At 40.2% G+C, this 68908-nt stretch overlaps 2 protein-coding genes, 1 long non-coding RNA gene and 1 pseudogene across 4 annotated transcripts; 3 read left to right on the forward strand and 1 right to left on the reverse strand.

Annotated features, from left to right (window-relative positions):
• Positions 1 to 1711: 1711 nt before the first annotated feature.
• Positions 1712 to 6232, reverse strand: LOC143589453 (serine/threonine-protein kinase AtPK2/AtPK19-like). The gene is made up of 7 exons (XM_077070211.1): positions 6091 to 6232; positions 3521 to 4344; positions 3346 to 3428; positions 3134 to 3254; positions 2402 to 2575; positions 2191 to 2298; positions 1712 to 2102 (listed from the first exon to the last, which is right to left on the reverse strand). Exons 2-7 carry the CDS (start codon positions 4094 to 4096, stop codon positions 1800 to 1802), a joined length of 1365 nt encoding a protein of 454 aa, XP_076926326.1. The 5' UTR covers positions 4097 to 4344; positions 6091 to 6232; the 3' UTR covers positions 1712 to 1799.
• Positions 6233 to 30586: 24354 nt separating this feature from the next.
• On the forward strand, positions 30587 to 31853 carry LOC143589463 (uncharacterized). The gene is made up of 3 exons (XR_013145293.1): positions 30587 to 30689; positions 30780 to 30845; positions 31723 to 31853. It is a non-coding gene; the product is annotated as an uncharacterized LOC143589463 (long non-coding RNA).
• A 4761-nt stretch (positions 31854 to 36614) lies between these two features.
• Positions 36615 to 43886, forward strand: LOC143589455 (phospholipid-transporting ATPase 1-like; annotated as a pseudogene). The gene is made up of 8 exons (XR_013145290.1): positions 36615 to 36661; positions 37077 to 38601; positions 39074 to 39389; positions 39888 to 40548; positions 41158 to 41281; positions 41367 to 41586; positions 42105 to 42563; positions 43400 to 43886. The product of XR_013145290.1 is annotated as a phospholipid-transporting ATPase 1-like (transcript).
• A 7367-nt stretch (positions 43887 to 51253) lies between these two features.
• On the forward strand, positions 51254 to 55347 carry LOC143589464 (vacuolar-sorting receptor 1-like). The gene is made up of 10 exons (XM_077070218.1): positions 51254 to 51554; positions 52612 to 53295; positions 53402 to 53490; positions 54004 to 54073; positions 54163 to 54246; positions 54354 to 54430; positions 54531 to 54612; positions 54686 to 54768; positions 54859 to 54925; positions 55054 to 55347. Exons 1-10 carry the CDS (start codon positions 51254 to 51256, stop codon positions 55194 to 55196), a joined length of 1680 nt encoding a protein of 559 aa, XP_076926333.1. The 3' UTR covers positions 55197 to 55347.
• Positions 55348 to 68908: the final 13561 nt, after the last annotated feature.

The raw sequence follows: 68908 nt of genomic DNA on the forward strand, positions 1-68908 counted from the left end.
AATGGATCCGGTGGTTTTTATGGTGGCCGGAATAATGGATCCGGTGGCTTTCATGGTGGCCGGAACTCCGACGGTGTCAAATCAGAGAATCTAGTGACACCATATTCAAATCGGAGAATCTCCGACGGCCGGAATTCTTCTTCGTTGCTATGAAGTGGTTTTGAAGAGACCGTGTGTGTTTTGTGTGTGGGAAGATCGGAGGTGTGTGGGTGTGGGACACTAGCTTGATGTTTTTTATGCTTCTTTATACATGAGTTTTTTATGCTTCTTTAATTTCTATTTTTTTGAATTATTTATTATATAAATATTTGTGAGGTTATGGAGTTGTAAATGGTTTAAGTGGTGGCAGGAATAATTGGATCCGGTGGGTTTCATAGTGGCCGGAATAATTAGATCCGGTGGTGAGTGTAAAAAAGTGTAAACGTGATTTCACATAACGCCTATATGTGAGGCATTATGACTACAACCTCTTTTTGTAAAAAACAATAACTCTGACTGGGCGTCACGTGGCGCATAACGCCTGGGAGTGAAGCTTTATGACTACTCATGGTCTTACTCTTTTAAATCTTATTATGACGTATAAATTTCCATTCACGTATGTTTCTTATTTAGGTTGTACTGAGGTTTGCCCCGCATTCCTCTTCAACTCATTGAGATAGGTTGGACAATTCATCTTCCAATGTCCTATCTCACCACAACCAAAGCACGGGTCCTCCGAGCTAACCTTTAGCTTCTTCTCCTTCGGTTTGGGTGTGTCCGCTTTAGCCTTCCCTTTGAACTTACCCTTGACGTGTCCCTTACCTTTGGCAACCTTTGCCTTAGGTTCCGGGTGATGCATCTTCTTGTTGCCACCTTCATTGACGTGAGAACCGGTAAAACCTTTTTACACATTCCCGCTTCGGCCGTTGTGAGCATTCCGTGAAGCTCACCAATGCTCTTGTCCCATCCATTCATGTTGTAATTCATGACAAAAGTCTCAAATTTCTTGGTTAAGCCATTTAAGATCAAATTCGTGGCTAACTCTTTTGAGACGGGACAATTTAGCCGTTCAATGTGGCTTTTCATCTTAAGCACACAAGTTGAAACGGATTGGTTTCTTCCATACGACACCCATGAAGCGCTCCAACCGTTTCGAAGCGTTCCACCCTAGCTTGTGTAAGGAACATTTCCTTTAGTTGGATGATCATGTCGCATCTCGGGAATCGTAGTTTCCAACATGAGGCAAGAAACTTGCACCGAATCCGCGGTGTATTTCAACCAATCGTTATAGACATCAACATCATCAATGTTAGGTTCGCCGGGAATAAGATCGTCCAGTATGTAGGATTTCTTCTCTTGCTTGAGAACGATTATCAAGCTTCGATACCAATCCATGAAATTGTTGTAGTTGACACGATCCTTATCGAGTAGGGTTTTTAGTGATAAGTTATAAACAGGTGGGATAATTGCATTAGGTGGATTGTTGATTGCGGCTATCTAAATAATTTAACAAGGCTCAATTTTAATATTTTCGATATCATTTAATCAATTTTAATTGTTAATACCCTTTATGTCTCCAAGACAACTAATGACAACTAATGATTAAAACCTAGAACCCTAGAACCCAACGTTAGCTAGAAACAACCATAGAGCCTAAAACACAAAGGAAATCAGGTAGTAATTATTATTAAACACATTAAAATCCAGAATCCACAATCAAAACACACCACCAAAATAATGTAAAACAAAGTAAAAAGTAACCAACATGACAATGAAATAAAAAGAGTTTCACAATAAAAATCCTTTATACTCGGAAACAATTAGCAGACCGGGCTGTTACTGCTGAGAAACGAGGCTGCGGGCTTAACATAAGTAAACCCTTGAAAAAGATTAGCAGAAGCATCTGGACTAGATGCTGGGGAGTCCAACAGGGGCATATCGGTCCACCTTTTATCAAAATTTGCAATGCATTGGATTCCTGCAACTTCGGGCCTAAAACTGGGATTGATTTCTCGAGCATCCAACTTTTTCCAGTTAATGGGCTTGAACCACTTGTGATGCTTTATCTCCTCACTTCCCCTTGGCCCGTTTCCAAGCCTCTTGCTTGGATCCTTTTGCAGCAACTACAAAGATAAGTATGTTGACTTTAGTGGTCAAAGTCAAACTAATTAAATGTCATTAGTAAAATTGTAAAAGAAAAAAATTACTAACCCCTTTCAGTAAACAGTGTGCTTCGCTTGTTAGAAATGCAGGTAGCTTTAATTTATCCTTAGTTATCTTTTTCTGTATTTTTTCTCGGTTGCCTCCATGAAACGGTGGCTGTTCAAGAAGAAACAACATTTAATAAGTGAGAAACATCATTTATTAGTTTTTTTAGTAAAACTAATTGGTAATGAAAATGAAATTATAATAACTTGTTTACCTGTCCTGTGAGCATCTCAAACAACAAGATTCCAACACTCCACCAATCAGCAGCCTTATCATGTCCCTTACCAAGAATAATTTCAGGTGACATGTATTCTACGGTCCCACATAATGAATTTGATCTTGCATTTTCGTCAAATTCTTTTGCTAGCCCAAAGTCGGTAAGCAAAGCCTGAGAAAATGAACACATGTTAATGGGCAAATGGCAAAAGCTTGGTTTTTTGGTTTTTAAAAAGCGTTTGGCATCATTTATCATTTGGGCTTGAAAATTTTGGACCAAATAACATGGCGCAATACAATGAATTTGGGTCTGTAAACCAGACTTCAGTGAACCGTTCAGCGGGGAGTTTGTTTATGTTCATTTACTTAATAAACAAATGAGCATGAACAAAAGTTTTCGTTCAAGTTAAACAAACGAACATGAACACATGCGCTTACACTTGTTCATTAATCAAGTATCTACATTCGTTCATTTACGTTTTTTAGGTTTTTTTGATTTTCTTCGTTTATACATTCATTTTAATCTCTAGGTCCATTATAGTTCAGTCTAGTTTGATGAAACTAAAATATAACCCACTACAGTTTAGTCTACAAGAACAAGCCCCCCTTTCATGTCTGTTTGGTTTGTTTGCAGGCCTAACTTTGGCTCGAAAAATGGCCCAAAACAATGAATATGGGCCTGAAACTTTCGAGCTATGATAATATTATTAAAATATGTTTGTGTACATACATGGCCATCCACATCAAGTAGGATATTTTCGGGCTTAAGATCCCTATGCATTATGCCATTAGCATGAAGGTGCGAAACAGCTGAAACCATCTCTGCGGTATAAATACGAGCCAGATCCTCTCTGAAAGCATGACCAGTGTTAACCATAATTAGTTTTGTGTCTCCGAAATTTTAATGATTTTGAAAAAAATATAAATAAATACATAACTCACCGAAACAGCCCGTGGTGATAGAGCTGGAAAAACAGATGTCCTCCATTCACAAAGTCCAAAACAAGGTAAAGTCTGTATTTTGTCTGCAAACACAAAGGTAAATAAATATATATATTATTACACGGAAAATATGAAAACATCAAAATGGTAGTTTAGACCTTAGAATAATAAGTACCTGGAAAGAGTATCTGAGCTGGACAATAAAAGGATGGTCAATCTTGGTCAAAATATCCCTCTCAGCTTTCATATACTCGGCATGATTCTTCTCTACAATCTTATCTTTCCTCACAACCTTCATTGCATATATTTCCATATTATCTTTCTTCCTAACTTGGTAAACCTTCCCGAACGCCCCCTGGCCCACAACTTTCATAATCTCAAAATCCTCAATCCCGACGCTCTGCACCTTCTCACAGCTTTCCTCAAATCCTTCAACCGCCACATCATTAAAGTCCTCCAATTCCTCTGTTTCACATATAGTCAGCTTCTTTAGGTTTAGCAAGTGGCTGACACGTGGCGTGGGGCCAACCAAAGAATGTGACCGGTTGCATATGACCACCGGGTCATCATACATAGTTTCGTTTGCAATTTCAGAAGTTCTGTGAGCTGGCAGAGGACCAAAAGTATCAGAAAAGTCGAGTTCGATGCTGTCTGACGTGGCATCGGGACGGTTCAAAGGGAGGTGTAAGTAGTTCCTGGATGGTTTGTATGTTTTGTCTTCCATCAAAGCGGTTAATTGAGAGAAAACCATGATGGAAATATTAATTACTTGCCTAATAAAGTTTATTACTATGGATGGAATGACACCAAGATTCGAGCGGATGAAAGACTTCCACCAATGGCCTTAATTAAAAGAAAGTTGAGATAAACGATCGGGTTCTTGAAGTTTGAGAAAATGCAAACGAAGGTTGAGTAAGTTGAGTTGTTCTTGTTTCCCGAGTTACAGGAAACGTTTGATGCCACGCGGGTTTTTGAATTCATGAAGATTTGTCGTCAATTCTGTTTACATGAAACAAGATTAATAAGTCTAAATAAGTAATTACTTCACAAAATATCAACTTTTTTCTGTTAAGTCATATAACGAACAAAAACGAATTGACATAGTCCTATTGATACCGCAAAAGGGCCAACCTTTGATTTAACTAGTTCAAAAATTGCACCTTTCAAATATACATTGTTATGTATTTATTATGTTATACTTATAGTATAGATTGTTCAATGGTTCTATTTAAGGAAAACAGTGATCCTTCGATCCAGAAACTAAATTTTCTTGTGCCTTTGAAGATCAGAAACGTAACTCAGTTTATGACTCAAAGTCAAAGTTTTTTTTGGATAATTAATTCCATTAAATTTTAGGAACAGGCGATCAAAGAACTTGCTTTCATTACACAACTATTTCATGAGCGATTTCAGTCACATTTACCATTTATTCAGCGAGTTGTTACTTCTTAAGCATTAACAAGAAATTTAGAAGATCTCACAACATGATGAACACACACAAATAAAGACAACATTAATTCCATGTTTTAGACTATAAGAAAAGCAAGCCTACCACTACCACCTATAAAAATAAAAGCATAATGGTTTTATTAGGAGATCCAGTTTTGACTTTCATGGTCAAAATTGACAGATTTTACAACAATCATCCCACTAAATCATACAACTTTTAATCCCAATTTCACATTCCAAATACTCATATTAGCCCTAACAACGCCTCAGGGTTTAAAAGGAAAAAGCTTAAATCATCACAAAATTACTCCATACCAACCTAAAGATAAAATATGAATTTGTCGGGTATTTAAACTATTCTATTATCCCTAAAGATTGTTCCACAGACCACAGTTCTAATTAAGGTAAACACTAAACAGTCATTCTTTAATCAATTGATGAAGATTAGAAAGGTAACTCAATTTATCACCAAAAGTCAAATGTCAAAAGTTCTTTTACACGATTACTTCCATTAACATCTAAGAACAGACAATCAAATAACTTATACAACAGTTTCATGCACGATTTCGATTACAACTAGATTTTTAAAAGACCACACAGCATGACGAACAGGCATTGACCCAAATAAAGACAATACTGATTCTAGAGGCGTGCACGGTTATGTTTTCGGTTTTAAGTTTTCGGGTTCAATTCCGTGATATTTTGAAATTGAGCAAAGTATTTTTTTTAAATAATTAATAACTAATAAAATATTGTACATTTTAGCCTAGAATACTAAGAGATAATTAAAGAATAAAGATACACTTACACTTATAAAGTAATTCAAAAAATCAGTTTTTTTTTTTCGGTTCGGTTCGGTTTTTCAACCTTTCACAAAACACAAGACCAAACCAAACCGTCGATTTCTAATTCGGGTTGGTTTTTTCACTTCCGTGCACACCTCTATTTTTTTCTTTCATGGTCAAACTTGAGACTTTTAACAGATCAATATTCAATACTAAACACAGAATTTAGCCTAAATTTTTAAATCCCAATTTAATACTCCAATTAACCCTAACCAGATCTCAGATCTCACAACAATAAACCCTTAAACCATCACAAAATCCAAATCCCATCAACCAATTCACCATTACTTTCACCAAACAACAAATCGGATCAATTTCATGTAAAATCACACACCTAACAATACGCGTCTAATAACAAAATTGAACACGTAATCATCAAATCGCAATGTATCTAAACCCTAATAATCAACAAACATAAAGAGATTGAAGATAAAGAAGGAGAATTTGGTACCTTTGAAGTAGGTTTGAAGATGGTTTTGTGAATGGCAAATATTTGGGGCTGGTGGTATTAATATTATTAAAGATGTCGAATAACGAAATTTTCGGCCGCCAGATTTATGAAGTTATGGTGGATAATAATTTTAAAGAATGTGGTTTTTCCACGTGTCGGGTTATTAGTGGTTAAAGTTGTTAGCAACGAAAATCCTTTTTATCTATTTTAATAAAAGTGTGTTTGGGTTTGTTATTCAATGTATTTAGGGATTAGGTTAACTTCTCACACCAATGTTAGACGGGTTATTTGTCTTTTATTATGATTATAATGCATGTGTATAAATATATGTTTGAAGCTAGAATTGAACTTGGTTAATCTGGACCTGGTTTGGGTTTTTAGTGAGGTGGTCTAAAGGTGTTAATGTGAGACTGGCTTGGCTTGTTTATTGTTCTTTGTCTAGATAAAAAGTGTTATTGATAGTAAGTTGATTTAATATGGCTAATCTCTCAATAGATAGACCTTATCAGTAGGTTAGACTCCAAATAAATAAAGAAAATAAGACATAATTTTACTTCATTTTTCTTCTTTTTAAACATCAAACATACTTGTGTTTCAAAGGCTTACAAAGGAAAAGGACCAACTACTCACAACTTTAAATAGAAGCAAAATTAATGCAGAAAATAAAAATATAAATTGGGCACTGCTCCACGATTTGCTGTGCATGAAAATTATAGAATATCATGGGTAACATGGCATGATGAAACATGTATGGTACATATTAGTTATTATTAGTTAGATCATGCATTTATCACTTACAAGTTACTTTTAAAAGTGTTTATTAGGAGATATAAATAATATGTATTTATGAGATAACAGTGACGGACACAAAATTTATATCACGGGGTGGAAATTTACAATGGTCGTTTGTCAATCGCTATATATTTTTTTTTATCCAGGTCATATTAGGTTGGGTCATATATAAAAAGAACATAATCAACAAAAGTACGTCAGAGGCCATGACAAATGCATAATGGAAACTTAAAATCATCGAAATGTCGTTCTCTACGTGTATTCTTCATCTTTGTTTTGATTTTGTTTCGTCTTAGTTAAAGTTGCCACGAATTCAGCACCACCACCAAACCCTTAAATCGGTTTTCATCATCTCATCTTAGATTCTCATATCAGGGTCAACATTCACAAATAATTTGAAAGAGAGAGACGACATACGAAACCGATTTATAGAAATTCATCCGATCATCAAAGGTAGAGATGGGATCGCAGAGCCGGCGTAAAATTTTCCCCCATTTGAGCGTGCGAAGACAGCAATCTTCGTTGTGTGAAAAGTAGGAGTAGTGGCCAGAATTTAAGGTAATCATCTATCATTCATGTTTTTAAGAATTACTTTTTGATCTTACTTTGTGTTTGTATAAATGTGTTTTTCGATCATTGTAAGGATCAGTTTAGGAACAGTGTCTAATGAAAAGGTAAGAATTCAATTTCTTTCTTTGTTGTTTTGAATTAGATCTCCCTCAATGCATTCTTTTAGTTATGCTCATTAGGTGTTCGATTAAATGCCTATAATTTTTTATTTTGACATTAACAATTGTGGATCCTTGATATTTATGGTGTATTTTTTTTTCTTTCTTTCTCATTACGGAATGTACTTAGATTAGTCACTTAAGGGTTAAAATTTATATCTATGATGTTTTCGAATCACCAATCGTTAAGTTAAACTACTTCAATAAACTGAACATGTTTTACAACAGGACTTTGAGGAAGATGGAATTCATTTTGAGGCCTCAAGGGATGTCTAGTCTTCGGGTACGATTTTCATTCGTAAAAGTTATTCATAAAACATTATAATTTTTTATTTTGACATTAACAATTGTGGATCCTTGATATTTATGGTGTATTTTTTTTTCTTTCTTTCTCATTACGGAATGTACTTAGATTAGTCACTTAAGGGTTAAAATTTATATCTATGATGTTTTCGAATCACCAATCGTTAAGTTAAACTACTTCAATAAACTGAACATGTTTTACAACAGGACTTTGAGGAAGATGGAATTCATTTTGAGGCCTCAAGGGATGTCTAGTCTTCGGGTACGATTTTCATTCGTAAAAGTTATTCATAAAACATTATAATTACATAGCTGAAATCAAACCTAATCTTTTATTTGTGCAAGCTCTTGGCTCTAATTTTGACCACGATGCCTATCACAGTAGCATAATGGAATGGTTTAAGATATATGAAAAGGAAACAAAGAGGAAAGCACTCTCAAAAGGAAGGCATTGCGTGACTATTTTAAATTATTTTTTTATTATGAATATGAAATCAACCATTTGTATTGTGGATATCACCATTCTTTTACTTATGCTAAGTTATTGTAAGATTATCATTAATTTTAACTTTCTAAATCTACAAAAGATGATATAACTATTCAACTACTTAGATTTGTTATTTTAATTTTTGTATGCTCATTGTGCTGGTGATGTTTATTTATTAAAGACTTCAGAAATTTGGGTGATTCACATGGGTTTAACCAATTGGTTTCTAGCAAAGGTTTAAGTGTAGATGTGGAATAGATATCATATCGTTTAACCTTTCAAATGGCTTCAAAGTATTTGCCGTTCAGATTTGGGTTTGATGCTAAATTGGGTCATACCCGTTAACGTTTAATTGACTCAAATATATGCAAATCCCTCCAAATATATGCGACGCACGCCTTTTTTCCCTGTATACAACAATGTTGTATACAATGTTATATGCTTCAGTGAAGCACCGTACGTTTCTTAGTATATTTTGATCAATTTTAGAATTTAAAGAAGTAATTGATCAAAATTCAAATTGGTGTTTCAATAACAACAAAACAACACGAATTACTTTTCGATTGACTCTCGATCACCAAGATCTACGCTCCGTGAAGAAACACTAAGTGACCCCGACAGATTAAGAATAATCTTAGGGTTAAGTAGATGTTTCCCACGAGGGTTAGGTCCTGCAAAGATGGTTATTCTTCTCAACCTGCAAAACAGACACCGTAAGCTCGTCACTGAGAGGGGGGGGGGGGTTCCTCCTTGTGACCACCCTCCGGCGTGAGAATCAGACTAGGTTGCTCTGAATATAAGTGTATATAGAGAGAAATAGCTAGAGAGAAGATGATGATACCGTTCCAAGGTGTTGGAGTATTTATAGCCGAAGGTAGGTTTCCAAGCAGGTACGGCCAGCTGTATATAATATTCCTTTTCCACCAACTATGGGCTACGTTCGTGCCACGATGGGAGTTGGTGGGTAGGCAGCGGCTGATAGTGACATTTTGTACTGGAGCGTGCTCCTCCTCGTACTATTGTCCGTGAGCTGTCACCCTGTGATTGGTTCATGGGTTGCTTTTGTCAGATCTTGTCTATTTGTCCATACATTGGTAGGTATAGTACAAAAGATCTTCTAGAAGCGTACGGACTGGCTCTTTTGGGCGGGAATATTCCCGCCCTGCTCATTCCTTCTTCAAGTGACATTGCTGAAGTATAAGAGTTAGTGCCTTATGCGTGTAGCCTTACTGTTAGTGCGGGTGGCCTTCCTTCTTGGCTTGTACCCACAGCTGCGGGGACAGGCAGGGTACTGTACCAAGGGAGGCTTTCCTGCGGGAACAGCTGGCTTACTGCGTGTAAGGTCTTCATCTCTCTGAGCATGGTGGGTCCTGCGGATCCAGTTGGTCTTTTGCGCAGATGTACCTCTTCAAGGTGAGTCTTGCGGGTCCAACTGGGCTTTGCGAGGACCTACCTCTTCACTCCGGTTATGGTTCCACAACCCCCGCAATGCGGGGGTCGAAATACTAGTTTAATTTTAACTATGAACCCAATTCCAAATATGTCCAAACATTTTCGTATGTTATTGTTTGATGAGCCCATAGAATAGCTCATGGAAGACAAATTCAGTCAAATATGTCATACATCTTTGCAGCCATCTTCACTTTCTACTACTTCTCTTAACTTCCATCTTTCTTTTGATACTTGAGAATATAACTTACAAATCTACATAAGAATCTATTGGACACCATAGTTTTTCCATTGCCGATGTGCAAGTTGTTCATGGTTTCAAGAAGTTTAAGGGGGCGATTGTGAAATTTTAAACCGGGGGTGGGGGTGGGGGTGGGGGCTCGAGGTTTTCATATACTTATAACACTAAAATGGAAAATATGAGGTGAGCGGCTGATAGTGACAATATGTCCTGCGGATCCAGTTGGTCTTTTGCGCAGATGTACCTCTTCAAGGTGAGTCTTGCGGGTCCAACTGGGCTTTGCGGGGACCTACCTCTTCAAGCCCCCCCAGTCCATTGTTCTTCTCATGAATTGTTAATAAATGAGGGGAACTTTTGGACTTTAAGCAAGGGGCTTTAAAGAGGGGTTTTCGTTTTTTAAGGTTCTCTGTGGGGATTCTTCCCTTGGTTTTCCTAATGTCACTTGCAGAAAATTCCCGACTTTTCTGCCTGATCTTTGGGTATGATGCGGGTAGATGTGTAACCTCTTCGCAAGTCGGGAGCGTTGAGTTTCACTTGTGTAGATTCTCCACGAGGTTTTGGTAGTTTTAGACACAGTGATCAGTTATGTTAAACAACCAATTCCACCTTGAAGCTTCAAACAATCTAGTTCTCAACGTTCCCGCCATGCGGGGGTGTTATTTCTCCTTCCGCAAGCATGGCCCATAAGATCGATCTTCTTGGTTTCAATTCCCTGCAAGTGCTAAGTATGTGAAGGGTTTCGCCTTGACACTGTACCCGCACTTGTCTTATGGTTTCTTGCTTTCCAAGGTAAGGGGGTATATTCCCTCTTATTTTTGAATCTTTTTAAATCTTTTTGAAATTCGGAGAGTTGGTGAAAGGATAAGGACAGTCCAAACGGTTGAAGGGACGTTGGCGTCTTCTGACGGTTTCAGGATGTGCAGGAAGTTATGACGACGTGACAACATGTGGTCAATCAGGACGCTTTTTCAGGCGCGTGGGCGCGAGTTTCATGACACGCGCCATTCCGACACCGGTTGCCAGCTTGCTTTATCCACATGTCATCGTGTCATTGCGCCTGCGCTTTTTCTCTCATCCGCATTAAATTCATCGCATTCATTGCGATGAGTCTATAAGGGGGAGATGGTGTATTTCGTCCATTATCTTCACTTCACTCTCCTTTTCCTTTTAAGCGATTTCCAGCGAATACTCATCTTTTCCGGCGAGCATTCTCCTGAAACCGCTTTCTTTCCTCAACATTAAAAAATGTCTTCTTCTCATGACCCAGAGGTTAACGTCGAGGAGTCCGACGTTTACCCCGAGAATCCGACGTCCACGTCCGATAAGGACGATAAGAGTACTGCTGGCGAGTATCAGTGTGCTCTTTCTGTCGATGTATACCATTACATCGTCAAGAAATTCATGTTGGAGACCTATGAGCCGGAGTTTCCGGAGGCCAACCAGACGGTGTACGATGCCCCTAAGGGCAAGATAGGGGTTTACGCTTCGTTCTTCCTATATGGGAATCTAAGATTCCCATTAACGAAGTTCGTATACCGTGTTTTGGAGAAACACGGTGTTCATTTGACGGAGGTGCACCCAATGGCAATTGCTAAAGTTCGTCATTTCGAATGGGTGTGCCGTATTTTGGATATCGAGCCTCGAGTCGACCGCCTGATGACCTTCTATACCTGGAGGTGCGTCCAGGGTTGGTATACCCTTGTCACTCGGATCAAGGGTTTGAAGATCTGTGCTACTGAGCGTAGTCTTCGTTCTTGGAAGCGCGAGTTTTTCTTCATTTCCGCTCGTGTCGTTCCCATCGCGATGACGTTCAAGAATGGGAGGGCACTCCCTAACCTTCCGGCTTCCAATTACCAGGAGACGGAATGGTTCACCAAGATTTCCCAGATTCAGACTCCTGTATATCGCTTCGCGGAGTCTGGGATGGTCATGCTTGGGATGAGTCGCGTGTGGAAGGACGCCGGGTCTGGGACGCCGCAAATACCCATCGTTCTTTAATACGGTTTGAACTATCTTCCTTTTGGTACGCCCCGTCTTTTGTGTTGGTTTAGGATTTTCCTTCTAACATTTTTATCGTTTTTATTTCAGAAGGGAACAACTTACAGTCGCTCTTGCACCCGCGGGAGACTGGTGGTCCAGCGCGGTTAGGTACTCGTGATCTTGATGAGAACGAGTTGCCCATTTTGGAGAGGACTGCGGATAGGTTCGTAGAGGTCTACCCGCCAGGCCATGACATTTTAAGCGCCACTCGGCCAGGTAAGGAGTTCTTTAATCCTCGTCCTCTTCATGCTCAAATTTCTGCTGGAATTCCTCTGGTCTTGTCATCTTCTGATGAGGGATCCGCAGATGGGCCTTTTATTGTGAGGAAAAAGAAGGCGGCTGGCGTGAAGGACAAAACGAAGGTTGCTACCTTCGTTGACCTGGGGAATCAGTCTGATTCCGAGACTGAAAGTGAGAAGGCGGCGGGGAACCTTGGTGGTGGTGACGAGACCATTGTCTCAGAGGTTGAGACAACGGCTGTCACTTCCGAGCCGCCAAGCGTTGCGAAGGTGACTGGCGTGAAGAGACCAGTTTCATCGGGTCCATCTCCGCCTGTCAGGGCTTTCAAGATCAAGAAAACCAGTAAGTATATTTTTTGTGTACCTTTTCCGCATTTCCTTCCGCCTTTGTTTTTTATATCTTTGGTTTTTCTTTATGCAGGAGTGGACTTATCTGTTTTTGAGGAGAGCGGTGCGGGAGGAAGTGGTTCGGGACCCACGACGATAGGTTTCGTCAACCTATCCGAGGCGATGACCCAGGCGGCTGCGCCTGTTTCTGGTACTGGTTCAGTTGCTTATACTGTTGAAGCAACTGTTCCGGTTATGACGTCGTCTGTCATGGCTGCTGTGCCGACGATGGCGTCCACTTTCGTTGCTGCGTTGAGCAGTTCAACTTCTTCGCCGGCCGTCAGTGCCATATTTACTACATCATTCACCGGATCGGCGGTGACTTTTTCTGTGAGCTCATCTGCAGCGGCTACCACGGTTATGAGTTCATCTCAAATGAGTTCATCTCCGATGGTCTCTACCTCAGTGGCTTATACAGTGTCACATTCGGCGTCAACGACTACTTCGTCCTTGGCCGGTTCTTCAGGTATGTTTAGAGTTGGGACCTCTAGACTTACCTCTGTTGATGAGGGGGTCCAATCTTTGCCTCCTTCCCATCTCCTTGACCTCTTGGATGGATATCCTTTAGGTTCGGGTGATGGGTTTAGCGGCTATCAGCCTGTTATCGACCCTACAGGTGCGTGGGGTTACTTTAGCATGTTATCCATCCTTAGTCATTTTTTCTTAACTGTTTTTTGTTGTTGCAGTTTCAGATTCCAATGAGGTCTATGCTCCAAGGTGGAATATCCGCCGAGGAACGACTCTCAGGACGGCTGCAGACTGCGTCGACTGGGCGCGTCATGCCGCTCCAAGTGGTGCATTGGGGGAGGTGATGGTTAGTTACCAGGAAGGCCGGTTGTCCACCGAGCTCCGAATTCTACTCGCCCGGATGCAGCCGCGTGTCGAATTACTTTGTCGTGAAAACGACAAGTTAAGGATTGCACGTAGCTTGGAGGGGGCTCAGGTGCGATCACTGAGGGAAGAAAATAAGAAGCTTGTCGCCGACGTCACTGAGAGAGAAAAGGCCTTCAAGGACCTTGAGGCCGAAATGCAAGCTAGGCATGAGGTCCGTTCCAAGGCTACTCAAGCTGTTAACAAATAGCTTAGGTTGGCCAAGGAAACTGCGCACAATGCTACTGAAAGGGCCTCAAAAGCTGAAGCTGTTGCTGAGCCTCTACGCGCTGAAAATGAAGAACTGAAAGCTAAACTGGAGAAGCTTCAGCAGGCTCATGAGGCTTTGGCTCTGGAGGACGCCAAGAAGCTACAGGAGCTCTTGGATCAGAAGGGTGTGCTTGATCGCACTGAGCGTAAGCTTAAAGGCGTTGAGGAGGTTGCTGCAAAGGAGGTGTTGCTAGCCAGCCTTAGCAAGAATGAGGCCGAACGCGCCCGCGATCAAGCTCAAGCTACCCTTCAAAAGGCTCTATCCAATAAGGATTGGCTTCTACGAGAAGCGTTGCCGCAGGTACGCATAGCTCCATTATTCTTTGCTTTTTGCTCTTTTTGCTTTTTATACTTAGAAAAGTTTTTTTTTTTGTAGGTTGTGCATCGGATTTTCGCGAACACATCCTATGATGATGCCATGAGCGCAGCCCTCAACGCTTCTCATGAGGATGGAGAGAAAGCTGGTTTCTTACTTAGTCTAGGATTTGCAGAGAAAGGCATCTCGCCTTCCAAATTTCCTCTACACGATGTTGATACTGAGGCTGCCTATGACCAAGCTGTGAACCAGTATGCTGCTTTCTCTCATCCGGTCGTGGAAAAGGTTAATGAAGTTGCTGCTGCTGATGACGGGCTAGCTGTTCTCAAAGCTTTCCTCGAACCGCCGCAGCCGACTGATGGTGCGGGTTCAAATGGGTTTGGCGGAAGTGGTCCCGAAGCCTGAATCTTCAGAATCCTCCAAGTTGTTAGGATAGATTTGCACTCTTTGTAGGCGGGTAGATACTTAGCCATTTTGTAATGTTTGAACAGCTTTTATCATGGATATAAATGTTTTGTTAATGCCCTGCCTTGTAAACATTATATGATTTGCTCATGCATATCTTAGTTTAACTTAACAATTTTCTAAGTGTTTTGAATAAGTTAACCTTTCGACGCGTGTCAGATAATAGGTTAATGTTCTGTTTCCTCTATCATGATTGTGCGGGTAGGACCGTCACTTTCACTTAGTAGGATGACCAAACTTCATCTATATCTGACCTGCGTGAAGGTTTTCCTCATCTTCCCCTTAGAAATTTTTACTGTTTTTGTGTTTATGCGGGTTGTGCCGCTTTCCACACGCAACGACTTACTTCCTCCCTCACTTATTTATGCGGTGAATACCGGCATATCAGTGTGGTCAGTTCATAAGTATAAAGGTAAGGCTATCAACATCAATGTGATAAGGAGAATCATTTCCATTAGAAGTGGCTCTAGGCCTGTTCGTTACAAGTTTGGAATTGATCTACATGTAGCATCTGCGTAATTGAGCTCCATTCCATGTTCTTGGGATGGGGGTGCCATCGAGCCTTTCGAGCCGGTATGCGCCCTTTCCCAGAACTTCTTTAATAATGTATGGCCCTTCCCAGACCGGGGCCAGCTTTCCTGGGCGCTCCTGGTTCGAAGCCTCGTTGTTAAGCAGTATGTAATCTCCGACATTGAAGTTGCAGAGTTTCACCCGCGTGTTGTAGTACTTTTGCAGTTGTCGCTTGTAGTTCTCTTCACGCGCTGCGGCTAAGTCTCTGCGCTCTTCGGTTAGCATAAGGTCTAACCGTCTTTCCGCATCATTGTCTTCTGGTTGAGTTATGACTCTTGGTGAGGGTAGACCAATCTCGATTGGAACCATGGCTTCAGTGCCATAGGTGAGGCTGAACGGGGTTTCCCCCGTGCTTGCTTTTTTCAGCGTTCTGTTTGCCCAAAGGACATGTGGAACTTCGTCCACCCAGCCGGATCTATGCTCCAAGATTCTTTTCTTAATGCCGTCGACGATGCTCTTGTTTGCTCTTTCCACCTCACCATTACCCTGCGGGTGTGCCACTGAGGTAAAGGTGTGGGTGATTTGAAGCTCTTTCAGCCACTTTCATAGCTTCTGATCAGCAAAGTTGGTGCCATTATCGCTCACCAAATTCTGTGGAAGTCCAAAACGACAAATAATAAATTCCCAAATAAATTTTTTGATATGTTTTGCGGTTGTTTGGGCTAGGGGTTTTGCTTCTATGCACTTGGTGAAGTAGTCGATGGCTACCACTAGGAACTGAACGTTCCCTGCTGCTGTGGGAAATGGGCCTGTAACATCGATAGCCCACTTCTGGAATGGCCATGAAGAAGTGACTGGAACAAGTTCGTTCTTCGGGCGATGCGTGTTGGGTGCGTAGAGCTGGCAGGACCTACATTCGTTCTTCGGGCGATCCGTGTTGGGTCCCACGGATGGCGCCAATGAAGAAACACTAAGTGACCCCGATAGATTAAGAATAATCTTAGGGTTAAGTAGATGTTTCCCACGAGGGTTAGGTCCGGCAAAGATGGTTATTCTTCTCAACCTGCAAAACAGACACCGTAAGCTCGTCACTGAGAAGGGGGGTTCCTCCTTGTGACCACCCTCCGGCGTGAGAATCAGACTAGGTTGCTCTGAATATAAGTGTATATAAAGAGAAATAGCTAGAGAGAAGATGATGATACCGTTCCAAGGTGTTGGAGTATTTATAGCCGAAGGTAGGTTTCCAAGCAGGTACGGCCAGCTGTATATAATATTTCTTTTCCACCAACTATGGGCTACGTTCGTGCCACGATGGGAGTTGGTGGGTAGGCAGCGGCTGATAGTGACATTTTGTACTGGAGCGTGCTCCTCCTCGTACTATTGTCCGTGAGCTGTCACCCTGTGATTGGTTCATGGGTTGCTTTTGTCAGATCTTGTCTATTTGTCCATACCTTGGTAGGTATAGTACAAAAGATCTTCTAGAAGCGTACGGACTGGCTCTTTTGGGCGGGAATATTCCCGCCCTGCTCATTCCTTCTTCAGGTGACATTGCTGAAGTATAAGAGTTAGTGCCTTATGCGTGTAGCCTTACTGTTAGTGCGGGTGGCCTTCCTTCTTGGCTTGTACCCACAGCTGCGGGGACAGGCAGGGTACTGTACCAAGGGAGGCTTTCCTGCGGGAACAGCTGGCTTACTGCGTGTAAGGTCTTCATCTCTCTGAGCATGGTGGGTCCTGCGGATCCAGTTGGTCTTTTGCGCAGATGTACCTCTTCAAGGTGAGTCTTGCGGGTCCAACTGGGCTTTGCGAGGACCTACCTCTTCACTCCGGTTATGGTTCCACAACCCCCGCAATGCGGGGGTCGAAATACTAGTTTAATTTTAACTATGAACCCAATTCCAAATATGTCCAAACATTTTCGTATGTTATTGTTTGATGAGCCCATAGAATAGCTCATGGAAGACAAATTCAGTCAAATATGTCATACATCTTTGCAGCCATCTTCACTTTCTACTACTTCTCTTAACTTCCATCTTTCTTTTGATACTTGAGAATATAACTTACAAATCCACATAAGAATCTATTGGACACCATAGTTTTTCCATTGCCGATGTGCAAGTTGTTCATGGTTTCAAGAAGTTTAAGGGGGCGATTGTGAAATTTTAAACCGGGGGTGGGGGTGGGGGTGGGGGCTCGAGGTTTTCATATACTTATAACACTAAAATGGAAAATATGAGGTGAGCGGTTGTCCACCTTCCGACCACAATATGTTTGTCCCTCTGAGATAGTATGTCTATATTGCTTCTTAATTGTTTTGTTTATGAGATATTATTGTTATTGTTTCTTGGTATGATCTTTTATAAGAGCTGCCATTGTATGTAAGGAGGGGGGGGGGGTAAATGAGTAAAACTCGACGAAAGTGTAAATAAAGGTTATAAAATCGTAAAATGCATAAGTTTATCTAACAATATGAAGTCAGAGTGTATTTATACCAATTAGTGTCCTTCGCCAATGAAGGTATTTATTTGTCTGAAATATACTAACTCATTTTTGGCCTCAGATATGCATGTTCTTTCCATTCCAATCTTCCATCATTGCGTTCTTCAGTCTTCCCACTTCTGGAGTAATGCTTAAAACCCCATGTAACACGATTCAGAAAACTCGTTTAAGCTTCCATCACCTATGGTTATATAGACACAGAAAGTCATTGCATTCTAAACAATAAATCAACTAAAAATGCAATATTATTCATTATAAAACGCCAAGAATCACTAACTCATCACATCCTCACACTTATCTTTTGTTTATTCTCATGCGAACTTGCCTGTGATTATCCATCCATCATTAACAAATACATTTCACAAATCCCTTACAGGTACTTAGCTAAGGTCCAAAGTCAAAGGTTAACAACCTAGCAAGATACGATGTTACACGCTTTATAAATGAATAGTTTGCTCAGGCCTAACATGCCGAGATATTCCTCATACATACAATTACACCTCTCACAATTGATCACTCCACTCGGTTTTTATCTAAACGAAATTCTTTAGTTGTTTGGATCTTCAACTGTGTGCTTGAACAATTGTTATGTCTTCAGTTCTTTAATGTCGGCAATTTATTTGATCAGATGTTTGGAGTAGCAGTTTGACAAAAAAACCATAATGGAGAACAACTGATATTTGTATCATCAATTGTTTGGTTGCTAGCCATCAGTTCTTTGCTTACAATTTCTTGTCTACTTCCGATAGGAACGACATAAAGAATTTGTCTAAAATCACCATGAAAAACAATTACTATTCCTCTAAATAGCATTCCAAAATTCATTTCACTACTTCTAGTGAGTTTATCTTTTATTTTTCATCCAAAGCTTAAAATACATGTTTATGAACCGTAGGCACATCACCCCATATAATTAATTTTGTTTTCATTAATAAATGTGAAACTTCGTTGTCTTGTTTTATGTGACAAAGTGAATCCTTAATAAGATTTAACAGAATAAGATATCGTGAAGATAATGTCATGTTTTTCATAAAAAAAGTTTTTCTCGTACCACCATAACCATATACAAAGAAAGCATCACATTTATCTCCTTCAATCACTGTGATTATATCGTAAAAAATGACTCGTTGTACTTTTGTTAAAGTGGTTCAAAAGAGATTGAATATCACTTTGTAAATTTGCTATGTTATAAGATAGCCCCCAATTATGAAAGGACTGTTTGAAGAAAATAGAGGATCAGAAAGTACATGGCTTAGTTCTAAATCTTCTTGTCAAATATTGTATCGAAGTAAAAATTTATTTGTTTCAGATAAAGTCAAATTCTTTATTTGATCTTCACTAATTGATAAGTATATAGCTTTATGCACTATACGATCAGAAAAGCAACCGTCCGGGATCATTCAATACAACGTATGTACACGATACCAGGACAAACCTATTACAATATAAATACATGTTATGAATTGAAGAGGTAGGTCCCAGCAGAGCCCAGTTGGACCCGCAAGACTCACCTTAAACAGGGACGTCTGCGCAGATACCAACTGGATCCGCAGGACCAACCATGCTCAGAGACGTGACGTCCTTACGCGCAGTATGCAAGCTGGTCCCGCAGGAAATGCCTCCCATGGTGAAGGACTCCGCCTGTTCCCGCAGCCTCGGATACAAGCCATGAGGGAAGGCCACCCGCGCAGTATGGCTACACGCACTAGGTACTTAGCTCTCGATCATTCAGTGTCACCTGAAGGAATGAGCAAAGCCGGGAGCAATCCCGCACAGAGGCGGGAGGGGGAATACTCCCGCCCAAATAAGCCAGTCTGTATACTGAAGGACCTTTTACTGTACCTGACGAGGTATGGGCGAAAGATCTGATCAGGGATACGACAGCTCACTGATACAGTATGGCGAGCAGCATGCTCCTGTACTGTATCACTATTAAGCCGCTGCCTACTCACCAACTACTGTCATACCACGTGCGTAGCCGGCAGTTGGTGGAAAGGGAATAGTATACAGCAGGCCTGGTCGCTATCAGCCGCTGCCTACCCACCAACTACCAGCAGGGCACGTGCGTAGGCTACTGTTGATGAACAGGAACACTGTTGCAGCCGGCCATACCTCCTTGGAAACCTACCTTCGGCTATAAATACCCAAAATGGTATGATCATCTAAACACAACATATCTTACTACATTATTATTGTATTATACCTGATATCTGCTCTAACAATCTCTTAATATACTTTTATATTTAAAGAGCAATCTAGTCTGATTCTCACGCCGGAGGGTGGTCACAAGGAGGAACCCCCCCCCCCCCCTTCTCAGTGACGAGCTCACGGTGTCTGTTTTGCAGGTTATCAGAAGGACCATCTTCAAAGGGTCTAACCCCTCGTGGGAAACAGCTATCCAACCCCCAGGTTACCAGTAATCTGCCCGGGGTCCGGTTAGTGTTTCTTCATTGGCGCCATCCGTGCATAAAGCTAGAACTACAATTTTCTCCAGTTTTTTCAAACTTCAACAAAGATGGTTAGAGAAATTCCGGTAACCATAACCCCTGCTACTAGGGGGAATACCGGCAACACAGTTTTTACGAACACTACCCCGGCTACCGAAGCCGGGGCAAGTGAAGTAAATTTTACGAACACTACCCCACTTACCAAAGCTGGGGCAAGTGCAGTAAATGATCGCCTACTGGGATCCACTGATACCCAGGTTGAGAAACGAAGACTCCCCCGCCAAACTCTCGATGAAGTTAAGGCATGGGCGGAGGCACGACAAAAGGAATTCCAGGCTGAGTTGGACGAACGCTTGCGTTCCGTGCAACAGGCCGACGAATTCGAGTACTGGGAGGATGACTCGGAGGAATCCGACTCCGACGCGAACCCTCGCCATAGGGCAAAAGGGAAGCATAAGGAAACGGAATCCCAACCGAAAAGGCATTTTGGACAAGCCTTCAAACCAAAAAGCACAGGTGGAAGTCCACGAGACTTCTCTAAAACGTTCAGACCAAACGTTGCAAATGCAGGAACGTCCAAATTTGCAAGGGACATTGCTGAAGCAATCGCCCCAAAGAGTGCCAAACAAATGCCCAACATAGGCACATATGACGGTATATCTGATCCAGACGATCATTTGAACAGGTTCATAGCAGGGGCAACCGTCAGCAATTGGACGGAACCCACGTGGTGTTACATGTTCCAAATGACGCTGGTTGGGGCTGCTAGAGCATGGTTCGATCGTCTACCGGTCAACCACATCTACGACTGGGCAGACTTCCAACAAAAGTTTAGCCAACACTTCAGCCAGCAACGGAAGTATACCGAGGAGCAATGGACAATCCTCAAATGCATACGAGAGGAAGACGAATCTCTGCCAAACTTCATCACTCGCTTCAACTCAAAGAAGCTAAGTTTGGGCAATATCAGTGAAGATCTTGTTCGCGCTGCCTTCATCCAGGGCGCACATGACCCAGAGCTCATCCGCACCCTAACGGGTAAAGATGGCATGCCATCCACATGGGATGGCATCATGACAGCAGCAAAACGCTATGCGGAAACGGAGAAGCAACTGGGTAAAGATCTCCCACAGAGCACAAACCTCTACACCCAGAGGACGAGAGAGGACAACGTCCTCACCGCCCGATTAAATAAAAAACGAAAGCTAGGCATCTGGCAGTCAAGGGTAAACTTTGACACCTCATCCGGCTTGCAAAATCGGTTGGGCGGAAGGGATAATGTACAGTCGCACCGGAACTCCAGATGGACGCCACTCACCAAAAGCGTCACTGAGATATTCGCCACTGAAGGGCTCCCATGGCCAAAACCGCCAATAATCCGACATCGTCACGATGCAGATCGGAGCAAATACTGTGACTTTCACAAGACAAAGGGCCACAACACGGAAGAATGCATAGATGTAAAAGATATGGTCGAAGCATTTGTCAGAGATGGGACGCTCGCGCACCTCGTGGCGTAATAAAGGCTGAGCAGGCAGGTGCGTATAGAACCCCAGCTGGGGAAAACACGAATCAATTCCAGCTTCAAAATCGAGACTACATGCTGCGTAAAGAACGAGATCCCGAACCAGGTGCGTATCGGCTCGATGGCACTCCCATCCCAACAAGGAAGGGAGCTCATTTACACAGTTTGCATGTAAATCAATTCCAATTTGTAAAGAAAAGGCCAAGAGCCACTTCTAATGGAAATGATTCTCTTAAGAATATCGAAGCTGATGATTTTACATTTATACTTTTCTGGACACTAATATGCCGGTTTTCACCGCATAATTACGTGAAGTCATTGCATGGGAAGGCGGTCCTACCCGCACGAACCCAATAACGTGACAAACCTTCACGCAGGTCAGTTGAAGGGGAAAAAGTTCAGCACCCAAAAATGAAAGTGCCGGTCTATCCGAATGAATCATTAACGAAACTGAATAATAACCTATCAACAACCGCGCGTCGAACGGTTAAAACTATCCAACACTGGTGACGGCATTCACATTACGTGAAGTCATTGCGTGGGAAGGCGGTCTTACCCGCACGAACCCAATAACGTGGCAAACCTTCACGCAGGTCAGTTGAAGGAGAAGAGTTCAATTATTCCATTAAATGAAAGTGCCGGTCTATCCGCATGAATCATGAAAGGAAAATGAACACTAACCTATCGACAACCGCGCGTCGAACGGTTCAAAACAAAATTCTTAAAAAGGTAAGAAAAACCTACACGCAGGTCAGGTATGGGTAAAGTTTTGCCATCCTACTAAGTGCAAGTGACGGTTCTACCCGCACAATCACGAAAGAGGAAGCAAAACTTCACACCTATTATCAACCACGTTCAAAGGTTAACTTATCCTCAAAAGGTAAGAAAAACCTACACGCAGGTCAGGTATGGGTAAAGTTTTGCCATCCTACTAAGTGCAAGTGACGGTTCTACCCGCACAATTACGAAAGAGGAAGCAAAACTTCACACCTATTATCAACCACGTTCAAAGGTTAACTTATCCTCAAAAGGCAAGAAAAACCTACACGCAGGTCAGATAAGGGTAAAGTTTTGCCATCCTACTAAGTGCAAGTGACGGTTCTACCCGCACAATCACGAAAGAGGAAGCAAAACTTCACACCTATTATCAACCACGTTCAAAGGTTAACTTATCCTCAAAAAGTAAGGAAAACCTACACGCAGGTCAGATGAAGGTTAAAGTTTAGCCATCCTACCAAGTGCAAGTGACGGTTCTACCCGCACAATCACGAAGGAGGAAGCGAAACTTTAACCCACTATCAACCACGTTCAAAGGTTCTTATTCTAAACACTTGGAAAATTGCCAATTTAAACCTAGTATGCAAGTCATAAGTTTATAAAGCAAGGAACCCAAAGAAGGAAATAACAATCTTATACGCAAAAAGATTAATATTTCAAGAATATATTACAAGAATGGCCGGGTAACTACCCGCCTAAAAGAAAAAATAAAAAACTATACAAGTCTTAGCAATGGGAAGGGATCTTCAGGATCAAGCCTCAGGGCCGCTACCACTTGGACCCGCTCCGTCAGAACGGGGTGGTTCGAGGAACGCTTTGAGGACAGCTAACCCATCATCAGCAGCAGCTACTTCGTCCACCTTCTCCACCACTGGATGCGGGAAGGCGGCGTATTGGTTCAATGCTTGGTCATAAATGGCTTCAGTATCCACATTGAACAAAGGGAAGTTGGAAGGCGGGACGCCTTTCTCAACAAACCCTAGACCAAGCATGAAGCCGGCCTTTTCCCCATCATCATGAGAAGCGTTGAGGGCTGCGGTCATAGCATCATCGTAAGAGGTCTCTGAAAAGACCCGACGCACAACCTACAAAGAAAACACAAGTATTAGAACCTTTTCTTACAAAAGAAATGCGTGAAGATAAATCTAAACATACCTGAGGCAACGCTTCTCGAAGAAGCCATCGGAGGGCAGCTTGAGCTTCGGTATGGGCGCGTTCGGCTTCGCTCTTGTTAAGGTTGGCAAGTAAAACTTCCTTAGCGGCAGCCTCTTCGACGCCCTTAAGCTTCCGCTGGGTCTGGTCAAGCACCCCCCTTTGGTCCAGGATTTCCTGGAGTTTCTTGGCATCTTCCATTGCCAAGGCATCATGAGCGCGTTGGAGAGCCTCTAATTTGGCCTTGAGCTCCTCATTCTCCACACGCAAAGGCTCAGCAACGGCTTCAGCCTTGGCAGCCCTCTCGGTTGCGTTTCGCGCAGTCTCCCTGGCCAACCGAAGCTGTTCATTCACAGCTTGGGCAGCCTTGGAGCGGGCCTCGAGTCGCGCCTGAACTTCAACCTCGAGTGCCTTGAAGGCCTTCTCCTTGTCGGCGGCAGCTGCCGCCAGCTGTTGGTTCTCCTCTCGAAGAGCACGCGCCTCAGATATGTCCTTGGCGTGAGCTGCTTTCAACTTGTCGTTTTCACGACAAAGCAGCTCGACGCGCGGCTGCATCCGGGCCTGGAGAACCCGAAGCTCATTAGTTAGCCTACCCTCCTGGTAGCTAACCATGGCTTCCCCCAACGCGCCCGGAGGAGCAGCGTGGCGAGCCCAGTCCACGCACTCCACGGGTGTGCGAAGGGTTGTTCCTCGGCGTATGTTCCATCGAGGAACATACACTTCATTGGAATCCGACACTGCAAAAGAAACAAAAGCAGTAAGGAAAAGATGATGAAAAACATAAGGGAAAAAGAAAGGAACCCTACGCACCTGTAGGGTCAATGACAGGCCGATAGCCGCCAAACCCATCACCTGAACCTAAAGGAAATCCATCCAACAGGTCAGGCAGATGGGAAGGTGGCAAAGATCGGCGTGAAGCCCTGCGCGTACCTGATGGTCCGGCCATTGGTGCCGGTGGCGCGGGCATGGTGGCAGCCGCCGTGGTCGCCGTCGTTGTCTCCGCCGCGGTCGCCGCCTCCTTAAAAGCAGCAGTAACCGCCGGTTCCGTGAAGGATGCTGTAAAAATCGCACTCACGGCCGGCGGTGACGTCATCTCGGCCGGAACAGTTGGCTCGACGGAACGACCAACTGGACCAGCGGATACAGGCGCAGGCGACTGGGTCGACGCCTCAGGAAGGCTGACCGAGCCTACCATCATTGGCGAGGAAGTACTCCCCTGCGTTTCACCCAGGATTGCGTCAACATCCACGCCTGCACAAAGAAGAAAGTGTTAAAAGAAAATTATGAAGTGACAAATCTACAAAGGCATTATGATTATACTTACGGGTTTTCTTGACCCTGAACGTACGGACGGGCGGGGAGGAACCCGATGGAGCCGGCCTCTTGGTACCGGTCACCGTCGTCTTCGTTGGTTCTCCGGAGGTAACGGTCGTAGCCTCCGGAGCAGTGGTCTTCTCACCACCGGGCTTCCCCGCCACCTCTTCACTATCTGACTCCGTGTCAGATAGAACCACTGGATCAGCTGTGGCCTTCTCCTTCCCCTTCACGCCGGCAGCAGTCTTCTTCTTCCGCACAAGGGGAGGACCATCTGCGGATTCCTCAGAAGACAGGACGTAAGGATTTTCAGCAACGGGTACAGCATTGAGGGGTTCAGGATAGAATATCTCCTTACCTGGCCGCCGGTGGCTCAGGATCTCTTGGCCCGGCGGATAGACCTCCACAAACCTATCCGCCGTTTGCTCCAGGATGGGCAACTCATTGTCATCCAGAGCACGAGTGCCCACCCGCACAGGACTGTCAGCTTCCCGCGGGAACAGGAGCGACTCCAAATTATTCCCCTCTGAGAAAAAGAAACAGTTAGAAAATTAACTAATATCAGCAAGAAAGACAAGACATACCATAAGGAATAGAGTTCAAACCATATTCAAGAAGGATGGGAAACCGGGACGCATCCTTCCATACCCGGCTCATCCCCAGCAGCACCATCCCGGACTCCGCAAACCGGTATACCGGAGATTGGACCCGGGATATCTTCGCGAACCATTCCGCCTCCTGGTAGCTGGAAGCGTGAAGGCTCAGAAGCGCTTGACCCTTCTTGAACTTCATAGCAATGGGGATGGCGCGGGCAGAGATGTAGAAGAACTCCCGCTTCCACGATCGGAGACTGCGCTCGGTCACGCAGATCTTCAAACCCTTAATACGGGTTGTTAGGGTGTACCACCCCTGGACGCACCTCCAAGTATAGAAGGTCATCAGGCGGTCCACGTAGGGCTCAATACCCAGAATCCGGCACACCCACTCGAAGTGTCGGACCTTGGCAATCGCCATCGGATGCACCTCGGTCAGGTGCACACCGTGCCTCTCCAGGACACGATACATAAACTTTGTCAATGGAAACCTAAGGTTCCCATAAACAAAGAATGCAGCATATACCCCGATCTTGCCACTGGGGGCATCGTACACAGTCTGGTGGGATTCAGGAAACTCAGGCTCGAGAGACTCGAGCATGAACTTCCTGACTATGTACTGGTACTGATCGAGAGGTAGAGCACACTGGCACTCGCCAGCAGTACTCCTATCGTCGGCTACAGCTTCAGCATCATGAGAAGACATTTTTGCAGAAAGAAGAGTGATTTCGGGAAAATGCTTGCCTGAAAAAGGGGAGTATTTGCCGGAAATCACTAAGAAGAAGAAGAAGAGAGGTGAAAGTGTGGATTACAAAGGGGCCTCTCCCCCTTTATATACTAATCGCAATTAATGCGGTGAATTTAATGCGGAGGAGAGAGAAATCGAAGGTGCAATGAAACTATGACACGTGGCAAAAAGTAGGCTGGCAACAGCTGTTGACAGGACGCGTGCCAGTAATTTCGCGGCCACGCGCCCGAAAAATCGTGCCCACGCGCCAGGAAAAGCGTCTGGAATGACCATGTTCTGTCACGTCACCATAACTTCCTGCACGTCCTGACACAGTCAGAAGAAACCGTCGCACGACGTTTCAGAGGTTTGGACTGTTCTTATCTTTCCACCAACTCTTCGAATTTCAAAATTCAAAATTTAAAAATATTAAAAAGTAAGCGGGAAAATACCCCTTACCCCTTGGCAAACAAGTAACCGTTAGACGGATGCGGGTACAGTGTAAAGGCAAAACCCTTCACATACCTAGCACCCGCAGGGAATTGAAGCCAAGTAAACCTTGGCGAACAAGTAACCGTTAGACGGATGCGGGTACAGTGTAAAGGCAAAACCCTTCACATACCTAGCACCCGCAGGGAATTGAAGCCAAGTAAACCTTGGCGAATAAGTAACCGTTAGACGGATGCGGGTACAGTGTAAAGGCAAAACCCTTCACATACCTAGCACCCGCAGGGAATTGAAGCCAAGTAAACCTTGGCGAACAAGTAACCGTTAGACGGATGCGGGTACAGTGTAAAGGCAAAACCCTTCACATACCTAGCACCCGCAGGGAATTGAAGCCAAATATTCCTAGGCAACCAAGTAACTATAAGACAGGCGCGGGTACAGTGTAAAGGCAAAACCCTTCACGTACCTAGCACCTGCAGGGAATTGACGCTAGGAATACCTTGGAAGTAAAGTAACCGTAAGACGAGCGCTGGTACAGTGTTAAGGCAAAACCCTTCACATACCTAGCGCTCCGCTGGGAATTGAAACCAGGAAGGATCTTCTGGGCAATGCTTGCGGAAACGGAAATAACATCCCCGCATAGCGGGAACGTTGAGAACTACGTTTTTTGAAGCTCCAGGATGGAATTGGTGGTTTTAACATAATTGATCACTATGTTCAAAACTACCAAAACCTCATGGAGAATCCACACAACTGGGACTCAATGCTCCTGACTTGCGAGGAGGTTACAGACCTACCCGCATCATACCCAAAGACCAAGCAGGAAACTCGGGCATTTCTGCAAGTGACAAGGACTTCCCATGGAAAACCTTACAAAACCCTTTTCAAAACCCTTTGCTTAAGTCCAAAAGTTCACCTCACTTTATTAAACACGCATGAGAAGAACATTGGACTGGGGGGACTTGAAGAGGTAGGTCCCAGCAGAGCCCAGTTGGACCCGCAAGACTCACCTTAAACAGGGACGTCTGCGCAGATACCAACTGGATCCGCAGGACCAACCATGCTCAGAGACGTGACGTCCTTACGCGCAGTATGCAAGCTGGTCCCGCAGGAAATGCCTCCCATGGTGAAGGACTCCGCCTGTTCCCGCAGCCTCGGATACAAGCCATGAGGGAAGGCCACCCGCGCAGTATGGCTACACGCACTAGGTACTTAGCTCTCGATCATTCAGTGTCACCTGAAGGAATGAGCAAAGCCGGGAGCAATCCCGCACAGAGGCGGGAGGGGGAATACTCCCGCCCAAATAAGCCAGTCTGTATACTGAAGGACCTTTTACTGTACCTGACGAGGTATGGGCGAAAGATCTGATCAGGGATACGACAGCTCACTGATACAGTATGGCGAGCAGCATGCTCCTGTACTGTATCACGATTAAGCCGCTGCCTACTCACCAACTACTGTCATACCACGTGCGTAGCCGGCAGTTGGTGGAAAGGGAATAGTATACAGCAGGCCTGGTCGCTATCAGCCGCTGCCTACCCACCAACTACCAGCAGGGCACGTGCGTAGGCTACTGTTGATGAACAGGAACACTGTTGCAGCCGGCCATACCTCCTTGGAAACCTACCTTCGGCTATAAATACCCCAAATGGTATGATCATCTAAACACAACATATCTTACTACATTATTATTGTATTATACCTGATATCTGCTCTAGCAATCTCTTAATATACTTTTATATTTAAAGAGCAATCTAGTCTGATTCTCACGCCGGAGGGTGGTCACAAGGAGGAACCCCCCCCCCCCTTCTCAGTGACGAGCTCACGGTGTCTGTTTTGCAGGTTATCAGAAGGACCATCTTCAAAGGGTCTAACCCCTCGTGGGAAACAGCTATCCAACCCCCAGGTTACCAGTAATCTGCCCGGGGTCCGGTTAGTGTTTCTTCATGAATGCATATTATAGTTAACAAAAAAAGATTATTTACCTAAGTATAAAGATGTAAAAATAAGGTAATTCAACATTAGATGTTGAATTTCAAAATAGATTACGAATATTAAGAATTAAAGACGAAAGTAATTGACCGATTAAGTTTTCGTCATTTCTAATGTGGTGTAGCGGCAAAAAGTTTGAGTGTCTCAATAAAGACCAAAGTTCAAACTCTACTGACAACACATTGGAGGGGTATGAGTGGCTCAATGAAGGAAGACTGAGATCTTTGTGATCTCCGGTTGTCGTCCGGGTTTTACCACCAATAGGCCTTTGGACGGGTGGGTTCTCCGGAACTGAAGATAACTTGGATGTGCTTAATGACTTCGTACGACTGGGTTGGGCCAGCTTGTGGTGACCTTTTGCCATTGGGTCACCCTATACGGAGTACCTAGGCAATTTTCTGTTTGTTGGTCGTTAAAATTTTTTTTTAGCATTCTTTGGTGATGGTAAAGAATATCATCTGACAAGTATTCTCATGTCTTTTTCCAAACAAAATCAGGTGTAGGAAGGCTATTAAACAATAACGTTGTAGCAAATAAACAACATATATAGACAATAATTGAAACCTGAATGATTTGTTTTTCAATGGTCTTATATATTCTTTATCGTCATCTAAAAGACCGCTCGTAATATGAATCTCTAAAAGTCAAACACTTTTTACCTATTTATATTGGTTGAATCTAATCAAATGATTTTGGCCATTTTACTTCGTTAAGAATTCAACATATATCATAAGTTTCCACATAATGAGTCCTTTAATGAATAGCATATGCAAATATCCTCCATGATCACATAGTTCGTTATTTTCAACAACAGAAACAACAACTTATCATTATCACGACCTTTGCTAATATATTTAAACAATTATTTGATCTAATCTGATTACATCACTCAACATTAATATGAGGTTGACAATGTTTTAAAAGTTGTCTTAACTTTGCACCAGAATTTTCAACAAAGAATAAAAATTCTTCGGCATGAAGGCAAAATATTTAAATCAATAGAAGTTTTATCTATCTAAACAAAGAATACAAAGGTGTTAGCCATAATTTGGTTTGGGCAGGTCCAACGAGCCTATGGTGGATCGATATCTTGGGTACCAAGTCGAGCACATTACTTGAGCTACAAGTTATTTAATTAATTGTTTAAATATGTTTTTACTAATTAGTATTAGAGTATAATAAAGAGTTTGTATTATAGTCTAATTAGGTTTTCATATTTAAACTAGTATATATACCCGAGCTCATGGGTTATATCATATGCATTGTAATTTTTCGAGCTAATGAAAATTACAAGAATCGAGCTTATGATCTAAAATATTGTGTGTTTTTGATTCTGGTCGCCAAAACTTCAAAAGAGAAGATAAACAAATTTTTATCATTTCAAAATAAAAAAAAAATCTATAATATTAACTTTTAGTAGGACATACAAAGAATCTTATAAATTATGGGCTCACCACATAATTAAAAAGAAAAAAAAAACGACACAACATAGCCGTTAGTCCCGCTTCCATTCTTTCAAATTCAAATCTCACCCTTTCAACATCTTTTTATATTCCCATTTCCTTTCCTTTACACACAAACTCACTCACTCTCCATTCATCTATTCATCTCAAAACCCCATCAATAATGTTAACCGTTCAATCCCCGGTCACCGAAACCCACCTCCCTCGGTCGAAACCCGCCTGCCGCCCTCTCCAACCCCTCAAATCCCATTCCAACATCCCGCCACCTCCAAACCCAAAATCCATCAACAAGGATGCGAAGATTGATCGAACTTCATACCCGGAACCAAATCGTTCTCCAGTATCCACTGTTTCAGTTATTCATGTGCAAATCGAGCAGTTTGAAGTATCGTTAGCGGATGAATTGAACGCGATCCGTGAGAAAATGGAGCGGTTGAAGGCGGACGGAGAAGATGCTGAACGAGAGGGAGGTGATGATGGAGATTGAGGAGAGAGGTGAGATTCAGAAGGTGCTTGAGATTGAAGTCGATCGGCTTTATAGGTTAAACGAGCTCAGATCGGTTTGCAATGTAAGTTTTAAATTTGGAGAATAAGTGTTTGTTAATCGAATAGGAGGTTAGGATTGGTTTAACGGGTTGTTTTCCATGCGTGTGGTTCAGAGGATATTGCCGATTAGATCGTTGAGAGAGAAGGAACAGGAGAAGATTAAACCGGATAAATTGCAGGTTAGTTACTGATTAAGAATTGATTTGAATTGAAAACCATTCAGTTTCGGCTTTTTGTTTAAATCTAATACGGTTTTGATTTTATCGTTTGAGCTTGAAATTTTTGGATTGAAAATAAGAAGGCAAAAGAGAGATGAGTTTGGATCTAACATTTTTGTTTGTTAGTTAATAACTAATTCATTATTATAACTATATATATTAAATGATTATAATTTACTTTTAAAAAAATGGAAATCTCTAAGTTTGGTTTTCCGGTTTTAATTACACGCAATGGCAAAACCGAACCAAAAGTTTGGATTTTGAGAAAACATAAAACTAGGGGTGTGCGTGGTGGGGTTTTTAGCTAAAACCGAACCGAAAACCAATACTCGAACCGAAAACCAAAATTTCGGTTTTTGGAGTTTTTGAAACCGTTTAGTTTCGGTTTTTTCGGTTTTGGTTCATTGGTTTTCTTTCTGGATTCGGTTTGGTTTTTTCGGTTTTTGTCATTTGAGCTTGAAATTTGCATAAAATAACGAGTTTAGATATAAATAATTTTGTTAACTGTAAAATAATAGACTATTATATCATTATCAAAATATATTTAAGTTACATATATATTATTTTCTTATAAATTAATTAATATAAAATATAAAAAACAAAAATTTAGGAATTCAGTTCGTTTCAATTTTTTTGGTTAGGATTTTTCGGTTTTTTCGATTTCGGGTCGGTTTTTTCGGTTTTTGCGCACCCCTAATAATTGGTTTTTATTTTGGTTTGGTTCGATTTTTCGATTTTGGATTTATTTTTTCGGGTTCATGAACACCCTAATTTAGACGAAACTAGTTGAACAATTTATTTTGTTAATTTTTGAATAATTGGAATTTGAATTTTGCAGGAGGTGAAGGTGGAAGAAAGAGAAGCAAAGGTCCTTGTGAGTAATCGGGTCGGATAAGTTGTTATTCGGGTCAAAAGGAATGGTGGGTATAATGTGTTGTTGTATTATGGATGAGTGGTATTTAGTATTATGGCATGGTTTTGGTTTGATTAGGAAATATCATCTTGTTGTGGCATGGTTTTGGTTTGATTCTTTGAGGCACAATGGAAAGAAAGAAAGAACCTTACTTTCATTTGTAATTGTATCCAACAATCATATATATAATAAATAAACTATATTGATTTCAAAAATTTTGTCTCTCATTCTCCGTATATTTTTAATTCTTTTATTATTTATTTAGTTGGTGTTTTCTTTTACTCGTATGAATATCACAAAAGAGAGAGAAGATAAGAATCAATAGTGATAGTGTGTCTCATTCTCCGTATAGTTTAGAAACTTTTGGGCTTCGGTGTGAGTAATTAGCCGTTAGACCAGGTATAGTGGCACGTTGTGCCAGACGTTATGAGCTATAACGCGGGGGGTACACCGCCCCCCCGCGTTATGTTGAAGTTTTTTTTGCGCGTTGTATCTAAAACGCGAGAATGGCACGCGAATCAAAAAAAGTTACTGTTGGTTGGAGCCGTTGGATTTTAAAAAAAATAATAATTATATTTATACTATATAAACAAACCAAACTCATATTTTTAACACATTCCTTCCAATCTACCAATTTACACAAATATTTATATCTTTTACACTAATATTTCTACCATCATGTTTCCAAACAACAACCAAAATATTCTCGGTTTCGGTCAATATGCCCGTCAAGCCAACCAAAATCCACAACCGAACCAATCTACCGCCCCGACGCCAACCGTACCCGTCCCGCAAATGTATGACCCGCAAATGGCCGCGTACTTTGCACTTCTACAAAACTCTATGCCAAATGCGGTGCCCGGTTTCCAAAACCCATTGACAAACATTTTTGCGGGTTCGGGTTCCCAACCCGCCCCGGAGACCCAACCCGAGGTCGAGTTCGTGCCGGAGACACAACCCGAGGGCGGTTCGAGCCAACGTGGACGTTCGAAAAAACACGCAAAGAAGCCCGCCGGCGAACCTCGGGTTAAAAAGACGGTGATATCGTGGAGTATCGACGAGTGCGTACTATGTGCTCGTGCTTGGTGCCAAATATCGGAAGATGCCAAATGCGGTAGGTTTTTAAAATGCATATATATATTTTTTAAATTTCTTATAACAAACATTAAACTTGTAATGTTTTTATTTTTTTAGCGAACTATCAAAAAATGGGGGTATTTTGGCACAAAATTATAGAGAGGTTTCACAACCTTGGCGGGGACTTGCGTCGAGAAAAAGATTCGTTACTGTCGAAATGGGGCGACATAAACACCAAATGCATGGCTTTCCATACGGTTTTCTCTCGAATGAATCGAACTAGGAGTAGCGGTGTCTCGGACGCGGAAGTCATGGATAACGCGTTGGTTGAGTTTCAACATAAGGTCGGCGGGACCTTCAACTACTTTGGCATTTGGAAATACCTCTTGAGGTTTCACCCAAAATGGGGCTTGGTGTTGGATGCCGAAGCCGAAGGCGAAGGTGGTCTGCGTAAAAAAGTCTAAAACATCATCTTCGGTTGATCCAGACACGCCTCGTTTCGACGCTCGAAATTTCAACTTAAGCGATAATGACCCCGTGAATACTACCGACATGCCTCGGCCGGGGGTAGAAGAACCAAAGGCAAAGGAAAGGGGAAAGGGGCCGGTTCGTCGTCGGCAACGGGTTCGAATCCCGAATTGGAAAGCCAATTCCAATTAATGAACTCTCGACTCCAAGATTTACACCAACTTGGAACCCAACGACTTCAAGTAAATTTGGATGTCGTCGACCTACTTCGAAGGAATGAGATGGACAAAGACATCGAGATTTTATCAAACGAGCTATCCGAAGACGACCCGATAGTCCAATCTTTAAAAGCCAATCGACGAGCGAAAATTTTAGAAAAATATAAATGAGTTTTAGTTTTATTAGTATTATTTATGTTTTTTTATTTTAATTTGATGTATTTTTTTTAATTTAGTTTAATGTAATTTTTATTTGTAAGTTTAATGTAATTTTTAATTTTATGTTAATTTATTTAAATGAATTATTATTTAAAAAAAAACAAATAAAATTATAATGACTGGGCGCCACGTGGCGCATAACCCCTAGATGTGGAGAGTTATGACTACAGCATGTTTTTGTACAAAATCATAACTCTGACTGGGCGCCACGTGACGCATAACCCCTGGATGTGAAGCTTTACGACTACACATGGTCAATGTACTTAGATTCTTGAAGGCCACCTCAATTAAACAAAATGTTGCTATTGGTATTAGAGAGGTAAGCGTGTTAAAAACGTATTAAAAGTTATATTGCAAAGTTATGTGTTTTGTTATATTTGTTTTCTCAGGTCTAATACATGTTTTGTTTTACAAGGGTTGGTTGGTCTTTTTTTTGACTTGTGAGGTGTTGGTTGGTTGGTCTCTTGATCACGGCAGAAACACCAGTTGGCTAACCCCAAACCTTGTTTTGGTGTTTTTAGTTGTTTTTACACCAAGTTTTGGGACATTCATTTTTTAAAATGCTACTTCTTGCATAAAAATTAGTACGCACGAGTGATTTGAAATCAAACTAGTAGGCTCCAAAAACTCGCTGAGAAGAAATAGTCGTTGACCAAGGTTTACTCGGCTCGACAATCTGGGCGAGTATATTGGTCGTCCTTGTTAAGGGCGAGTATATTGGTTTTCAATATGCTTGCCTCGTCTAGTTTACAACCATGTGTCTTCATTTAAGTGGTTTTGTAATTTAATCGTTTGTTTAGGTCTCATGCTTGTCTCGAGTTATTTATGATGGATATTTGAGGAATGCTTTGTAAAGTGTGGCTAAAAGTCAAAAACTCATTTTTAAAAATGGGTATTTCCATAATGTTCCCGTATATTGTGGCAAAAAATAGCAGTCTAAAAATGTACACATGGTAATATATCTATGCAGTGTTATTTTGTACTCTATATTACTAGCATTTTAGCAAAAATGCATAAGTTATCATGTGTAAATCAGAATACATGTCAAAAGCCACAAAATTTTAACCTTTATTTGCCATCATTACATTTCATCCAGCGCAATGCGCGTTACTACCAACTAGTTTTATTTAAGAAAGGTAAACAATTAGAATAAAAATTTAAACAATCATCAAAACTTGAGAAAATGTAAGAAAAGAAAGAAAAGTATTTAAAATAGCTAAATAAATAATTTCATATTTTTTAATTAAAACATAAGTAAAATAGACATATTATTATTTATTATGGGCAATTTCATATATACCCTTATAAATGTTGAAAATATCATATATACCCTTACAAATGTTAAAATATCATATATGCCCTTACAAAGTTATTAATATATCATATATACCCAATTCATTAAAAAAATAAAAAATGACCATGTTACTCAAGTTTGATTAGCTGCGATAATAGGTTTACAATGTAGGTCAATTGATTCGATAAACCTTCGAATGGTTTGTAGTTTTGAAGAAGTGACGAGAGACGATTTGGTTGTCGTTAAAGGTGAGAAACGTCAATTAAAATTAAAATAATAACATAGGGTATAAACACATTATAAAATGAAAATTGGTAGAATGGTCTATTCGTTAAAAATGAACATATATAAAAGTTACTTTTTTTATAAATAAAGGTAAAATGATCAGTTATTAAATTATTATTAATGAATAGGGGTATATATGATACTCAAATTTTTTTTATAAGGGCATATATGATATTTTAGTTACTTTGTAAGAGCATATATGATATTTTAAGTTTTGCTTGGTAGAATGGTCTATTCGTTAAAAATGAACATATATAAAAGTTACTTTTTTTTATAAATAAAGGTAAAATGATCAGTTATTAAATTATTATTAATGAATAGGGGTATATATGATACTCAAATTTTTTTTATAAGGGCATATATGATATTTTAGTTACTTTGTAAGAGCATATATGATATTTTAAGTTTTGCTTGGGTATATATGATATTTATAATGTTTGCAAGGGTATATATGAAATTAATCATATTTATTATTAATAAAAAATATTGAGATGGTAAAATATGAAATATCAGTTTTATAAAATCATCTATGTGGTTTGATTACAATTGACACTTTCATCCAGATATGTTGAAAGACCAAAATACCCATAACTTAACGTTAAAAAAATTAACGGGGCTAGCGAAACAAATGAAAATGGCAAGATTCAGAAACCTTAAGAATCCAAATGCAAAAAAGATATTTTTGTACTAAAGATACATAACTGATTAAATCTCCGTAACAAAAACGACACTTTACTGTCTGTTTTATTTCCCTTTGAATTGTCAATACTCAAACATAGAATGAAAAAACTAACTTGTTAGATAGCATTCAAAGGATTGTATCTTAATAATAAAGGCATATTAAAGTATGCACATAATGATAGCTCTTTTCAATAGTGTCACGTATCATGACAGGCCAAATCTTAAAAAAGGAAAAAAATAATAATATTAAAGTTTGATAGTGATCAAAACCAGAAAATCAAAAGGGTAAGGTTTGCGGTGGATAAATTAAAAACCACCCTAAACTTAAATACAAATAATAAAAATAATTATACAAAAAAGAAAGAGGCAATGCAGATGATGAAAACGTGAAACTGTTGCCGACTCAAATGAACACAACCCGTGAAATTAAACCCACTTTAAACTACACAAAGAAAAGAAGCAACCTTTATTATTATTATTATTATTATTATTATTATTATTATTATTATGCTATTGCTACCCTTTTCACCTTCATAAATCATACCCAATTTGCTTCCAATTTCTCTGTTTTTCAAGCTTCAGATCCGCTCAACACTGCGTTGAAGGCTTAATCTCATCTGGGGTAGTCTCATAATTCATCATATTGTTCTAATTGTATGATCTGTATAATGCACACCACCTGTTTGTATAAATGTCCGAATGAAATTATGCTTGTTTGACAGGTAACCACACCTGGACTTTTGTTAATTATCAGTCTAGGGTTTCCATTTAAGTTTTAGCTGCCTGAATATAATCAATTACTTTATGATCTGTATTACACTATTATGCACACCACCTGTTTGTATAAATGCCTTAATGGAATTATGCTCTTGTTTCACAGGTGAACGTACCCGGTTTTGTTAATTATCAGTCTAGGGTTTCCATTTAAGTTTTAGCTGCCCAAATAAAACCAATTATTTTATGATCTATATTATGCACACCAGTACACCACCTGTTTGTATAAATGCCTTAATGGAATTATGCTTCTTGTTTGACAGGTGAAGCACCCGGGTTTTATTTATTATCAGTCTAGGGTTTCCGTTTAAGTCACAGAACAAGATTTTGTTAGCTGCTTGGGCAAATGAAATGTGATTGGTTACTTTTATGAGTAAAAGAGGGAAAGATTATGCTTTACGCGAATCCCGGATACGTTTAGCCGATCTGAGATTCGTTATAAAAGCATGCAGTTGAATAATCATAATACACATAACGGTCCCGCACGTGATAATTCAAGGCTTGTATACATCAACAACCCTCAAAGAACCAATGAAGAATATGAATTCACAGGGAACAAGATTACTACTAGCAAATACACAATCTTTAGCTTCTTACCGAAGAATATTTATATCCAGTTTCACCGTGTGGCGTACGTTTATTTTCTAGTAATCGCAGCCTTAAATCAGCTCCCGCCACTTGCAGTCTTCGGTAGAACCGTCTCGCTTTTCCCGTTACTGTTTGTGCTAACTGTGACCGCTATTAAAGATGGTTACGAGGATTGGCGAAGGCACCGTTCGGACCGAAACGAGAACAATAAAGAGTCACCCGTGTTTCAAATTGGTAAGTTTATACCAAAGAGATGGAAAGATATCCAGGTAGGTGAGGTGGTGAAAGTGTGTGCCGACGAGGCGATCCCGTGTGACATGGTGCTGCTCGGGACCAGTGATTCAAGTGGCATCGCGTATATCCAAACCATGAATCTAGATGGTGAGTCAAATCTAAAAACGCGTTATGCTAGACAAGAAACGTGTTTGATGCCATTTGATGGCGATTTGATATCTGGTGTTATTAGATGTGAGCAACCCAATAGAAACATATACGAATTCACCGCAACAATGGAAATAAACGCGCAAAAAATGTCGTTAAGCCAGTCGAATATTATCTTACGCGGGTGTCAGGTGAAAAACACTGAGTGGGTTGTCGGTGTGGTGGTTTACGCGGGTCAAGAAACGAAAGCAATGTTAAACAGTGCGGTTTCACCATCTAAAAGAAGCAAATTGGAACAACAAATGAACAAAGAAACCATTTGGTTATCGGTTTTTCTCTTCGTGTTATGTCTCGTTGTTGCGATTGGAATGTGTTTATGGTTGATTCGACACGAGCAGCAAATTGACACACTGCCTTATTATAGAAAAAGCTATTCAATAAAAGGGAAGTTTCCGGGAAAACCTTATAAGTATTACGGGATACCATTGGAGACGTTTTTTGCATTTTTGAGTTCGATTATTGTGTTTCAGATAATGATACCGATATCTTTGTATATTACAATGGAGTTGGTGAGAATAGGACAATCTTATTTTATGATTGAAGATAAACATATGTATGATAGTAGTACAAATTCAAGGTTTCAGTGTAGATCTTTGAATATTAACGAGGATTTGGGTCAAATACGGTATGTGTTTTCGGATAAAACGGGTACGCTTACCGAGAATAAGATGGAGTTTCGGAAAGCTTCGGTGTTTGGGAAGAATTATTGTAATTCATCTATGGTGGCCTGCGCTACACCGGATAATACAGAGATCACAGGTTTGGTACTTTATAGCAAAGCAATTGGTTTTATAGATTCGATTATGAAATTTCGCTAACCCGTTTCACTTATTTTGTAACTACATCAAAATTACCGTTTATACCCGTTTCTATTTCAAATTGATGTTAAAAAAACTTATTTTTATGTATAATATATTTCTATGTTATTGAAAAAATTAAAATTAAAATCTAGTGATGTTTACATTATTTTTACCCTCCTCACGAGATTAAGTGATTTAAAAAGTTTCCATTACTATCATATCCTTTTTTCACTTTGCGTTTATATTATTAATCAGTTTCTAGGTTATTAATCATATACTTCTAAAAAAACACATCATTATTCATTACGAATAATCACTATCTATTTGTTGACCATGCAACAATCTAGTATGACAGTATACAAATAAGTATAAATATGCATATGCACATATATATGAATCTGTTTCCAGTTTATACCATTATTTATCTGCAGAATCAGCAAAAGGAAAGAATCTGAAGTCTAATGTTATTGTTGATCCTGGGCTCATGGGGTTGCTTCATAAAGAAATTGATGGAGATGAAAAAATGGCTGCTCATGAATTTTTTCTTACATTGGCAGCATGTAACACTGTGATTCCTATTAATAATCAAACTAATTCCATTGAGACTGAACTTCATCAAGATCTTGATTATCAGGGAGAATCTCCTGATGAACAAGCTCTTGTAGCTGCTGCACGTGCTTACGGTTATATTCTTTTTGAGAGGACATCTGGTCATATCGCACTTGATGTCAATGGCGAGAAATTAAGGTACAAAACTCTCTTTTGAGCCTTGATTACTGTTTAAAGTTTTTTGTGCGGTTTTAGTTTTGCTATCAACCAAAATCGAAAAAACTGAACCGATAAAGCAATTTTGGGTTCTTTTGTTGGCCCAAGTTTCAAGTCCAAATTCATTATTTTAAATCTTTCTTGTTGGCCTAAAGTTTGAGGCCCAAAGTAATTAATCTGGGAAATTATATTGCCCAAAGTTTTAGGCCCAAGTTCATCAATTTTGGTTATTTTTTTGGGCCCATAATTTTATAGCTCAAATGGTGAAACTGAAAAAAAAAAACTGAACCGAACCCATTATTTAAACCAAAAAAACCAAAACCGAACAAGTTTTACAAACCCAATAAACAGGAGCCGAATGGTTTTGGAATACCCTAAAACCGATTATTTGGTTTGGTTTGAGCCTAAAAGTGACCATGAACACCCTTCTTTGATCTATAAAAGGTGAAAAATAAAACCTGTTATTGCCATAAAATGTAGGTTGGATGTTTTAGGTCTGCACGAGTTCGATAGTGTGCGAAAACGAATGTCAGTCGTTATCAGATTCCCGGACAATAGCGTGAAAGTGTTGGTAAAAGGAGCAGACACATCAATCCTTACCATTTTGAGAAAAGATCATGATAATGACGATATTACCCTCGCAACACACCACCATTTAACCGAATACTCCTCACTTGGTCTTCGCACACTCGTACTCGCTGCCAAAGACCTCACAAACGAAGAACTTGAAAAATGGCAATTAATGTATGAAGATGCAACAACTTCATTGGCTGATAGATCTTTAAAATTAAGGGAAACCGCATTATTTGTTGAATCTAATTTGCGGTTGCTTGGAGCAACTGGAATTGAAGATAAACTTCAAGAGGGGGTCCCGGAAACGATTGAGTGTCTTCGCCAGGCTGGCATTAAAGTCTGGGTGTTGACCGGAGATAAACAAGAAACTGCTATTTCAATTGCTCTTTCTTGTAAGTTATTGACACCTGATATGCATCAGATTATCATTAATGGAACTTCAGAGAGTGAATGTAAAACACTTTTATCGGAAGCGAAAACCGAGAGATCAACGGTGGAAGGGTCGGTAGCACTTATTATTGACGGGAATAGTTTGGTTTACATCTTGGAGAGAGATTTGGAATCAGAGGTATGAACACACGTCTCGTTCATGCATTTAAGTTTGTTTATTTATGTTCATTAGTTTTGTTGGAGTTCATTCGTTAATATAAACACTTTTTTTCTGGTCCAATGCATTGTCCACAGTTAATTCTGATTGGTTTTAGCTCAATTATGTTTTTTTTGTAGTTATGTTCGTTCGTTTAAATTAGTGAACCGTATGTTTATACTGTTAATGACTGAACATAATGAACATGAATACGTTCATTTTCTCAACGAACGAACTCGTACAAGAAAACCCTGTTCGTGTTCGATCGTTTGTTCGGTTGCAGGTAAAAGAAAAGACACGAACATGCTCCATTCGTATATGCTCGGTTCATTTACAGGCCGTTATGTGTTGAAATGGGTCGGGTGACAACATACTTATATCCAGAAACTATAATACAAAAATAAATAGATAACAAGTGTGCTTGCTATGCTTACAAAACTTCTATTATTTCAATAATATATTGCATGTTTTTGAGTAAGTTCTGTGCTTTAATGTGTTAAGAATTCAAGTTTTTGAATTTTTGCTAAATGTGTTTACTTATAAGATAGCTTGAGTTTTATATCTGATTAAGGCATTTGTGTTTTTGGACAGCTGTTCGAGCTTGCAACTTCATGCAGGGTTGTTTTATGTTGTCGTGTTGCTCCCTTACAAAAAGCGGGAATTGTTGATTTAATAAAGAGTCGAACCGATGATATGACACTCGCGATAGGTGATGGTAAGTTAGTTTATTACCTTATTTAATAAATAATTTTCTTTGAGGGGATTCATTAGTATCTACTTAACAATATGAATGCTTTTAGGTGCTAATGATGTGTCAATGATCCAAATGGCGGATGTTGGTGTTGGCATATGTGGACAGGAAGGTCGCCAGGCTGTCATGGCTTCTGATTTTGCAATGGGTCAGTTTAGGTTTTTAAGAAGACTGCTTTTGGTGCACGGTCATTGGAATTACCAACGCATGGGTTATTTAGTTCTCTATAACTTTTACCGCAATGCCGTCTTTGTGTTTATGCTTTTCTGGTAAATAATTTCACATCCTTCTTTACTACTGACTAAGCAAGGAAAAACAGGCGGGTTGGGTAAACTAACAGGTCAAAACGGGCCTTTTTGGAAAATATGAATTGGACATGTTCTGGGTCAGGTAAACTAACAGGTCAATATGAGTCGTTTTAAGAAAAAGTATCTATGTGGAGTTTTGGACCCGTTCTAGGTCGTTTTAAACTAATGGATCATAATTGGTTGCTCTAAAAAAGTATCAATTTGGACCCGCTCTAGGCCGAGTAAGCTAACAGGTTAAAACTGTTTTTAAAAAAGAAAAGTATCAATTTGGACCCGTTCGTCTAGTAAACTAATGGGTTGTTTTAAAAAAATATTTAATACGAGTTACCCATTTTGACCTGTTGTGTAATTTGAGTGATCCACATCAACCCATTTAGTAAACAAAAATGATCCAAATCAACCTATTTTCTGAATAAATGGGTCATGACCATGTATACTATTAACATGCGTATAGTCTCAACTTATTATATCATCTTCAGGTACATATTATGTGCAGCTTTCTCAACAACATCCGCCCTTACCGATTGGAGCAGCGTGTTTTACTCAGTAATTTACACTTCTGTCCCTACAATTATAGTTGGAATTCTGGATAAAGACCTAAGTCACAAAACCCTTCTCAAATACCCTAAGTTATATGAAGCCGGTCATCGACATGAAAGTTATAACAGTTTTCTGTTTTGGATAATGATGGCCGACACAATATGGCAAAGTCTCGTTCTGTTTTGTGTTCCCGTATTTGTTTACAAGGAAAGCACGATTGATATTTGGAGTATGGGTAGTTTGTGGACGGTTGCTGTGGTGATATTAGTGAACATACACTTGGCGATGGATGTTCAAAGATGGGTTGTTTATACACATGTTTCGATTTGGGGCTCGGTTGCACTGACGTTTGCTTGTGTGGTGGTTTTGGATTCGATACCTGTTTTTCCTAATTACGGGTTAGTTTTCAACTTGGTCACATTTTTTGGTAGGTCTAGAAGTTGATAGTATTAATAAGGTGTTTATGATCGGTTTTGGAAAACTACAAACGAAATCGGCTGGTTGTAGCAAGGTTAACAGTTCAGTCCTTAGTGCAAAATTGTTAGTTTGTATTAATAATTTTCAAATGATAAATATGGTTTATGAATATAAATATTTGATACATATACATAACTACTAGTCATAGACTCATAGGTGATAGGGGTGTGCACATGGGTCAGTTTTGGGCTCAAACCGACCAAAGTTTCGGTTTTTGGATTTTTGAAAAACGTTCGTTTTCGGTTTTACCATTTGGGCCGAAAAATGGCCCAAAATAATGAATTTGGGCATGAAACTTCAGGTGTAATTTCTTTTTGTTAGTTAATGATTAATGGCTTAGTACACATTTGGACTTGAATTTTTGGCTACACGATTCATTAGTTCTTATAAATTACTTAAACTCAGTTTATAAGGTTTTTTAGTCGGTTCAGTTCGATATTTTCGGTTTTTGTTGATAGCAAAACCAAAACCGAACTGAAAAAGCATCGTTCTTGAGAAACATAATTATTTCATAGGTTTTGGTGATTTCGGTTACAATTTGTTATTTCGATTTCGTGCACACCCCTTAACTAGATATTTAAAAACGAGAACAAAATTTTATAAGGTCAAACTACTGGTTCCAAATTTTAAATCGTCTGTGAGACCGCTAAACCAAACTGAACCAAACCGGCCAACGTGCTTCGGTTTGGTCAGTTTCAACAGTTTTTTAACACCCTTTTGATAGTAAGTTACTAATGTTATATTCAAACACTGTCAGGACAATATATGAACTGGCAAAGCAACCTACATATTGGCTCTCGATTTTGCTTATAATAGTGGCGGCATTGCTTCCTCGGTTCATCATCAAATCTTTGCACAGAATGTTTTGGGCTTCAGATATCCAAATAGCTAGAGAAGCTGAGATATTAAGAAAAAAACGATTATTCTACGGGCCGTGGAAATGGAGTTAGCATGTCCGTTATCAAAGGTTCACTGTTCGTGGGCCCCACATGATTTTTAAATCTAGAGAATGATGGTAGGTATTCTTCATGGTTTCCATATGATGTGTATATTTTAGGTGGTGTTTGGTTGAAGGGTATTGGGGATGAGGGTGATTCCTTGTATGGAGTGTTTGGTTGATTGGTATGCCTTGAAAATTAGTAATCATTTATGAAACCTGCTGAAAGAGATTATGGAAAATATGAAACTGAAGTGATTTTTGCAGCTAAAAACATTGCCTATAAGAATATGCAGAAGGAAAATGTTGGATTATTATTATTTTTATTATTATTATTATTATTATTATTATTATTATTATATTTAAAATCTCTTACTAAATTTTTTAGCAATAGAATATTATATAAAGATTCAGGTGAACTTTATAGTAACCAATTTTAAGTTTAGGAATAGTGTCTTTATACATGTATGTAAATGGTCACTCTTATCCAGTCGAATTGCACCGTGCTGCATACTCTCTTCGATTACAAATAAATCTTCCTGATTAACAAGCAGTGATCAAATTCTCAAGTAGAATAGTGGTTTTCGAATTCTCAACTCAGTTAGAGTTATCGATATTAAACCGAGTTAAATGAAATCAAGCCTTAAAACTTGAAACCATCTTGGTAGCACATCCTCAATTTTGATTTCACCTCCACTATGATTTATAAATCTCAAGTTAAGAATTGGTATACTCGTTTATTAATCAAAAAAAATATGACTTTAAAACTTGATACATTGTTGTCCCTACTATAAACATGGTATATATAGCAAACTTATATACATTTGACCACAACTAGGACTCAATTAATTCCACAATAATAATTATCTAACACATATCCTATCATCTCAATTAGGATTCTAAGATAATTATCCATAAACTAATTAATTATTAATGTTTATTATTAACTTGCACACAAAGCGATCAAGTTTCCTAGTTGGTCCTTGCTTCTAGCGACAACGACTAAGGAATTCCCAACATAAACATGGCTTTGATGTAAATGGGAAAGAATGGTCTAGGAGTTCATGGAAGATGATACATCACTTTAGAGCAGCATGATCTTTTGAGCAACATCATCTCGTCCATGTAACTTGTATAATTTTGCCTCACTTGATTACCTTATAAGATGCCATAGGTACGCGTTTAAACGAATAAACAAAGATCTGATATAGTGAAAATCATATTTGTAGTGATATGAAATGCATATTAAAAACATATTTTTTCGAAAATCACCTATTTTATTCCTATTAACTACTTCTAACACCATCAAATCTGCACATTGTAGGATTCAACCCATCACTAGTAAGTTAGACTTGGGATGTCGTTACAACTTCCTTAGAATAAAAATATTCAAATTAAGTTTATGCCTATAAATAAGCCGAGCTGAGCTGAGTTAAGCTAGGTTGGGTTCATGCTTGAAGTTAGACGAGCCAACTCGTCTTTGTTCCGTTATTTTAACGAGCTTAAGCAATGAGCTCGAGCTTGACTCGTAAAAGCCTTGAGCCAACTCAATTTTTTTCAAAATTTGTATATTTACACATATTGACATATATAAAAGTAAAATAGTTATACTTTCAACATCACAAAGCAATTAAAATTTGTGCTTTAATTTAAACGAGCCAGACAACAAACAAGTTTACCTTGGCCAGGCTCGACTTGTTTACATACAATTGAACAAGTCTTCATGAACGATTTTCATTCGTAGACAGTGACATCAAGCATCAATGTACGTAGTCTCCAATGTTAAATGTATAAACAGACACTTAGACAATTCCAATGATATGTACAAAACAGGCTAAATCCTTGTCAATTTGATATAACCAAGGGACAGTATTTTAACTTTTAAGTTTGTCATTCTCAGTATTATGAGTTATTTAAAGTTCAAACATGTTCTTATTCTCATTTTTATGTTTAAAACTTAAAACTAAAACAATGACAATGGGGAAGTTAAGGTTTATTGTTAGTACTGTCTGGTTTCTCTTCATGTATAGATCTTGTTTGTGCAGTCTTGTAGTGGAAAACAATAGTTTGAAGGTATCTTCACCTGAGAATCTAAAAGGTACATATGAATGTGCAGTTAGTAGTTTTGGTGTTCCTCAACATGGAGGGACGTTGACTGGTGTTGTCGTTTATCCGAAAGTTAATCAAAAAGCTTGCAACAGTTTCACTCATGAATTCTCATTCAAAACCAAGGCTCATGTTGGTAGCCTTCCGGTTTTTCTTCTTGCCGATAGAGGAGGTAATAAATTATATTATTGTATGATATGCTTATGAAAATGGGAGTGGTCGTGTTCTTTTATGTTTGATTCGTTAAAATTATAAATGTGCGTAAGTGAACGAACATAAGTGTGAATGAACATAAGTGAATGATCAATATAAATGAACGTAAACGAAGAAAAAGACAAAAGGAATATGTACACGAAATAATGTAAAGTAACGAACATAGACAATCGTAAATTAACGAACATAAATGAATGAAACACATGTTCATTTAATTAAATTTACAACTTTTTTGGGGGCCATGTTTGTTTGTTTATTAAATAAACAAACTGAAATAGGATCAAATTCATTTTATTCTTAACATGAAAACAGTGAGAACCAATTTACTGTTATTATTAGGTTTATTTTTTTAGGTGCTTGCTGTTATTTTTTGGTCGTTTTTGCTAATTTTTTATTATGAGACGTTATAAGCATTTGTTGATTTATATTTTGTTGTTATTATTAGATATTTTTCTTTTGCTTTTATAAGTATTTACTGGTATTTGTTATTATTATTTTGTTCTTGATTTTAATTATTTTATTGCAATTTTTAGGTTTTTTTATTTGTTATTATAAATCATTGTTTATATAGATTGATATTGTAGTTGTTGTTTCTTACGTTCTCATTTTTTATAAATTAGTATTATTTCATACATTCTCATGTTAAGATTAAAATGTACATGAACCTTCCCCTAAACAAACTTCCCAGCAAGCAGTTAGATCATATTATTTATATTGAATTCTTGATTTGCATGGCAGGTTGTCACTTCGGTTTCAAGGTAGAGAATGCGCAAAATGCAGGAGCTGCCGGTATTCTTGTTGCGAATGATCGTGAGTTCTTGACCACTATAGTAGACGGTTATATTACCAAACCATCCCTTTGGCGCTCATTAAAAGATCGCTTGGCAATTCAATAAAGAAAGGCTTATACGATGGTGAGTTTGTACGCGTGAATCTTGAATGGACAGAAGATTTCACTCATCATGAAGAGCAAGTCGATATGGACAAGATCGATACTAATGAGTGTCCCGTAGACGAATGTATTGATCTAACAGAAGAGGATGAATGGGATGTTCATCCATTTTGGGGATTTCTGATGATGAACCTAAGTAGTTGGTTAAAGCTTCTATGGGAAATTGGATCATATAGAAAGTATAAATTTTGAATGGGCATAACTGAAATTCATTTTTTGATTTTTGTTTTCTTTTTTGAAAATAAATCGGTCAATTTTAAATAAATGCATTTATCTACAAAACAGTTATCAACTTGATAATAATTAGCTTTTAAGAATAGATAATTATCTCCCATTCATTTTAGATAGAATGTGGTAATATTTGAATTTTGGAATTAATAATGATATCCAAAATTAAGATATTACGAGGGGCATATATATAGGGGAAAGTTAATATACAAATGAAATTAACATGCTAATTGTGAGAATATACAAAGTAGAGTTTTTATATGATTACATGTATTCCAAATTAATTCATGCTTTTTGTACAACACGTGGTTGTTGGTAGGTTATATAGGAGCTTTGCATGTGAAAATGTTTAATGTTGGTGCTGAGCATACAATGGCTAAAGATTATGAGTTTTATTGTTAGGATTGGGGGTGATATGTAAAGATGAGCTTTATGATTGGGATGCAACAAAATTTGGCGTTTCAATCAAATGGCTATGATATTTGGATGGTGTCATGGGTGAGTGTGGTTGATTGGAATGAAACTCTTATATATGATATCAATATTTTTTTTATGGGCTTGTGTGGATAGCGCTTGTACTTCAGTGACAATCATGAAGGACAACTAGTTTTAAATGGCGTGACTATGAATGGCGTAATCACATAGTTATGAATTTGTCATAATATTCCATGGGTTGGGTTGAATTACATATACATATCATGCTCTAGAAATGTTATATTTTCAAAATGTATTCAGAAATAGATGGATTAACCGAGAGAAGTTTATTTTATTCTTCTTCACAAGAACCACTCATTTAATCACATTTTAGTCATAACTTAAGGCATTCAAGGTAAGATCTCTTTCTCCATTTCCATCTCAAAAACTTAAATATTTTTATATTTTGCATCTCCATCTGGATTTCCATCACAAAAATTTAAAGTTTGATTGATAGTGATCTTTCAAATATAGAATTTCAATATTCATCATCTCTTTAAACTTTAAATAATATACTTGAGTATATAAAAAAAGAGAAAAATAGTTTGTATGTTGAATAGAGATAGAAATGAAGAATGAAATTGGTATAATAACCGTCCAACCTAACAATGTACTCGATGGCACACTTAACTTTTAATTACGGTGTGTCAAGGATAGTCACACTCTGACGACAAAGTACGTAGGCCGTAAGATATTATGAAACAACATAAAAGAAAGTTACGAGCACACGGGTCCTTATCAACCATAAAGTGAAAATTAAGAGTGTCACGAGTTACATTGTCTGTATGAATTATGTAACATCCTACTTTTGATCATAATAATAATATAAATTTCATCTATTTTACTGTGGGTCGTTATCGGTTTAGATAAATAGAAATGAGTTGGGCTAGTGTTGGGTTAAATGGATATGGGTCATGGACTTTGGGTATAAAAGAAAAATGTAGAGTCCATGGGCTTAAGCCCATGACCCCTAAATATAAATACCATTAATCATCACTTAATCCACATTCACACATATTCCATACACCACCTAAAAACACACACTTAAGATTTCTCTCTAGTTCTTCCTTATCCCTAGCCGAAATCAAGAAGGAAACCGAACACCGACCCAAGGTAACGATAGTTTAATATTATATGAGCTTAACTCGTTAGATATAATTGCGAAACGACGAGCCGACACTGATAAACCGTTTAAATCACGAGATCCGGGTGGAATCGGGTATAAACCGAACCTATGATGAGCTTAGGGATCACCCTAGCTCAGATATGGATCGAACGGGGCGAAAAACGGTGAAAAACGAGTTAAAACTCGTTTTTCCGGTGAGTTCGCGTTTTTCCGGCGGCTTTCCGGAAAGGCGACGCCGGAAAGTGGTACGAGCACGAACTAAGTCTAGTTCGTTATGCTCCCTTATACGAATCAGCTAATGAATCACCTATTAATTCGTTAGGCTCCGCTAGCGAACTAGGGTTAGGTCAGAGAATGTCAGAACATTCTCTGACCTAACCCTAGTTCGCTAGCGGAGCCTAACGAATTAATAGGTGATTCATTAGCTGATTCGTATAAGGGAGCATAACGAACTAGACTTGGTTCGTGCTCAGATTCGTTAAGGGTAATATAACGAAATAACTTCCACTTCGCTATGACCATTCGTTAACTGAGATAACGAATTAAAAAGTCCAATTCGTTACATGGACTGATTCGCTACATGAGCTGATTCGTTATAAGGTCCAATTCGTTATAAGGACCAGTTCGTTATAAGATCCAATTCGTCATAAGGACCAGTTCGTTATGAGGTCTAATTCATTACAAAGCCAGATTCGTTATAATAGTTAATTCGCTATGAACTCCCATTCGTTAAGAACTGAATAACGAATTAGAACTTTGATAAAATGACAGAACAGTCCCCGGACTTAAAAAAGAATGAATTAATTACAATTAGGCCCTTGAACTTTTGAGTTAGCAAATTAATTAATGATTCAAAATCTTAATGGAAAATGTGTTACGACAGTTAATGTAAATAAAATTTTTTCAAGCTGACCTGGCAGCTCGACCCCAGCCAGGGGCTCTGCCCCTTGGACCCTGCTAGGGGTTGCCGCCCCTAGACCCCGCTGCCAGGGGTGCTGCCCCCGGACCCCCGTTCGTTGTGGGTTATAAAAAAGATAGAAATACGATATGAGATAGAATAGTTAATTGATACATGTAAATATTATACAGTTAGCCGTGCACAGCTCAAGAAAGAAATTACCATTAGTGGTGAACGTAACCGACTTCAGGTGAGTTTTTAGCCCCATTTCTTGTTATGTTTTCGGGGCAATGTGCATACTCGATGTGATTAGTTAATACACTTATCCTAAGTGATAAGTGTATGCCATATATGTATTATGTGAAATGTATGAATGGTTTCTTACCGGTACATGAACGATCTTCGGAATTGCATGTACTGCCAGGAAATGGTTGATGTTATATGTATGTTGTAATATGAAGAATGAATGATGTATGCATGTGCCAAAGTTACGATTATGTATATAGAAAGTATGTTAAGGAGGGATGGAAGAAAGGGTACCGGACCCTAGTAATATCCGAGGATGGAGAGTACCGGACCCTAATAATATCCGAGGATGAAGGGTGACCGGACCCTAATAATATCCGAGGATGTAGGGTATCGGACGCTAATAATATCCGAGGATGGAGGGTACCGGACCCTAATAATATCCGAGGTATGTAGGGCGAATGCTCTTTATAATGTAAGGATAGTTATATATGTGTATGAAAGATTGATGGACAGGTTAAGTATGTAATGCGTACCTTCGGGCACGTATATGTGTATGTAAAGTAAGTTATGTGATTAACTAGAACTCACTCAGCGTAGCTGACTTTTAGTATGCACGCAGGCAAATAGGTTGAGGCAGCTCACGTGATTGAAGACACATGGCATGGAATCGAAGAGACTGGCATCTCGAAGAAATGTTGTAATGTTTTAAAGACTATGTTTTGTTTTAAATGACTATGAATGTTTTATAAGACAAGATTTGAAGGTTATGTATTATATTATGGTTGAAGTTTTAATATTCCACGAATGATTTAATTAACTCTGATATTTAGAACTGCGTTTATGAGTAAATCCAACACCAAATGTAGGGCTACCGGTAATGGAGCCTTACAAATTATTATTAGTTAACTTTAAATTTGGGGTGCAGTTACTGTACGCTAATGCCTTAACGTACGGTAGGTACACGAGACGCTCAAAGGCAAAAAAAAACTAAAACGCTCACAAAACTTAAACGCTCAGCAAACGCTCAAAAACGGTCTTTGTGAAAAAAGTGAAAAAAATCGATTAACCATCCAAAACTGTTTTTTTTTCGGTGAACAAATGATTGATTGGATATGTATTGACGATTCCGAGATGTTTGAATGTGTTTTCATAGATCAATTCGTGAAAAAATGGATTCACGTACATAATGTACGTTAAGACATTAGTGTATTGGATCTTTTCACTTAAATTAGAATGTATTATTTTAAAAGTATTGTTCCGAAGCTATTGGATTTATATGACCACTTTGATTTAATTGCCGGCCTCGTTGTCTCCTCGTAGTTTCCGATACATTTAGTACATATCAAACACCACAAACGACACTTTATATTTTAACTACATACAAACCATTAGAATTTGGGTGTTGAGTTTTGATCAAAACTTGATATTATGAGAACATTAAAGTTGGTTTTTGTGATTTGTGTTTGGTTTTTATTTATCATTGAATCTTGTTTGTGTAGATTTGTGGTGGAAAACATCAGTTTAAAGGTGGCATCACCTGAGAGTTTGAAGGACACTTATAAATGTGCACTTGCTAATTTTGGTATTCCTAGATACGGAGGAACACTAACCGGTGTGGTTAGATATCGAAAGGCGAATCCTGAAGCTTGCACCGAACTCACCAATGATATATCTTTTAAACCGAAGAAGCCCGGTGGCCTTCCCGTGTTTCTTCTTGCGGATCGCGGTGGTAAGAACACTTTACTTTGGGATTGTTGGTTTTAATGATCTTTTGATCCAACTAAAGTTGTTAAAAAGTGATTTTGTTGAAATTTGAGTTTGAAGTTAAAAGTTGACGCAGAGCGGAAGCATGAAAAATAACATACACAGAATTCTTGAAAAAAGGTTGATGTAAAACTAAATTTGCGTTTAAACGTTCTCAAATCACTGTTTTTACGGTTTGGTTTTACATCTATGAATTGAAAGCTCCCAACGATCCACGGTCTTTAGAATCATTAGATCTTCAAATCGTTCATTTGAAAAAATGATCCTAGACAAAAATATGTTATAAAAAACATACTTTTGTATTAAATTTCGTAAGTAAAATATAAGGGTTGTTTATGAACACAATATATAAGCCTAACTTCATATTTCTATAATAGAACAATTGGTTAATGTTAAATGGCCAGTTTAGTTTACACGGCATGTTTCAAGTCTAAACCGTAAACCATCAAATGCAAAACCAAACTGTGAACCGGACTGTATATATTATAAACTGGCCAAACCATATCGTTTTTTTTTTCAGTTTGCGTGGTTCGGTCAGTCTCAACGATTTATGAACACCCCTAACTTAAACCATTACATGAGGTGTCCTTATAAAGACAACTCTAAATTTGGTAGCTATTGCCAAATATTCGAATTTACAAGATGGTAATAAATACTGAGGTTAACGAGACTAATAAATGTGTGATTTGAGACAATCAATTACACCAAAAAGAAAAGAATACGAGTGAGCTAAAATTTGTCATTTGCCAAAAATCTTGGGTGACGAAACCAAAGCCCTAATTGACGGAATTTGGGTCAGAGAGCCAGCCAGGTCAAATTGTCCAAGACAGTTTGCCACATGATCTCGCTCGTTGAGACCTTTCCAACGCTGCTTACGTACAGGCATAGTAACTCAACTTATACACCAAATTACACTCGCGTGAAGTTTGGGCTATTTCTGTCATGTTTCCTTTTGTCCCGCTTGTCCAAAACCATTTCTTGACATACAAGGCATAAATCATTGGTATCTATCTATTTGACAGGTTGTTTCTTCTCAAAGAAGGCATGGAACGCACAAAACGCCGGGGCTGATGCTATACTCGTCGAGAGTGACTCCGATAAATTAATAACCATGGAAAAGCCAGAAGATCCAGCAGCCACTTACTTGCAAAACTTAACAATCTCATCCGTCCTCATCACACAATCACTTGGAACATCAATAAAAAAATCCCTAGAAAACAATGATCTTGTCCTTGTAACTCTTGATTGGACCGAAGCTCTCCCTCATCCAGATGAGCGTGTCGAATATGCATTTTGGACCAATAGCAACGACGAATGTGGGCCCAAGTGTGACACTCAATTAAACTTTGTTAAAACGTTTAAACATGTTGCAAAAATGCTTGAACAACAAGGACACGCGAAATTCACACCACATTATATAACTTGGTATTGTCCGGAGGATTATAAATCAAGCGATAGGTGCAAGTCTCAGTGTATTAATCATGGGAGATATTGTGCTCCGGATCCTGAGGAAGATTTTAGTAAAGGGTATACTGGGAAAGAAGTAGTTGTTCAAAATTTGATTCAGGCTTGTTTTTATAAGGTAGCGAGTGAAGACGGGAAACCATGGTTTTGGTGGGACTATGTGACGGATTTTTCAAATCGTTGTCAGATGAAAGAGAAGAAGTTTAACATAGAATGCGCGTATGAAGTTATCGCAACGTTTGGTAAGTTAATGTGTTATAAAATATGGTTATTTCTTTTAATCATCTCTTTTTTTGGTTTATGCTTGATTAATCTTTGGCTAATATTGACTTTATGTGGTATAACCAGGAGTTGATATTGCGAAAATAAATGAATGTGTGGGTAATATAGAAGAAGACACCGAAAACGCAGTCCTCAAGGCTGAGCAGGACGCACAGGTTTGTGATTATTTATTAACTAATAGCGTGTTAGATATGATTTTTATTTCATTATTATATAATTATGTAAATTTACAAAACGACTTGGCACGTTATATGCATTATAAATACACTTTGGGCAACTACCAACAACCGAGACGTTTTCTATTTATTTATTTTGTTATACCAATCGACTAGTTCAAGCTTAAGATAAAATGTAACCCAAAATGACCGATTTGTAAATAAATGGAACGAAACTAGAGATGTACAACTTTTAATTGGGTCAAAGCTTGGTCCAAAACTTAAATGTTGAATGATAATATTACTTAAAAGTGACATAATAACATAAAGTTCTTCTAACACAATAACAAATTTTAATAAATAATGTAAATCATTTTGTGCAAAAATACCTCAAATTATAAACTAAAATTACGCCCATTATAGGATTTTATGGGCTGGCCCATTTGTTCACCTCTAAGTTGCAAATTTGCATATTGTTGACATGATAATATGCATAATATTGTAAATATGCAGATAGGGGATGGTACCCGTGGGGATGTGACAATGCAACCGACTCTTGTGATAAATAACAAACAATATAGAGGTCTGTTGTCTACAACTACAACAGTAAATATTTTGATGTTAAAGTTCATCTCAATTTTTTTAAATAAAACTGTCTAGTAACAATTGCAGGTAGACTTGATAACAAGGCCGTTTTGAAAGCCATTTGTTCGGGATTTAAGGAGAACACAGAACCAGCCTTATGTTTAAGCAACGGTCAGTATAAGCCTGGCAAAATGAGTTCATATAAAAAACGGGCAGCTATATAATTATCAATGTGGCTCGGGTCAATGCATTGATTTCGAATAATATAATGCTTGCAGAAATAGAAGCAAACGAGTGTCTGATCGACAATGGTGGCTGCTGGATTGACAAAGTTGCTCATATTACCGCTTGCAAGGTAGCACGATAATTCTATTTCACATGGTCCCAATTTTTATTCATGGTTTAGATTATCTTATGACTTATCCGATAAACATGTTTTAATTCATATGATGCAGGATACTTTCCGCGGGAAAGTGTGTGAATGCCCGGTTGTGAATGGTGTGAAGTTTGTTGGTGATGGTTATACACATTGTGAAGGTAGTTTGCTTCCATTTGAGAATAAATTAGCATAATGAAATATCTAAAACGCCCCCTTTTATTTTCATTGTAGCTTCGACAGCCCTCCGTTGTGAAGTTAAAAATGGAGGTTGTTGGGAAGGCACCAACGACGGCAGGAACTACACTGCTTGTATTGTTAGTTCTCTCTCAATCTATCTCTCTTTGTTTGTATCAGTATATGTGTGTATGTATATGTATGAATGTATATTGTTCATCTTCCTTAAGGATGGCCAAACAAAAGGTTGCACATGTCCACCGGGTTTCAAGGGAGACGGAGTTAGTATTTGTGAAGGTACGACAAGTGCCAACTTTGATCCATTTACTTATGAAATGAGTCTACTTTGGAATTTGGGTTGTTCTTTTCGGGACGAAAGTCAAACTTGCTACTTGTTTTATGATCCTTACCTTATTATGTTTTAGATATCGATGAATGCAAAGAGAAGAGCGCATGTCAGTGTTCTAAATGCAAGTGCAAGAATACTTGGGGAAGTTATGAGTGCAGCTGTGCAGCCAACTTGTTCTACCTTAAAGAACATGATATATGCATAAGTGAGTATTATTGAATATATGTTTCTAGGATTTTATTCATGGTACTTTCCAAACTCAAAGATTTATCGGTTTATCTGAAAAGACATTGTTGCAGATCTACAAAATTTGTAGAATGTTTCTTGATTTGATTAATTAATGAATCTTGGACAGGTACTAAAGACGTTAATACACGCGGCGGCGGCGGCTGGGGTTTTGGATGGGTGATTTTTGTTTTGATTGCTATTGGAGTTGTTGGATACATATTCTACAAGTATAGAGTTCGGGTACGCCTTTTAACTTTTTCCCTCTTTTTGAATAAGCAGTTGTACGAAGTGATTTAACTGGGATCGATACATAATGCAGTTAAGTAGCTTATTGAAATTTGTAAAAGTTATGAAGTGCATTTAACTGAATTGCATAACTAGAGTAGAGAGCGAACCATCGATGTAAACCAGAAACAAACCGTAATGAAACCTAACTTGGGCATGTGGGCTAATTAAACACAAAGAAACTGAAGAAACACTAAGTGACCCCGGCAGATTACGGATAATCTTAGGGTTAAGTAGATGTTTCCCACGAGGGTTAGGTCCGGCAAAGATGGTTATTCTTCTCGACCTGCAAAATAGACACCGTGAGCTCGTCACTGAGAAGGGGGGGGGTTCCTCCTTGTGACCACCCTCCGGCGTGAGAATCAGACTAGATTGCTCTGAATATAAGTGTATATTGAGAGAAATAGCTAGAGAGAAGATAAGATAATATAAGATAATGATACCGTTCCAAGGTGTTGGAGTATTTATAGCCGAAGGTAGGTTTCCAAGCAGGTACGGCCAGCTGTATAATATTCCTTTTCCACCAACTACGGGCTATGTTCGTGCCACGATGGGAGTAGGTGGGTAGACAGTGGCTGATAATGACATTTTGTACTGGAGCGTGCTCCTCCTGGTACTATTGTCTGTGAGCTGTCACCCTGTGATTGGTTCATGGGTCGCTTTAGTCAGATCTTGTCTATTTGTCCATATCCTGGTAGGTATAGTACAAAAGATCTTCTGGAAGCGTACGGACTGGCTCTTTTGGGCGGGAATATTCCCGCCTTGCTCATTCCTTCTTCAGGTGACATTACTGAAGTATGAGTTAGTGCCTTATGCGTGTAGTTTTACTGTTAGTGCGGGTAGCCTTCCCTCAAGGCTTGTATCCGCAGCTGCGGGAACAGGCGGGGTACTGTACCATAGGGAGGCTTTCCTGCGGGAACAGCTGGCTTACTGCGTGTAAGGTCTTCATCTCTCTGAGCATGGTGGGTCATGCGGAACCAGTTGATCTTTGCGCAGACGTACCTCTAAGGTGTGTTGTGGGTCCAACTGGGCTTTGCGGGGACCTACCTCTTCAAGTCCCCCCAGTCCATTGTTCTTCTCATGAATTGTTAATGAGGTGAACTTTTGGACTTTAAGCAAGGGGTTTTAAAGAGGGGTTTTTGTTTTTTAAGGTTTTCCGTGGGGATTCTTCCCGCAGTTTTCCTAATGTCACTTGCAGAATTTCTCCCGACTTTTCTGCCTGATCTTTGGTTATGATGCAGGTAGGTGTTTAACCTCTTCGCAAGTCGGGAGCGTTGAGTTTCACTTGTATAGATTCTTCACGAGGTTTTGGTAGTTTTGGACATAGTGATCAGTTATGTTAAACCACCAATTCCACCTTGAAGCTTCAAACAATCTAGTTCTCAACGTTCCCGCCATGCGGAGGTGTTATTTCTCTTTCCGCAAGCATGGCCCATATGATCCTTCTTGGGTTCAATTCCCTGCAAGTGCTGAGTATGTGAAGGGTTTCGCCTTGACACTGTACCCGCACTTGTCTTACGGTTCCTTGTTTTCCAAGGTATCTTGGCTTCAATTCCCTGCAAGTGCTAAGTATGTGAAGGGTTTCACCTTGACACTGTACCCGCACTTGTCTTATGGTTTCTTGTTCTCCAAGGTAAGGGGGTATATTCCCTCTTATTTTTGAATCTTTTTGAATCTTTCTGAAATTTGAAGAGTTGGTGAAAGGATAAGGGCAGTCCAAACGGCTGAAGGAACGTTGGCGTCTTCTGACGGCTACAGGACGTGCAGGAAGTTATGACGACGTGACAGCATGTGGTCAATCTGGACGCTTTTTCAGGCGCTTGGGCGCGAGTTTCACGTCACGCGCCATTCTGACACCTGTTGCCAGCTTGCTTTATCCACGTGTCGCCGTTTCATTGCACCTGCGCTCTCTCTCTCCTCCGCATTAAATTCATCGCATTCATTGCGATGAGTATATAAGGGGGTAGAGGGTGCATCTCATCCCATACCTTCACTTCACTCTTCTTCTTCTAAGCGATTTCCGGCGAATACTCTAACTTTTTCGTCGAGCATTCTCCTGAAATCGCTCTCTTTAACATCTAAAAAATGTCGTCTACACATGATCCCGAGGTTAACGTCGAGGAGTCCGATGTATACCTCGAGAACCCGACGTCCACGTCTGATAAGGACGATAAGAGTACTGCTGGCGAGTGCCAGTGTACTCTTTCTGTCGATTTATACCACTATATCGTCAAGAAGTTCATGCTCGATCCTTACGAGCCTGAGTTTCCGGAGCCCCACCAGACGGTGTATGATGCCCCTATGGGCAAGATAGGGGTTTACGCCTCGTTCTTCATATATGGGAATCTCAGATTACAATTAACGAAGTTCGTATACCGTGTTTTGGAGAAACACGGTGTACACTTGACGGAGGTGCACCCGATGACGATTGCTAAGGTTCGCCATTTTGAATGGGTGTGCTGCATTCTGGGCATCGAGCCCCGCGTCGACCGCCTGATGACCTTCTACTCCTGGAGGTGCATCCAGGGTTGGTATACCCTGGTCACTCGGATCAAGGGGTTGAAGATCTGCGCTACTGAGCGCAGTCTTCGTTCTTGGAAGCGGGAGTTTTTCTATATCTCCGCTCGCGTCGTCCCCCTCGCGATGACGTTCAAGAACGGGAGGGCACTCCCCAACCTTCACGTCTCCAATTACCAGGAGACGGAATGGTTCTCTAAGATCTCCCAGATCCAGACTCCGGTTTATCGCTTCGCGGAGTCTGGGATGTTGATGCTCGGGATGAGCCGCGTATGGAAGGATGCCGGGTCCGGGACGCCGCAAATACCCATCGTCCTTGAATACGGTTTGAGCTCTATTCCTTACGGTATGCTCCATTTTTTGTGTTGGTTTAGGGTTTTTCTTCTAACATTGTTATCTTTTTTATTCAGAGGGGAACGACTTACAATCGCTCCTGCATCCGCGGGAGACTGGTGGTCCCGCACGGTTGGGTACTCGTGACCTCGATGAGAACGAGTTGCCCATTCTGGAGCAAATGGCGGATAGATTCGTAGAAGTCTACCCGCCGGGCCACGAAATTTTGAGTGCCACCCGGCCAGGTAAGGAGTTTTTTAATCCTCGTCCTCTTCATGCTCAAACTTCTGCTGGAATTCCTCTGATTTTGTCATCTTCTGATGAGGAATCCGCAGATGGGCCTTTCTTTGTGAGGAAGAAGAAGGCTGCTGGCGGGAAGGGCAAGGCGAAAGTTACCTCTGTCGTCGACCTGGGAAATCAGTCTGATTCCGAGACTGAAAGCGAGGAGGCGGCGGGGAACCTTGGTGGTGGCGAGACCATTGCCTCGGAGGTTGAGACGACTGTCACCTCCGAGCAACCAAGCGTTACGACGGTGACTGGCGTGAAGAGGCCAGTTCCATCGGGCTCGTCTCCGCTCGTCAGGTCTTTCAAGATTAAGAAAACCCGTAAGTATAGTGTACCTTTTCCGCATTTGTTTCCGCCATTGTTTTTAATGTTTTGTTCTTTATGCAGGAGTGGACGTATCCGCTTTCCAGAGCGGTGCGGGAGGAAGCAGTTCCGGACCCACGACGATAGGTTTGGTCAACCTATCTGAGGCGATGACCCAGGCGCCTGCGCCTGTTTCCGGTGCTGGTTCAGTTGCTCATACTGTTGAGTCAACTGTTCCGGTTATGACGTCATCTCCGACGGTTGTCAGTGCTATATTTACTACATCTTTCACTGGACCGGAGGTGACTTTTCCTGCGAGCTCATCCGCAGCGGCGACCACGGTTGTGAGTTCATCTCCAATGAGTACACCTCCGATGGTCTCTACCACGGTGGTTCTACTATGCCCCCTCCGGTGTCAGCGACTACCTCGTCCATGGCCGGTTCTTCAGGTATGTTTGGGGTTGGGACCTCTAGCTAGAGGTGCACAAATCGGTTTTTTTGAAAAAACCGGTTCGGTTTTTAACCGGACCGGTTTTTTTTATCCAGAAAAAAACCGGTTCGGTTAATAACCGGACCGGTTATTAACCGGTTATTATTGCTGAAAACTCAAACCGGCCAAACCGGTTTGGACCGGTTTAGAAACCGGTTAGAACCGGTTATTAAACCGGTTTTTTTATAACCGGTTTTTAAAAACCGGTCTAACCGGTTAACCGTTTTTTTTTTTTTTTTTTTTTTTTTTTTTTTTTTTTTTTTTTTTTTGCTTTAGGGTTTAGGGTTTCGTTGTTAGCATTCTTTGCTTGGAAGATTAAAAACACATAACTTTCATTTATAGCTTTTACATTAAAAATACAAACATTAAATCGTTATCGCATATTCGTAACTCAAAAATACAAACATTAAAGAATGTTTAGACACGATTACATTAACAAGTTGATGTTTGTTACTCATTTTCTTCGCTACCCGATCCCGAGCTATTCCTTAGGTAATCGTCGTACGCGGCTTCTTCATCGGTCATTGGTTGAGTGTGTCCTTGATTGACCTCGTCTTCATACAAGGCCGCCTCATAGTCCATTTCCCCCTCGAGTGAGCGTTGATGTTGTGCCCTGTCTAAAGAGTCCAAGTAATCCTTGTAGCAAATCGACATCTCTACGGCTGGTGGAGTGAGTCGAGTCCTCCTAATCGATATAACCCTGCCAGAAACAGAAAAAGCAGACTCCGAAGCTACCGTGGAAGCTTGGACCGTTAGTAAATCTTTGGCCATGGCGGCGAGGATCGGAAACTCATCCTCCTTACCTCTCCACCAAGCCAGCAAATCAAGACTTCTAAATTCATCCGGAGTCATGTGTTTCACAAAGTTGGTACCACCATACCTTCCAAGTTCACTGCTTGGGGTGTTTACCCTTTGACGTTTACCGGCGTCTTCCCAAATCATGTAGTACATCCCCATTTCAAGGTCGGTTTGGGATTGGGATTGGGCAACAGCTCTTAACGAGTCATGAATTTGGGAAGACGACCCGTATCTTGTAAGGTAAACATCATACATGTTTGCCAAGGTGGTGTTGAAATCATTCTTTAAAGTTTGGCTATAATAGGGGTTTTGATCGTCGTTTAACCCTAGCTCATCACAAATTTTTTCTATTAAAGCTTCAACACCACCAACATTGATGCAAGGGTTTAACGCAGCAGCACAGGTCAAAACAGCGGGTAGTTCTTGAAAATATTTTTTAAATTTTTCTTTCATTTTTACACCCATATCAAAATAAGGTGCACCCCTACAATGAAGGTCACTCAACTTTGTGCACATGACAGCAATTTTTGGTAAAGCAATGGGGCTTGTTGGATAGTAAACCCCGGATAAACTACTTGTGCAAGATTTAAAAATTTGAAGAACCTCCGTAACGATCTCAATCAATAACCAGTTTCTAGGATCGTACGGTGCACATTTACCCCTATTTGACAAAATTTGATGAAACGCAATTAACGATTGTTTTTGTTGGATGGCTTTCTCAAACATTTCACAAGTCGAGTTCCATCTTGTTGGACAATCCCAGTTAGGCCCCAACCATTGACAGTTAGCTTCTTCACAAAATTTTTTGTATCTTGAAAATGTTGAATTGTTGCTAAAAACATCTCGTAACATTCTTTTAAAATTGTTTCTTTGCGTTTCGATCACGTTTAACCCATCTTGCACGGCCAAGTTGATAATATGTGCAATGCATCGGCTATGAAAAAACGCTCCATCACAGATAGGTTTATACTTTAATTTTAAATGGCCAACCGCGGCCGTATTGTTGGACGCGTTATCAAACGATATTGAAAAGATTTTATCTTCAATCTTGTATTGTCGAATGACTTTATCCAAGAGTTTAAAAATATTTCTACCCGTGTGCGGGTAATCAAACAATTGAAACGCAACGGTTCGTTTCATCATTTGCCACGACCGGGGGTCAACCCAATGAGCCGTCACACAAATGTATGAGTCGGGCGAACCATTAGGTACCGACCACACATCCGTGGTTAAGTTCACACCAGTTTGTAAGTTTGAAAAGTATGAAATTAGTTCGGATTTAGCGTTTTTCCATGCTTTAAGCATATCTCTTCTAAGGGTCGAACGACTTACGTGTTGGTAGCGTGGTTGAACATACGTTTGCATCATCTGCGTGAATTGAGGGTTGTCGAAGTGGTTGAAAGGAAGTGATTGTTGAATCACAAAGTTGCCAAACTGTTGACGTACCGCTTCAAGGTCGTACGTAAACACCGTTCCTTGATTCGTCATCTCCGGCTGCGAACTACTTCCGGATTCGTCCTTCAAGACCTTGCAAGAGGGCTTTTCTACATGAGCTCTTAAACTGGAGTTTGCTTCTTTGTTATAAAACTTCAAACAATGTTTGCATCTAGCTTTTTGGGTTCCGTTAGACATTTCGCATAGGTCGAAATGTTGCCAAATATCTTGGTTTCGTTTCGTGGGGATGACCCGAACGACGGTTTCTCCCGTGTTCGAGGCACCCATGTTGACCGATGAAGCAGCACTTTGGGAGGCCATGATAATCGACTACGAATTAAGAGTGGTATACTCGAGTATGAAATAAACGACTACGAAAGAAGAGCGTTTGGAGTTGTATAATCGCGTATGAAATAAACGTTTAGAGCTTTTGGAGTTGTATAATCAAGTGTGATCTAACCAATACCCAACCTAAACTATATATAGATGTTTGTGGGGGTAAAATGGTAAAAAAACCAAAAAAAAACGGCTAAAAAACGGTCAAAAACACAAAAAAAACGGCTATAAGGCCGTTTGGTAACGTTCGAAAACCGGTTAAACCGGTTAACCGGTTATTAAAAAACCGGTTAACCGGTTTTTTTTATAACGGTAATAACCGGTTATTTTAAAAACCGGTTAACCGGTTTTTTAATAACCGGTTATTAAAAAAAAACCGGTTTTTTTTATAACCGGTTATAAAACCGGTTTTGGGTCCAAAACTTATAACCGATACGTAAACCGGTTACGTAAACCGGTCAAACCGGTTTTTAAAAAAACCGGTTTTTAAAAAACCGGTTTTCGGTTAAACCGGCCAAACCGGTTCCGTAACCGGTTTTTTTGACCACCTCTACCTCTAGCCAATCTTTGCCTCCCCATCTCCTTGACCTCTTGGATGGATATCCCCTAGGTTCGGGTGATGGGTTTGGCGGCTACCGGCCTGTTATCGACCCTACAGGTGCGTGGGGTTACTTTGGCCTATTATTTATTCTTATCATTTTTTCCTAACTGTTTCTTTTTTGCAGTTTCGGATTCCAATGAGGTGTATGCTCCAAGGTGGAATATCCGCCGAGGAACAACCCTAAGGACGGCTGCGGATTGTGTCGACTGGGCGCGCCATGCTGCTCCAAGCGGTGCGTTGGGGGAGGCAATGGCTAGCTACCAGGAGGGTAGGCTGTCCAATGAGCTATGAATTCTTCTTGCCCAGATGCAGCCGCGCGTCGAGTTGCTTTGTCGTGAAAACGACAAGTTAAAGACGGCGCGTAGCCTGGAGGTGGCTCAGGCGCGTTCGCTGCGGGAGGAAAACAAGAGGCTCGCCGCCATTGCTGCGGAGAAAGAGAAGGCCTTCAAGGACCTTGAGGTCGAGATTCAGGCCAGGCATGAGGCCCGTTCCAAGGCTAGCCAAACTGTTAACGAACAGCTTAGGTTGGCCAAGGAAACTGCGCGTAATGCGACCGAGAGGGCCACCAAAGCTGAAGCCGTTTCTGAGCCTCTGCGCACTGAGAACGAAGAGCTTAAAGCCAAACTAGAGAAGCTTCAGCAGGCTCATGATGCTTTGGCTTTAGAAGATGCCAAGAAGCTCCAAGAGCTCATGGATCAGAAGGGTATGCTTGATCGCACTGAGCGCAAGCTCAAGGGCGTTGAAGAGGCTGCTGATAAGGATGTGTTGCTTGCCAACCTCAACAAGAATGAAGCCGAACGCGCCCGCGATCAAGCTCAAGCTACCCTCTGAGAAGCTCTGATCACTAAGGAATTGCTTCTACGAGAAGCGTTGCCGCAGGTACGCGTAGCTCCCTAATTTCTTTACGCTTTTCTTTATACTTAGAACAGTTCCTTTATATATACTTTTTTTTTTAGGTTGTGCATCGGATTTTTGCGAACACATCTTATGGCGATGCCATGAGTGCAGTCCTCAACGCTTCTCATGAGGATGGGGAGAAAGCTGGTTTCCTGCTTGGTCTAGGATTTGCTGAGAAGGGCATCCCGCCTTCCAACTTTCCTTTACACGATGTAGACACTGAAGCTGCCTACGACCAAGCTGTGAACCAGTATGCTGCCTTCCCGCATCCGGTTGTAGAGAAGGTGAACGAAATTGCGGCTGCTGATGACGGGCTAGCTGTTCTCAAAGCTTTCCTTGAACCGCCACAGCCAACTGATGGTGCGGGTTCAAGTGGGTTTGGAGGGAGTGGTCCCGAAGCTTGAATCTTGAGATCCCTTCCAACCGTTAGGATAGATTTGTATTTTTGTAGGCGGGTAGATACCTAGCCATTCTTGTAATGTTTGAATTTTTATTGTGAATATAAATATTTTGTTAACGCCTTGCCTTGTAAACATCATGCATATTTTAGTTTAACTTGCAATTGCCTTACTTTATAAACAATATATGATTTGCTCATGCATATTTTAGTTTAACTTAGCAATTTTCTAAGTGTTTCGAATAAGTTAACTTTTCGATGCGCGATTGATAGTAGGTTAATGTTCAGTTTCCTCTATCATGATTGTGCGGGTAGGACCGTCACTTTCACTTAGTAGGATGATCAAACTTCACCTATATCTGACCTGCATGAAGGTTTTCCTCATCTTTTTAGAAATTTTCTACCGTTTGTGTTTATGCGGGTTTTGCCGCTTTCCACACGCAACGACTTACTTCCTCACTTATTTATGCGGTGAATACCGGCATATCAGTGTGGTCGGTTCATAAGTATAAAGGTAAGGCTATCAACATCAATGTGATAAGGAGAATCATTTCCATTAGAAGTGGCTCTAGGCCTTTTCTTTACAAGTTTGGAATTGATCTACATGTGGCATCTGCGTAATTGAGCTCCATTCCAAGTTCTTGGGATGGCGGTGCCATCGAGCCTTTCGGGCCGGTATGCGCCTGGTTCGGAACCTCGTTGTTACGCAGTATGTACTCTCCGACATTGAAGTTGCAGTTTCACCCATGTTTTCCCCAACTGGGGTTCTACACGCGTTAGCCTGCTCAGCATCCATTACGCCACGAGGTGTGTGAGTTTCCCATCTCTGACGAATGCTTCGACGACGTCCTTCAAGAATATGCATTCCTCCGTGGTGTGGCCTTTTGTCCCGTGGAAGTCACAGGATTTGCTTTGATCAGCGTTTATACGCTGTCGGATTATTGGAGCCACTGGCCATGGGAGCCTCTCGGTGGCAAATATCTCGGTGACGCTTTTGGTGAGTGGCGTCCATCTGGGATTCCGGTTCGACTGCATGTTGTCCCTTCCGCCTAACCGAGGGTGAGAGCCGGATGAGGTGTCAAAGTTTACCCTTGACTGCCAAATACCAAGCTTCCTCTTTTTGTTTTGTCGGGCGGTAAGGACGTTATTTTCTCTTGTTTTCTGGGTGTAGAGGTTTGTGCTCTGGGGAAGATCTCTACCCAGTTGCTTCTCCGTTTCCGCAAAGCGTTTAGCTTCCGTCATGATGGCATCCCACGTGGATGGCATGCCATCTTTACCCGTCAAGGTGCGGATGAGCTCTGGGTCTTCAGCGCCCTGGATGAAAGCAGCGCGAACAAGATCTTCGCTAATAGTGCCCAGACTTAGCTTCTTTGAGTTGAAGCGCGTGATGAAGTCTAGCAAAGACTCATCTTCCTCTCGGATGCAGTTGAGGATCGTCCATTGCTCTTCAGTATATTTTCTTTGTTGACTGAAGTGCTGGCTGAACTTGTGCTGGAAGTCTGCCCAATCGTAAATGTGGTGGACCGGTAGACGATCAAACCACGCTCTGGCTGCCCCAACGAGCGTCATCTGGAACATGTAGCACCATGTGGATTCCGTCCAATTGCTGACGGTTGCCCCCGCTATAAATCTGTTCAAGTGATCGTCTGGGTCGGATACGCCATCGTAAGTGCCTATGTTGGACATCTGTTTGGCACTCTTTGGAGCGATTGCTTCCGCAATGTCTCTTGCAAACTTGGACGTTCCCGCATTTGCAACAGTCGATCTGAAAGTTTTGGAGAAGTCACGTGGGTTTCCCTCCGCGCTCTTTGGCTTGAAAGTTTCTCCAAAATTTCTTTTTGAGCGGAAGTCTACTTCTTTACGCTTCCCTTTCGCCTTATGACGAGGGTTTGCGTCACTGTCAGATTCTTCCCAATCATCATCCGAATACTCGCAATCATTGCTCATGTTGAGCTGTTGTCGAGTGCTTCCGAATTCGTCATTGGCCTGTTGGAGTGAACGTAAACGCTCATCCAACTCAGCTTGGAATTCTTTCTGCCGTGCTTCCGCCCAAGCTTTAACTTGATCTAGCGTTTGGCGGGGAAGCCTCGTCTGTTGCTTCTCCACCTGGGTATTAATGAATCCCAAGGGAGGATTGTTTATTGCACTTGCCCCGGCTTGGGTAGCCGGGGTAGTGTTCGTAAAAATCGTGTATTCACCGGTGTTCCCCCCAGTAGCTGGGGTTGTTATTACCGGAGTTTCTTGGTCACTCGGTGGCCTTGGCATCGGAGTAACATTAACCATCTTTCCAGAAGTTTGAAAAAACTGAGTGTGAATTAGTTCTAGCTTAATGTACGGATGGCGCCGATGAAGAAACACTAAGTGACCACGGCAGATTACGGATAATCTTAGGGTTAAGTAGATGTTTCCCACGAGGGTTAGGTCCGGCAAAGATGGTTATTCTTCTCGACCTGCAAAATAGACACCGTGAGCTCGTCACTGAGAAGGGGGGGTTCCTCCTTGTGACCACCCTCCGGCGTGAGAATCAGACTAGATTGCTCTGAATATAAGTGTATATTGAGAGAAATAGCTAGAGAGAAGATAAGATAATATAAGATAATGATACCGTTCCAAGGTGTTGGAGTATTTATAGCCGAAGGTAGGTTTCCAAGCAGGTACGGCCAGCTGTATAATATTCCTTTTCCACCAACTACGGGCTATGTTCGTGCAACGATGAGAGTTGGTGGATAGGCAGCGGCTGATAGTGACATTTTGTACTGGAGCGTGCTCCTCCTGGTACTATTGTCTGTGAGCTGTCACCCTGTGATTGGTTCATGGGTCGCTTTAGTCAGATCTTGTCTATTTGTCCATATCCTGGTAGGTATAGTACAAAAGATCTTCTGGAAGCGTACGGACTGGCTCTTTTGGGCGGGGATATTCCCGCCTTGCTCATTTCTTCTTCAGGTGACATTACTGAAGTATGAGTTAGTGCCTTATGCGTGTAGCTTTACTGTTAGTGCGGGTAGCCTTCCCTCATGGCTTGTATCCGCAGCTGTGGGAACAGGCGGGATACTGTACCACTGGGAGGCTTTCCTGCGGGAATAGCTGGCTTACTGCGTGTAAGGTCTTCATCTCTCTGAGCATGGTGGGTCCTGCGGAACCAGTTGATCTTTGCGCAGACGTACCTCTAAGGTGTGTTGCGGGTCCAACTGGGCTTTGCGGGGACCTACCTCTTCAGAAACCCTATGTGTGTGTGAGAAAATCCAAAAATCCAAATGCATTATAGTCAATTTATATGATAAAAAAAGAGATGAGACATGCTCATTATGTAAAGAACTATGAGAACCACATAATCACTATACGTACGTAGTGAATAGACAAGAATCACATATGGTAGGTGTAAGTGTTGATTAATTTGTTTATTGTTCTTTACTTTTGGTTTTGTATTAACATCTATATAATCAATATTTGTGTATACTTGTGAACTTTTAATGCAGAGATACATGGATTTAGAGATCCGGGCTATTATGGCACAATATATGCCACTGGATAATGAGGCTGAGGTTCCTATTACCAGGTCTCATGGAGAAATCTAGACAACGTACACTCGGGGATGGCATGCATGTTCGATACTATCTCTTATGTATATAGAACCGTTGGTTTTGAGATTTTTGTTTGGTCAATTTACGATTATAATGCTGAATCTATACCTGTGTGAGTTGGTCCATATATATTTGACTGTTTTCCATTGATAAAATCAACAAAAGTTACTACTTGAATATGTATATGTATTTGAGGCATCAAATCTGAAAAATAGCATATGATATGCATGCATTGAAATGCATCAATTTCTTACTATTAAGGCACCTTCGCTAATGTGCTCATTTATCTTTATCTAAAAGTTTGTTATGGTTTTAGATACATTTTTCGTAGCTCAAGTCAGATTAGTCTTAGTGGTGTATAACTAAGGATCATGAGGTTGACAATTGAGGTTAGAATCGACAGTTGAGTAAACACAAAAAGTCTTTTGAGGAATCACGAGCGACTTGAGAGAGAATTTATGAAAATGGCAGGAATCCGTACAACCTTGACTAAGGTAATCCGAAGCTTACAAGATTTAAGCAATAACAATGACAATCAACATTCAAATCATGAAGTTCACTCAGAATAAAAGGAGCAATAATCGATTTTGTAAGATTGAGTTTCCAAAATTTCATGGTGAAGAAGTTGAGGGATGTTGTATAGTTGTCAGTTGTGACTTGTAACCATTTCTACACCATTCATATAAGTCTTAAACATATAAAACATTTTAATAATTTGTGACAAATTCTATTGTTTTTGGCACTTATCTCTCATTTTCAATTAACAAACTTTGGTTTGTATATTTAGCTAAAAATAAGAACAAATGAATTAAAATAATCAAAGAATATATATTTAGAACTAAAAAAAATGTTGGATGTGAATAGATATATGGAAAATTAAAAATTAAGCATTTAACTTGGAAATTTAACACTTCCTATCTCCAAAATCAAAATATATACTTCTCTAGATTTTTAAACGGGTCAACACACTTTTTAAATGAGTCGAGTTCGGGAAAAGGGTCGTTTCAGACAACCCAAAACCTATATTTTTTTCATGTCGGGTTTCGGGTTGTGACAGAATTTGCCGCCCCTAGTAACAAGAATCAACTAGTGGGATGCATTGCACTAATGGTGTTAATTTGAATTTCAGTATCATACAATAGTTGTGTTGATTTCTTATGTATTTTTATTAGCATTTTGAATTGATTGTGAATAAGTGAGAGACTAGGAATTTTAATTCTTGAGAATGAGGAGCATTGTTATGGTAATAATAGTTTAGCTGAAAAATGTCAAGTTGTAATAGAGCATGGGTCTAAGTGTAAATAGTATTGTTTTTTTTATAATTAAAGCGACCCTTTCCAAATGAGTTTTTCTGAATCATAACGTCAATCGTCCATACTAATTTTAACACTGCATGCTTCAATCTACCAGGAACATTATCAAAGAAAAAAATCTACCAGTGTGAGA

Source organism: Bidens hawaiensis, unplaced genomic scaffold, assembly GCF_021521415.1.
Source record: "Bidens hawaiensis isolate Kalapana, Puna unplaced genomic scaffold, B.hawaiensis_p1.1 tig00037572_1, whole genome shotgun sequence".
NCBI lineage: Eukaryota > Viridiplantae > Streptophyta > Magnoliopsida > Asterales > Asteraceae > Bidens > Bidens hawaiensis.

Bases quoted from the DNA above. Each gene is read 5' to 3' on its own strand.
- LOC143589464 (XM_077070218.1), top strand. From the start codon at position 51,254: ATGAGAACATTAAAGTTGGTTTTTGTGATTTGTGTTTGGTTTTTATTT. The intron at 53,296-53,401 runs GTAAGTTAATGT...TGGTATAACCAG, and splicing joins TGAAGTTATCGCAACGTTTG to GAGTTGATATTGCGAAAATA. The intron at 53,491-54,003 runs GTTTGTGATTAT...GTAAATATGCAG, and splicing joins AGGCTGAGCAGGACGCACAG to ATAGGGGATGGTACCCGTGG.
- LOC143589453 (XM_077070211.1), bottom strand. From the start codon at position 4,096: ATGGTTTTCTCTCAATTAACCGCTTTGATGGAAGACAAAACATACAAA. The intron at 2,576-3,133 runs GTATGTACACAA...TCATTTTCTCAG, and splicing joins TACTTGATGTGGATGGCCAT to GCTTTGCTTACCGACTTTGG. The intron at 2,103-2,190 runs GTTAGTAATTTT...TTATCTTTGTAG, and splicing joins CACACTGTTTACTGAAAGGG to TTGCTGCAAAAGGATCCAAG.